General features: G+C 43.0%; 1 protein-coding gene across 1 annotated transcript; it reads left to right on the top strand.

The window, feature by feature from the left end:
- The first annotated feature begins 27,256 nt into the window (after positions 1-27,256).
- On the top strand, positions 27,257-68,233 carry LOC126259908 (uncharacterized). Its single transcript, XM_049956998.1, has 5 exons — positions 27,257-27,385; positions 40,292-40,556; positions 51,559-51,827; positions 59,075-59,315; positions 67,005-68,233. The coding sequence occupies exons 2-5, from the start codon at positions 40,352-40,354 to the stop codon at positions 67,601-67,603; spliced, it is 1,314 nt and encodes a 437-aa protein (XP_049812955.1). The 5' UTR covers positions 27,257-27,385; positions 40,292-40,351; the 3' UTR covers positions 67,604-68,233.
- The last annotated feature ends 3,856 nt before the right edge of the window (positions 68,234-72,089 follow it).

Below are 72,089 nucleotides of genomic sequence, written 5' to 3'. Positions count from 1 at the left end.
ATACCACAACAACAACATCTGCACCGATATCCGATTATATGCTTCGGTACGCGCGGTACGCCGCGAAATTGTGAGACGACCGAGAACCGTTTATGAATGTAAACCAAGTTTGTTTTGCAATTGACACATTGAAATAACCATTCAAATGCAAAAATTCGGCATTCATTACATGTGCTGTATGTCGCAATAATTATTGTTTTCCGTGTTTCTACGATCAGTATCATACTAATTCGTGCAGTGCACCATAGGTTACACATTATAATTGTCACAAAGGACTATACTGTTGTGATTGAAAGCTCTCGTGTATACTTTTTTTTCCAATCTCTCTAAGAAAAAACCTTTTCCTTTTTCAGCATAAAGACTAGCAAAATGATAATGAATTATTGAATACTGATAATTTGCGCTGTCACAATAAATTTTTTGTTGGAATTACGTGAGAATAGAAAAAATGTATCGACAGTGAGATTCTATCCAGAGACCTCGTGTTTATAAAACTAAGAGCTTACACGCTGGGCTGCGGACTCTTTGAACATAAGCAGCTGTACAAAATATAGAAGCCTACAACATTCAAACCCGATTTTCTTGAAAACGTTCCAAAGTTGTGTCTTCTGTTTTACATACGTTAAAGTCGTGGTCGTGCGCTACACACCCCGTCAGTATGAGTCATATCGGTGATAGGAAGTTCGTACTGTCTCCATGTTAGTATATTTGGGACATAAATAAATTTCAGGGCTTAATTTCTTTTAAATACTAAGGGTGTAGTATTCATCAAATTCTACGATAAAGTTCACTGTCTTCTGGAGCAGCATTGTTAACTGTCCTCTCTGGATTTGTTTTCTATCTCTCCAGCGCTTAGTCGTTCTTCATCTAAGCAAAAGAGATTAATAAGGCATGATAATATGAGGCCGGCTCAACATTGCGGCAGTTGGTGATTGTCCAGCAATTGTCTGTAGACGCACTACTTGGCGAGTTGCTCGCAGAGCGGCAAGCTTGCTCATACAGCATGTGCCTACGTGCCAAGTCTTAACAATACGCCAGTAGTGGCGTGGGACGGAAGAATCTCAGATGCAGAAAACGAGAAAAGTTACAACTTATCTAATTAAGATGCTTTAATTCAGCCAAAGCAAAAAAGAATCGGGAACTCAAAAAAATTCAAGAGACTTCACTCTTTATTTTCGATTATTAAATCTGGTAAGGCGTCGAATTTTCTTTTTAAATAGAGAGAACCACCCTTGCCTCATGTTTCTTGAACCTATTTCCACTTCCTGTGCTATTTGTTTTTGTTTCTATCCACATTATCATCATCATCATCATCTTGGTCACCGTCATCCATTTTACATCGACTGCTGATTAAAGGCTACCTCTTGACTATTCCATACCTAATGGTTTCCAGAAATACGCATCCATGCTGCTGCTGCTACAGCGTATTTTCCAACGGCATCTACCCACGTTCAGTTGGTCGTTCTCTTGTTTTCTCGTCGCACAGAAATCAGTAAAGAACTTCTTTCGTCTGCGTACCATCCATTCACTTGGTTGGCATCAACCAACCTCCATTTCATTTTCATTACACTCGTAATTACGCCTATCGGTCCTGTCTGTTTCCTTACTTATTTGGTTTTTTTTCCTTCTCCTTGTGGAAACAACACACTCATTTCTCCATTATGTACTGTAAAGCTTTGTTGTTTTTCAATAGTTTGTCATTCAGAGTCTATATCTATGTCTCATTGCTCATGGAGTTTCCGAAATTATCCACTAGATCACTTAATTTTGTTATTAGAATTATATTAATACCTTCAGCTGCTGACGGGCCTTGATGTATATCGACGGGAACAGGTGAAAATGTGTGCCCCAACCGGGACTCGAACCTAGGATCTCCTGCTTACTTGGCAGACGCTCTGTCCATCTGAGCCACCGAGGGCACAGAAGATAGTGCGACTGCAGAGACTATCTCGCGCACGCCTCCCGCGAGACCTACATTCTCACCTTGTATGTCCACACACTACATTCGTAGTGTCCCACCCCAACACACTCATTACTCGTGGAAGACATTCTTATCAAGTCCAGTAAGAGGTCGGGGAATATGTGTGCATCCGCACAGAAGACGAAGGTCATGGCCGGTATTGCCAGAACTATATACTTATATGGATATGGTGTCTGTTCTTTCGGACACGTCCGAAAGAACAGACACCATATTCATATAAGTATGTAATTTTGTTGTGGTCTTCAGCCTGAAAATTGGTTTGATGCATCTCTCAACGACAATTATCCCGTGGAAGCCTCTTTGTGTCTGCATAAGAACTCCAACCTACACGTACGTAAACCTATTTACTGTCGTTAGACTTTATCCCCCCCTCTACGATTTTTACGCCACACACTTCCCTAAGTTACCAAATTACTGCAGGATTCCTCAATGAACCGATCCCCTGTTTTAGTCCAGAAGTATAATTAATTTCTTTATTTCCCCAATCTGTTTCTATACCTCCTCATTAGTTATTGAATCTACCCCTCTAATCTTCAGCATTCTTCGGCGGCATGTCACATATAAATGCAACGAGCATAAGTTCAGTTATTTTTATGTATGGAGCTTTAATAAGTACTCACGTCGGTGTGTTGATTGTTTCTACCCCTTCGTCGAACAGTCTTCTCACAAACACGTCACAAAATGTACGACCTGATGTTTTCTGCACAGTTAAAACTACGTCATTAAGTGGACTACATCCTTTTGTATAGACCAACTGTGTTACGTCCATGCATTCACACTTCAACGCCAGACGTGCTCCCCAGGGGAGAATAAGTATTAATGGCTTGCTATTGTCACATGTTCTTGGAGGTAGCAACCAACCTAAAAACATACCTCTCCTAACAGCTGTAATTATAGTGTATCACTGAAATAAGTACCGATTTGTTGAGCAGACCACCCTCAGTCACCAGTAGAAATATCTGCACTTTTATCCCTAACAGCCTGTGTATTACGTAATAACCACATGTTTAATAGCGTGTTGATCCACCTTTGGAACTCAGTGCAACAATGATTCCTCATGCCGTGGATGTGACCAATCCTTGGAAGGTTTCGGGAAGTATGTGGCACAAAATGTCTACTCGCAGGTTAAACTTCTTATAAATTGCGGGCCGAAAGTTTTTGGATGCGGCGCTGGCACCCAGTATCGTCCCAGGTATGTTCTGTTGGGTTCAGATCAGGCGAATCTGAAGGCAAAGATGCTAATGTGAGACCACTGTCATGGTCCTCGAAGCAACTTTGCACAATCCTGGAATTGTGATATGGACAGTTATCCTGCTGGAAGATGCCATCGCAGTCGGGGAAGACATCAAGCTTGAAGGACCGCAATAATGTCCACGTAGTCCACAGCGGTCGTGGTGCCGTCGGTCGCTGCCACAGGACCCATGCAAGCTCAGGTAAATGTCCCACATAACAAAACACGGGCCCCGCCGTCCTGCATCCATAGCAAGGTGCATGTTCCGAGAAGTCTTTCACCAGGATGACGACATACCCGAACACAACTGGTACCGGTATGACGATGTTATTGGATAAACGTGGGAACAATTAGGGGTCGTCCGTTGCGGAGCCCCATGGTCACCAATTTGTACTGAACGGTGTTTTCTGAAATCCTTGCGACTGCATCGCCATTGTACTATGTACTGATCGTCGCCTACCCTCTTTTACAGAGCGGCAAGCCTCCTACATTCACGTTCCGTGGTGAGACATGGACACCCAACACTCTGTCGCCTATTCGTAATCTCACTGTTCGTCACACACTCCGTAGATCCTGAAGAGGGTAGCATGCGAACAGGTGACCAGTTTCGCTATTTCCTACATGCTAGTTCCCAGGTGCCGGGCCATAACAATCTTCCCTTCGCAAAGCTGTTTATTTCAGTGGAATTCCCCACCTGCGACACGTATAGTCGCTGGAATGATTCCGTATCCGGTTATGCAGGGCGGCCAAAATGAAAAAATGACTCTGAGCACTTTGGGACTTAGAACTACTTAAACCTAACTAACCTAAGGACATCACACACATCCATGCCCGAGGTAGGATTCGAACCTGCGACCGTAGCAGCAGCGCGGTTCCAGACTGTAGCGCATAGAACCGCTCGGCCACCCTGAGCGGCCAGAGCGGCCAGAAACTGTCTTAAAAGCTTAAAAGGGTACTGCAGGGGGTGCTTGTGGTGAGAAATAACTGTTAAGGAAAAATCGATACATTTAACCGTTTCAGAGTTATTTAGCACTTAATTAGGCAATCAGGTCGTCGCGCAAATTCAAGAAACCTGGCAGAGTGTGTCACCAAACGTGTTCTTCTTTTGGTTTCCACAAACGGAACAAAAGTAGCTTTTGCTCACCTAGCTTAAATTTATCACTTCCGAAAAAGGCACATTTTAACGGGTAATGAGCATTTGGGCAAGTGGTAACTCGCAGACCCACAAATGTCTGTGCATTATTGCATGTTAGCGCCTTAAAGTGCCTGAATTCCCGCCCGCAACGATCTGATCGTCTGACTTCCACTGCTAAATAGCTCGGAAACGGCCAATGTATCGAATTTTTGTCTTAACGATTATTTCTCAGGGCAACCTACGCTGCAACACCCTTACAAGCTTGTCAGCCTGTTTCTGACCACCTTGTATAGTTTTGCAACAGGCTGCATTGGATCTTGCAGTGCCAGTAGTCATCATGTTTTGGCTGTTTTGGCTCGCCAATTTGTGTGTGTGTGTGTGTGTGTGTGTGTGTGTGTGTGTGTGTGTGTGTGTATGTGTGTGTCAGAACAGTAACGCCTCTTAACATTCTCTTTGGGTAAGCTGGAATGTGCGCCCTCCTTTCTCACCTCCCAAGCTGCCGAAACGCACGGTACATCGGCATGCGCAGCTTCTGTCTGCCAGGACCTCCTGAATCTAGTCACAAAACCGGTTCGACACTCGGCAAGCTCATATCTCGTTCACTTAACGAGAGCGCGACATTATATAGAATGCGTCCGAGCTTTCAAGGAACACAGTACAACCTCAGTGCCGTTGTTTACAGTGTTCTGAATCTCATGGACGAACAAGGCGAACAGTTTCGCAAGATGCCTCTTTACGGTATCCATTTTGAATCCTACGGAGTAGCTCCTCGTTCTCCATAAAGGTCATAATTCGTGAGAAATAATTCTCTTCCGTAATTGTACAACGTATTGACATCTGCGATACAGAGCGTCTGTCCAGTGACGCTTTTTGAAAAAAATGGCAATGAGCTGCGCTTCTTTTTCCCATTCTCCTGGCACCGTTTTTTGCTCCAGCGATATCTACTAGACTGGTGTGAGTTAGCCGCGGGCGGCATTCCTCAAGGTGAGGAGCCAGGTGGCAGTCACCTGCGGAGGCCGGATACCAGTGTGTAAACAGAGCGGGCTCTGTGTAGAAACCGACAGGGTGGGCGTAGAGGATCGAGTCGTCGGTTCGCAGCTCGTCTCGTTTGTTTGCACGCGCGTGCGTAAACACGGAACACAAATAGCGAGCCTGCCTCTTACGATGCATGTGTATGTGGTATGTGGAGGAGGGAGTGGTGATGGTGAGGAGGGGGGGGGGGGGGGGAGGGTGTTGGCACTAGGCAGCTATGCGCAGCCTGGCGGTAGGCGGTAGACATCGGCCCTCGTGAGCGCCACGTATCACGGAAAGAAAGCGCCTACAGCGAAATTTAACTAGGGACTATTCATAAGATTTCCCTTATTTTCTACTTGAGATGCATATTTTGGCCGCGCGGGATTAGCCGAGCGGTCTTAGGCGCTGCAGTCATGGACTGTGCGGCTTGTCCCGGCGGAGGTTCGAGTCCTCCCTCGGGCATGGGTGTGTGTGTTTGTCCTTAGGATAATTTAGGTTAAGTAGTGTGTAAGCTTAGGGACTGATGACCTTAGCAGTTAAGTCCCATAAGATTTCACACACATTTTGAACGTGCATATTTTGTCACTGTCAAACTACTTCCACATTGACATCTACAACTGCAGTATGGACAAAATAACTGTCCCAAGTAGTACACTGCCGGGAAAAAAAGTTAGTACACACTTTGAGGTTTCCACTTCATTGATGCAACAGTGCATATGAAGTACATGAAGTGATCACATTTACAGATAAATAGCACAAGCGATTCTGAGGTATCAGGTATCGACCCATGCTGGAACACCCATACTAGTACGTGGTGTAGCCTCAACGGGTGGCAATGCTGGCGCTGACTCTGGCATCCAGTCGACCCCACAGATGGCAAATACTGTCCTGGGATACTTTATGCCACGCCTGCTCGACCTGTTCACATAGATCAGTAAGAGTCGTTGGCTGAAGAGTCGCACGAGTCACTTCTAATCCCATCATGCCCCAAACGTGCTCGATTGGAGACAAGTGCGGAGATCGTGCTGGCCAGGGAAGTTGCTGTACGTCTTTCAGAGCACGAGTTTCATAGGCACCGTGTAGGTGAGCGTTATCCTGTTGGAACAACGCATCCCCTTCCTGTTGCAAGAACGTCAAAAGAACAAGCCTAACAACACTCTGCACGTACCGAGCGCTAGTTGAGAGTCCTCTCCAGAACCACAAAAGGTGAAAGAGGTTTGTAGCATACGGCACCTCAGGCCATAAGGTCTGGGATGTGGCCAGTGCGACTTGCACGAATGCAGTGTATGAGACAGTAGTCTATGTCGTGCGCACAAACGACCATCAGTTGCGTACAGACAGAATCTACTTTCATTGCCGAACACCACGGCGCGCCTTTCCATCTTCCAAGTGGTCCTCTGAGGCCACCAGTCGAAGCGTGCACGCCGGTGGAAGTGAAAGACGGACTAGAGGTATGCATGCCCATAATCTCTTTTCTAATAAACGGTTGGTAACATTGCATGTCGACACGTCTGGGCTCATAATCCCTCTTATCTGTGCTGTAGTAGCTGTACGATCTGCCATTGCTGCCCTTACAATACGACGATCCCGGCTTGCATCTGTGCTGTGCGGTCGTCCAGAATCTCCTCTACGGTTTTAAAAACGTTCACGTGATCAGTGATACCAGCCTCGTTATACAACTGACGCAGCACGTTCCACTTGTGTGGCATTTCTCCGAAAGGACCATCCCGCCACTCGGAAGGCCACATACTGACCGCTTTCAAACGGGCTTAGTTGGCTGAAAAAGGCACGAAGCGTCTCGTGGCGTGGTTGCCTGCGTGGTTCTCACTTTTGTACTACTCAGAGCCTTCTGGCTATGAGCATTCCATATCAAAGGGGAGACACTGATGGAGCTCTGGAAGCTAAACCACCACGCCATCTGTTGGCGCACGACATCGGAACCATCAGTACATCTACTACCCCTACGTGCCGTATGCCGTCTTCTGGTCAAAATCGACGTCATCTTCCCAGGTGTAATAATGTTTCTTCCGGCAGTGTATTTGATGCACCATAAGATACCCAAACCAGTTTACAAATATCAGGCCCCGGTGGAAATAATGTACGAGGCTAATCCCAAAAGTAAGGTCTCCTATTTTTTTATAAGTACATAGACCTGTTTATTTCTACAGTAGTTTCCATTAGTTTACAGCTTGAACATCTAGCTATTTTTGGAGATAATCCCCATTTTTGTAGACGCTGTGGCAGTTTTTGTATGCCCATGTCATACCAGCTCGCCGCCATGCTGTTCAGAAAGTTATAAACCTCTTCTTTCACCTCGTCGTCGGAGCTGAATCGCTTTCCGGCCAAATGTTCTTTTAACTTAGGGAACAGGTGGTGGTCACTGGGCACCAACTCAGGACTATAGGGTGGGTGGGTGATTATGTTCCACTGAAACTGTTGCAGGAGTGCAACGGTTTGCCGAGCGATGTGTGGGCCAGCGTTGTCATGAAGAATGTGTACGCCCTTGCTCAACATTCCTCTTCTCCGGTTCTGAATTGCCCGTTTGAGTTTTTTCAGAGTCTCACTGTACCTGTCAGCGTTAATTGTGGTCCCAGTGGGCATAAAGTCGACCAACAATACCCCTTTCCTATCCCAAAAAACGTTTGTCATGACTTTACCGGCAGATTGTGTTTGTTTCAATTTCCGCGGCTTTGGCGAAGAAGGATGCCGCCACTGGCGTGATTGTTGCTTGGTCTCGGGTGTAAAGTGGTATGCCCAGGTTTCTTCTCACGTGACAATTGAGTCCAGAAAACTGACCTGTTCAGCTGCAAGGCGGTGAAGAAATGCGCGGGAAGCATCAACTCGTTGCCGCATGTGGTCCTCAATCAGCATGCGTGCCACCCATCTTGCGCACAGCTTCCGGTAGTTCAATGTTTCCGTTAAAATTCTGTGAGCGGTGCTTCGGGAAACGTCAGGAAACAACGTGCAGAGATCATCCAGGGTGATCCGCCCATCTTCACGCATTCTTTGCTCAACCTTTAACATTGTCTCCTCAGAAACTGACGGTCTCTCGCTCCTCTGTTCGTCGTGAATTTCGGTCCGACCAGCTGCAAACTCTCTACACCGCTTACGAACATTTTTGATATCCATGCACGAATCGCGATACACTTCCGTCAATTGGTGATGGATTTCAATCGGTGCAGTGCCCTTTGCGTTCAAAAACCGAATAAATGCGCGGTAACATCCAGCGGGAGCTCCATTCTCAACGGCTGCCAAGCCAAGACTGAGTGCCTCAGCGCGGCGTGCGCATGTTTACACTCAGCGCCTGAAGCACTCTTCATAATAACGTGACCAACTGTCACACAAACAGAGTTCTGTACTTATAAAAAAATAGACCTTACTTTTGGGACTACCCTCGTATGTAGGGTTCAGGTGAATGATAAATTTTCCGGGCCTCTTGTATTTTGCCCACCCAGTACCAGGTGTCTTTCCCATGGGTCGTCAATCGCTTTTTCTGTGATGTTTCAGGAGATATTTGCATTTTCGTTTTCGCGAAGTGTAGCTGGAGTCAGCTCAAACAAATACCGCTCTTTACGTGTCTCGTGCAACACCCAGCTTCGACAGAAATCACCGGTTTGCTTCTTATTACAAACGAAATTATTTTGAGATCGGAATTTTACATTCACATTCAACAGTGCGCCTCAAAATTAGTCTAATGCGATATTTAACTTATCTTTATGTACGAGGCCTGTTCAGAAAGTAAGCTCCGATTGATTGCCAAATTGAAACCACAGTGAACATCAGAAATGTTTTACTTGTAACAATTAGCTACACCTTTCAGCTACTTCTCTACGTAATCGCCGTTCTGACTTAGACTTTTGTCATAGCGTTGTACCAACTTTTCAATAGCCTCATCATAGAAGGCAGCCGCCAGTGCTTTCCGCCAATTCTCCACGCTGGCCTACACCTCGTTGTCTGTGTCAAAATGTTGTCTTCAAAGACAGCGGTTCATGTGACCAGAGATGAAACTCAGGGGGAGACAATTGCGGACTGTATTGTGGGTAATCTCACATTTCCATTTGAAAACGATGCAGGAGCATCTTCATTGCCCCTGCTGAATGCGGCTGCGAATTGTCTTGAAGAAGAAACAGCACGACAGTTATGTAATGTTAGCTGCATAGCTTCAGGCGAAATTTCTCACCAGGCCCTCGTACTTGGCGGCAGACACTATTTTCTAGACATCTTTACGCACTCACTGCGAGCTCAGAAATGAGAAGAGCGACGTGATGCTAACTGGGGTTATACTAGAGACACTACCCAACACATCTGTGCAAAGCTTTATCGGATTTTCATAGTCGTTTCCATTTCGCGACCGATCGGAGCTTACTTTCTGAACGCCCCTCGTATTATCAGGGACAGTAAAACACGAAGAATAACGTGGTACTCCAGCAGCAACTGAGCATCGCTTCTGCATGGCGGTAGCAGTTAGCGGCGGGCCAGGACGGTGCTGTCTCTGGTGGAGTTCTGGTTTGATTTTGCCCACCCAGTGATTTACTGTTCCTGATAATACATGTCGATAAAATGAATATCGCCCTAGACTAATTTGGGAGCTCTGTGTCGAAAGGACACGTAAAATTTCGATTTAAAAATCATTTTGTTTTTAATGGGTCACAGGCATGTTTAGGCTGACTCCGGCTGCACTTCGCCATAAAGGCCCTGCACACTACAGTAAACGCGCCTGACGGCTCTTCGTAGAGATACGCTGTATATGACTACTCTGCAAGTCAAAGCGTTTGGCAGATCGCCGGCCGGGGTGGCCGAGCGGTTCTAGGCGCTACAGTCTGGAACCGCGCCACCGCTAGGGTCGCAGGTTCGAATCCTGCCTCGGGCATGGGTGTGTGTGATGTCCTTAGGTTAGTTAGGTTTAAGTATTTCTAAGTTCTAGGGGACTGATGACCTTCGTTTGGCAGATCTTTCATCAAAACAACTTGCAGACTATTTCTCGATCGCTCCACTATCGAGTAGGAAGTGGGATGAATAAACACCTAAATATTTCTGTGTGAGCCCTGATTTCTCTCGTTTTATTATAATGGCCATCTCGCTATGAGTGGGCGTCAACAAAATGTTTTAGCATTTGGAGGAGAAATTTGTTGTATGAAAAGATCTCGCCAGAACGAAAAATGTTTTTGTTTTAATGAGTGACACCCCAACTCGTTCATCATATACGTGACACTCTCTCCCGGTTTCGAGACAGTAAAAAACGAGCTGCCCTTCCTTAAACGTTTTAGTGTCCTCAGTCAACCCTGGTTCGTAAGGATCCCACACAATGCAGCAATATTCCAGGAGAGGATGGACAAGGACCATATAGGCAGACTCTTTGGTATGTTTGCTGCATATTCTAACTCTTCTGCCAGTAAGTAGCAGTATTTGGTACGCCCTCACCACATTTTATATGTGATGGTTCCGATTGAAATTGTTCGTAACTGCAATGTTGCTTTCCTTACAATCGGGCATGGTTTTGTTTTTGCTACACCGTCCCATTCTGCTTAGTATACTACGTGGAATCCGTTTTGTCTTTTATTATTTACTTTTGGTGCCTTACATAGTCAGCATGAAAAGGATGTCTCTCTTGGAAAGGCTTCAATCTAATTTTTAATCTGCTTTTTTACATACGTAGATGTATTTTCATTTATTCTTGATGCCTTTGGATATTACGGTATGCAGCCTCGCTACAAGGACCTTATGAACGCTAGTACCTGTATCCGCCATAATGCTCTTTGCTCAGGACCTTTTGTCACTGAAAGGTCTAGCATGTTATCGCAACCATTTACACTTCATGTGATTTGCTGAAGTTACTGCTCAAAACCATTTTCGCAGAAAGCATTAATACCATTTTGGTCGACGTTTTATATCTACCATGTAATTCCGCTAACATATGAAGGGTATATTGAAGTCACCAGCAGTTATTAGTGTGTGAGCACCTATTTCAAATGAAACGAGTTTTCCATGAACCTCTCAGCAACTATATCATCTGAATGGTCAGACCTGTGAGAGGAACCAATTATTAATTTATTTCGGTTTTCGAGTATAACTTCTTCCCATGTACTAGTTCACTGCAACACAATCTACTTCAATTTCAGTACAAGATAAACTACTGGTAACACCAACAAACACGCCACCACCAATTGAACTTAATCTGTCCTTTCAGGTGGCCGTTAGATCCTTCGTAAGAACTGAACTTATCTTCGGCTTCAGCCAGCTTTTAGCTTTGATTCAGTGCTTCCTATGAGCACTTGGAGCTCTGGTTCTTTCCCAACACAGGCACGACAATTTACAACTGTCACACCCATGTTTCCTACACCTACTCTCGTCCTGTTGTTCGGCACGTCAGTTGAAAATGGGAATGGCAGTATCAGGCATATTTATCATATTATACTTTCCATTACGCGCTTTAGGGGATTATATTTCCATCAGGTGGATTTAGTTCACTTAATTAAGGAAGGATGTACTGCACGAGGGTTGTGTGTTAAATTTGGTAAATTTCCATGAAAGGATGGAGAATTTTTGTTGCGCCTTCATGGTTGGTAACCATCATTATTCCAAGAATTGAATAAAAAATTTCAACAATGTTCAGCTTGCAGTTTATTGTTGACAGCCGTGTGAATTGGTCAGTGCGTCGACTGCGACTGAAAATGCAGAAAACAGAGTTTCGTGCTGTTACTTAATATTTTCATTTGAAGGGATGGACTGGCGCACACATCAAAACTGAACTGGATGGAGTTGACACGGACTCTACACCATCATTGAAGACCATTTACTTCTGGGTTAACGAATTAAAACGCGGTCGGACAAGCACCGTAAACGAAGCGAGCTCCGGCCGATCGATTGAGGTCACCACAAAGGAAACCATTGACAAAATCCGTAATGTGGCAATGCAAGAACTCGAAATAGAGACTCGTGACACTGCTGAGACTTTAGGCATCTCAACTGAGCGAGCGCATAATATCGGCGCGATTGCTCACAGTCGACAAAAAGCGCATCCGGCACAACATTTCAACACAATGTCTGGCCATAATTAATCGCAATCCGCAAGACTTTTTGCACCGATTTGTGACAGTTGATGAATGCTGAACCCATTATTACACACCAGAGACAGTCTAAACGTGGACAAAGGCAAGTGAAAGTATACCGAAGAAGACAAGGACCATTTTGTCAGCTAGTAAGGTGATGGCCACTGTTCTCTGGGATTCCCAAGGAGTAATCCTCATAGATTAATTGAAAACAGGCAGAGTCACAACTGGACTCTATTGTGCTTCATTGTTGGACCATTTGAAACTTACTTTGGCGGAAAGTAGACAAAGGTCGGCATGCAAGAAAGTGCTCTTTCAGCAGGATAATGCACCATCCCACACATGAGCGATAACAATGGCGCAGTTGCATGAATTCTGCTTTGAATTGCTTCCTCATCCACTCTGCCCCCAGGTGACTTCTTCCTGTTCCCTAACTTGAAACTTTGGCTTGCTGGGAAGTAATTTTCATTAAATGACGAAGTGATAGTTCCAGTCGATGTGAATTTTGCAGGGTTTGAAAGAACCAATTTTTCCGAAAGCTGGAGAATCACCGGACCAATGCTTCTCTCTCAAAGAAAACTCTGTCGAGAAGTAAAGTGAGCTGTTTACGAAACAAATATTTTTCTTGCTTTTTTATCAGACTTATGAAACCACCCTTCTTGTGCTACACTACTGGCCATTAAAATTGCTACACCATGAAGATGACGTGCTACAGACGCGAAAATTAACCGACAGGAAGAAGATGCTGTGATATGCAAATGATTAGCTTTTCAGAGCATTCACACAAGGATGGCGCCGGTGGCGACACCTACAACGTGCTGACATGAGGAACGTTTCCAACCGATTTCTCATACACAAACAGCAGTTGACCGACGTTGCCTAGTGAAACATAGTTGTGATGCCTCGTGTAAGGTGGAGAAATACGTACCATCACGTTTCCGACTTAGATAAAGGTCGGACTGTAGCCTATCGCGATTGCGGTTTATCGTATCGCGACATTGCTGCTCCCGTTGGTCGAGATCCAATGACTGTTAGCAGAATATGGAATCGGTGGGTTCAGGAGGGTAATACGGAACGCCGTGCTGGATCCCAACGGCCTCGTATCACTAGCAGTCGAGATGACAGGCATCTTATCCGCATGGCTGTAACGGATCGTGCAGCCACGTCTCGATCCCTGAGTCAACAGATGGGGACGTTTGCAAGACGACAACCATCTGCACGAACAGTTCGACGACGTTTGCAGCAGCACGGACTATTAGCTCGGAGACCATTGTTGCGGTTACCCTTGACGCTGCATCACAGACAGGAGCGCCTGTGATGGTGTACTCAACGACGAACCTGGGTGCACGAATGGCAAAACGTCATTTTTTCAGATGAATCCAGGTTCTGTTTACAGCATCATCATGGTCGCATCCGTGTTTGGCGACATAGCGGTGAACGCACATTGGAAGCGTGTATTCGTCATCGCGATACTGGCGTACCACCCGGCGTGATGGTATGGGGTGCCATTAGTTACACGTCTCGGTCACCTCTTGTTCGCGTTGACGGCACTTTGAACAGTGGACGTTACATTTCAGATGTGTTACGACCCGTGGCTCTACCCTTCATTCGATCCCTGCGAAACCCTACATTTCAGCAGAATAATGCACGACCGCATGTTGCAGGTCCTGTACGGGCCTTTCTGGATACAGAAAATGTTCGACTGCTGCCCTGGCCAGCACATTCTCCAGATCTCTCACCAATTGAAAACGTCTGTTCAATGGTGGCCGAGCAACTGGCTCGTCACAATACGCCAGTCACTACTCTTGATGTACTGTGGTATCGTGTTGAAGCTGCATTGGTAGCTGTACCTGCACACGCCATCCAAGCTCTGTTTGACTTAATGCCCAGGCGTATCAAGGCCGTTATTACGGCCAGAGGTGGTTGTTCTGGGTACTGATTTCTCAGGATCTATGCACCCAAATTGGGTGGAAATGTAATCACATGTCGATTCTAGTGTAATATATTTGTCCAATGAATACCCGTTTATCGCATGCATTTCTTCTTGGTTTAGTAATTTTAATGGCCAGTAGTGTACTTTTGGGTAACCCGTGGCACTCTCTGGCAGGGGAGTACATAAAAGCTCTTTTTGTACAGAGCTGAGAATGATATGTTACAATCTTGCCTGCTTCTCCTTCAGTGCGAGATAAAGAAAACCGCACCTGTGCTGACAGGTCACATTGTTTGCAGTGAGTCAACGCTCGCTCAGAACTGCGTATTCAGTGGGAGTAAATGATGTCAGCTCACTGCAAACCGGCCGCGACACTGACTCGTCAGCGCTAAATGCTTGCCAGCAGCCGCTTGTCAGCGTGAGATGCCCCAGCCGCCTTCCCGCCTGGCGTCTGGCGCCGGTACCACCGCTGAGAAGGCTGCCTGGCTCCCCGCCAGCTGTGCCTGCCCTCGCACTGTGCGTAGTGTTTGTGCGGCCGCACGCAGCACGCCACACGCGCGTCGCATGCTCACAGCTTGCTCAGCAGGCCTGCCAACGTCTCACAATGCGGCTGGTTTCCATTTTAGACGTGCTTCCAATATCTGGGTCGCCACTGATGGAGCAAGTCCGATGCTCAGTTAGCCAGCCGAGACGAGAAGCCAATGTCTTGGGTAAAGGCTCAGACCTACGGTATCGGACGTCAGGTTTCAGTCCTGATGTAGAGATGTGTACGATATTGCAGTGCGTATTTTGTTCCGAATTACGATGCAATGTCGCTCTCGACATGCATGCATGGCCAAAGGATCACGTACTGCAGCGACTAAGCCGTTACGAAATACGTGAAATGTTTATTATTTTCAGCCATAATGGCTATGTTTGTGAACCGTGACTGTGTGGGATAATTATTTATTTCAAGTTTCTGCTACCAGTCAGTTTTTATTTTATGCTTAATCTAACGTAATGCAACGCGTTTCGAACATGTTATGTTCATCTTCAGGCGTTCATACATACATACATAGAGAAATGTTACTTAAAAATAAACAGTCTTAAACTAGATCGCTCTAGAACACTTTGTCCATTGTTTTTTACTGTAGCTGCTGGTGTGGCATTGAGGGGGGGGGGGGGGGAAGGACGGGGGCAGTCTATGGCTAGAAATCGAAATCAGTGATATCTTCTGCTGGTTTTCTTCTTTGTGGTTCACTATGTATATCACAGCAATTTCATCGTCTTGCTGCTTCACTTGCATCACTGGTGTAATGGCGGAGCTATTTGACATTACATTATTGCACTTTATATTTTGTCACTGATTGCCAACGTAATTCACTGCACAAATTGTGTTGTGTGTATAACATCGAAGCTACAGTCTGGAACCGCGTGACCGCTACGGTCGCAGGTTCGAATCCTGCCTCGGGCATGGCTGTGTGTGATGTCCTTAGGTTAGTTAGATTTAAGTAGTTCTAGGTTCTAGGGGACTGATGACCACAGATGTTAAGTCCCATAGTGCTCAGAGCCATTTGAACCATTTTTTGAAATAACGTCAAATGTTTTCGCAGTAGGAATATGGACAACCACAAGTTGTATAATGTAACGACGAAAATGAAAATCTGTGCCGGTCCGGGACTCGAACCCGAATTTCCCGCTTATAGCGAACGGGCGTCTTTCCATTGGGCTATCCGCGCACTTTTCAAGACCAGACCCACGCTTCCTTATGTTGTCAACCATGTGTCGACGACCGGCACTCGTGCATCCGTTGTTTATATTCCCGTACAGGGGAGACATTTTAATTGAACACGATATGATAAGATATTTACAATATTGCAGTGCTTCTTGACCCGATATACGCTGCAAGGTTCCTTCGGACTGTAATATCATATTTATCCGCCTACACCGGACAAGCCACCTTCAAGTAAAATGTCTTCCATGTATGAGAATTTTCCTAATGGTTATACTAATACGGGTTGTAGACACATGCTTGACGACATACGAAAATTTGGGTTTGACCGTGAGTGGTGCTCGAATAGCCAAATAGTAAGGCGACCGTTCACGATGAGCGGGAAATCCAGGTTCAAATCCCAGTTCGGCACACGTTTCCATTGTCGTCTTTCCATTACACAGCTGATGCTTGTCCATATTTGTAACTTTGAATATGGTCCAGATAAAAATAAACACTACCAATTTTTATGTTTCTATACTTTTTAAATGTAGGTGGTGGTGCTAGACTATTCTGTAACATAGCCTGAACTTTGATTTGGAAGGTGTCTGTTTGGTAAAATAAGAATTGATGGAATAAGACTGTTGTAGCATGAAACATTTAGCTTTAAGCTTTAGAGAAAGTTCTTGACGCTGTTGACCTGAATACCCTCTGTAGACAGCAGGGATAAAATACAGGGAACGAAAGGTTATACACTGAAGAGCCAAAGAAACTGGTACACCTGTCTGATATCGTGTAGGACCCGCGCGAGCACGCAGAAGTGCCGCAACACGACGTGGCATGGACTCGACTAATGTCTGAAGTAGTGCTGGAGGCAATTGACACCATGAATCCTGCAGGGCTGTCCATAAATCCGTAAGAGTACGAGGGGGTGGAGATCTCTTCTGCACAGCACGTTGCAAGGCATCCAAGATACGCTCAATAATGTCATGTCTGGGGGGTTTGGTAGCCAGTGGAAGTGTTCAAACTTAGAAGAGTCTTCCTGGAGCCATTCTGTAGCAATTCTGGACGTGTGGGGTGTCGCAACGCGTTCACGTCCATCCGTTCGATACAATTTGACCGGCCGCTGTGGTCGAGCGGTTCTTGGCGCTTCAGTCCAGAACCACGCGGCTGCTACCCGTCGCAGGTGCGAATCCTGCCTCGGCCATGGATGTGTGTGATGTCCTTATGTTAGTTAGGTTTAAGTAGTTCTAAGTCTAGGGGATTGATGACCTCAGATGTTAAGTCCCATAGCGCTTGGAGCCATTTTAATTTTCGATACAATTTGAAACGAGACTCGTCTGACCAGGCAACATGTTTCCAGTCATAAACAGTCCAATGTCGTTGTTGACGGACCAGGCGAGGCGTGTCGTGCAGCCATCAAGGGTACACGAGCGCGCCTTCGGCTCCGAAAGACAATATCGATGACGTTTCGTTGAATGGTTTGCACTCTGTCACTTGTTGATGGCCTAGCATTGAAATCTGCAGCAATTTGCGGAACGACTGCACTTCTGTCACGTTGAACGATTCTCTTCAGTCGTCATTGGTCCCGTTCTTGCAGGATCTTTTTCTGGCCGTAGCGATGTCGGAGATTTGATGTTTTACCGGATTCCTGATATTCACGGTACACTTGTGAAATGGTCGTACTGGAAAATCCCCACTTCATCGCTACCTCGGAGATGCTGTGTCCCATCACTCATGCGCCGACTATAACACCACGTTCAAACTGATTTACATCTTTATAACCTGCCATTGAAGCAGCAGTAACCGATCTAACAACTGCGCGAGACACGTGTTGTCTTATATAGGCTTTGCCGACCGCAGCGCCGTCTTCTGCCTGTTCACATATCTCTGTACTTGAATACGCATACCTATACCAGTTTCTTTGTCGTTTCGCGTATAAAACCTGTGGAGAAGCCAGACTGCAGTTACAAGAGACGAAGGACTTAAGGGGAAGCATTGGTTGAGAAAGTAGTGATACAGGGTTGTAGCCTATCCCCGATGTTATTCAGTCCAAGTCGTCATTGCGAGAAACGACACGCTTAGGGAATCTCTCTCGTAACAGTTCTACTGCTGAAATCAGTGTGTGGAAGGTTTGTTATCTTGTTAAATCCAAACGTCTTCGGCATTCACACGATACAGTTGAGACCAAAAAAATCTCTCTTAACATACTCGTATTGGAGCAGCGTTTTCCGCGCATCGTTAATGCGTCTCCAATGCCAAATACGCCCTCAGCCCAAATGTCGCAGCACATAGTAGCTCGTTGTCGATGTCAAGGGTTCTCCATTATTACACATAGTTGCTCGTTGTCGATGTCAAGGGTTCTCCATTATTACTAGAGGGTTTTATGTGCCGCAAATCCTGCAATTTTGCTTGTTGAGGAAGCCATTCAATCAGTGAACACTCTTTTCGTAATGAAATCTTTGTCCGCTCTTTGTGTCGAGAGCACCATTGCAGAAATGCTCGGCGCTTCTGGTGATCGTTTGGCTTCAGTTCTTGTGTCAGTTGGATTTTAGAGGCAGATCTTTTTTAATAATTCACTGCATGCCGAGCCTGGGAATATCAAATAGTTGCGAACGTCGGCAAACAGATTTCGCTGGACTTAACAGAAACATTATCACTCACAGTGTCGATGTTTGCCTCGAGAATTTAATGTTGACAACTGAACCGGTTTTCTCAAATTTAGCGACCAGTGTCATCACAGTCGACTTTTTGGTGCATTACGTTGGTAAAACATTCCACGGATTTTGCGAACAGTCTCTGCACATCATTCAACACACTTGTAACATGGTTTCCCTCCGACAACACGCTGTGAAGCGCTCAATTACTAACCACAAGGGAAACAGATGTAAATCGGGCAACGTTCAATGCTGCCAACTTACTCGAACCAAAATGGAGGGCATCTCAGAAGTTGCATTCTTTATGTGTTCCCTTGAGGATACGAAAGAGATTAGAACATATTAAACAAATTAGTGACGAAGTTGAGTAAAAGTGCTCGTATCAGACGAATATAATGAATCTAGACAGAAGACAATGGCGGCCTGCGACAGACCAGCCACAAGACTGGTGACCTTATATATGACCTTTTCATATATATTGATATACAGCACATTAGCACACAAGACACGGAGGCGCGCCAGAGCCGGATCAAATTCACGTGACTGATTAATATCCTTTGGTTTGGTACAATGGCCACCTTGAATGTCATTTTTTTTTATCGGTTTTCGGTGTTCGTTTAGGGAAATGGGAATTGTCCTCAACCTGCTGCTTGGAAAATACGATGTACAAAGATTTAAATACGTTAACGTACAGGTCATAGTTTAAACGATTACAGACAAATGGCACACACGACTTCCCTCCATTAGATTAACTGACGACTTCGTTCATAGGTGAGGTATCCCGTCACTCAAGCGATATGGAAACCAACCTAGGGAGTGCCATAAATAGTATTTGCGTAAAGGTAAATCAGAATGCGGCGGTGGCAACTCCATGGGTCGTTGCAAACATTATTGCCTTGAAGTTCACATTCAGTGCTGCTCGGTTCTGTCTAGGATTTTGTTTACCGGCAATGTTAGTTGTGCGTTAACAGTGGTACACAACAGTACTATGGATATGTTTGCTGATGAAAAGATGGCCAATATACACCTTACGTGTAAGAGCAGCACAACGATCGTATGCTTAGCTGCTCTGCCATCGACAGCAATCACATCACAGCACTTTTGTATCTGTCTGAGGATTGTTGCATTACTTTTTTTTGTGTTGTACATTTGGTTAGTGCATGTTGCAGGCTTTTTCTCAGCTAAGTACACTGAAGCGCCAAAGAAACTGGTATATGCATGCGTATTCAAATACAGAGATATGTGAACAGGCAGAATACGTCGCTGCAGGAGGCAACGCGTATGTAAGACAACAAGGGCTTGCTAACAAACTGAATAAATCATAATTACATTGTTACTTTGTAACGATCCGCCGGAGACCGTGGGTGCCTTATAGCAAAATACTCAGAAGTATCTCTGTACAACTTTGAAAGTTTGTCGGTTGGGTTCTAGTTCGCCCTGTATTATTTACCTCTTAACCCTTTGAGCACCAATTTCATTTCAAAAACATCAAGGTATGGTTATTTTAATTAATGTCTTATTCAGAATTAACAATAGGAAAAGAATATTTCGCCTTTCATTTTCCAAGGGATTGGGAGGGTGGGGGTAAGATATACAGGACTGTTTACATGTACCTCCATGATTTCAAAAAACGACCGCGCAAACACTACAAGACACATTGACAACAGACACACGTTAGTGGACGGGGCATCTCTCCAAGTTTGCAACTCACACTAAAGGTGCTCAAAATGGGCTTGGTTTGTAAAATGGCAAGCATTAGTTCGTGGGTGCAAGTCGTTGACACGTGTCCTGGAAGGCTCGAAGGCAGCTCGCTTTGCGAGTCTGGTAACCGGGTTGCCTATCTGCAAACGCGAACTAATTCAAATTCAAATGGTTCCAAGCACTATGGGACAACATCTGAGGTCATCAGTCTCCTAGACTTAGAACTACTTAAACCTAACTAACCTAAGGACATCACACACATCCATGCCCGAGGCAGGATTCGAACCCGTTACCGTAGCAGCAGCGCGGTTCCAGACTGAAGCGCCTAGAACCGCTCGGCCACAGCGACACTACGGTGACGAGGGTTAACAATGTGTCTTGAAGACAGCTCAACCTACAGATATAATCTGTAATTATAAGAATTCTGATAACCATTAGCAGGCTTCCCTTTACCAGTGGGACATTGATACATAGCAATAATATCCAACAAGAAAACCAATTGGTTCTCTGATAACCTTTCGTGGGACACGTGTGTCCCAATGCGAGCCATTACCAGGCTCCCCTTCACCAATGGAACATTTATATATAACAATAACATGCAGCAAATTCCAACTGGTTCTCTCATAATCTGTCGTGGGACACATACGTCCCGATGACAGTCAAGGGGTTAAAATAACACAATGGTCGCTTTGGAGCACTGTAGATCCTGTAGAACTAGTACCAGGTTGGCATGTGACTCCTCTCCAATTACGTGTCTCGGCACTGAAGAGGGGCTTATGTGTTAGTCGGATGTCTGTAATCAGTGCATTAAGCTGGGTCGACTTGGAGACATGACAGATTGACAGGAAGGAGCGCTATCGTGTTTTGATGTGCCCACGACCACACAGTGAATTAAGTTGCCTCAATTTTCGTGTATCAACACGAGCTTTCCGGTGTGTCTACAAGGAATGGTGTACCGCACGCAGCCATGTAACACAGTGCGACAACAGTAGTCACAAAGCGATGCTAACCGACAGAAACTGGGTGGTTGTCAAAGCTACAAAGACATATGCCGAATGCCTTTCTTCTTCTTCTTCTACACTTCATGGGTTAGGCATTGAGCTTGTTCTGTCTTCACAAATTGTCTGTCCATCTCTCCTAGTCGGTTTGTAAGCTGTGGCTAGTTTGGGCAGTCGTTTACTGTACATTCTTCGTACATGTTCGTATCAGGTGTTCCAGCATTTGTTTATACTGCTTTCAATTGGCTCTACTTTTAGTAGTTCTAGTCGATCTGTTCCGTTTTTTGAGTAATCCTTTCCTTCCTCTTAGAAATTTCATTTCCCCTCTTTGTATTTTCCTTTATGTTCTTTTAATAGGTACCCAACATTCACTCCTCTGATGAAATGTTGGAAGAGACATAGTTTTATAAACCTTTACTCTCCTTTCTTAACTTATTTCTAAATACATTATGAAAGGTGCCTCATATACTTCCAAATATAGTCAATTTTACATCTAATTATTCATTGCTGTCTAGATCAATTTGACATCCGAAATTAGTGAAGGATGACACTTGTTCTAAAATCATATTATCTACAATGATTTTGAGTTGAGCCGGATCTTTGCCCCAGAAAGCCATAATTTCAGAATTCGTTTTAGAAATCTCAACATTTCATTTATCACAAAGGTAACTAAAGTGGTACAGTGCATAATGTAAGTCGCTTTTTTCGTGCAATATCAAGACATCATCTGCATAAAGTAGAAGATTTAACATGAAATCTTTTGATATTTTAATACGGTTTTTGTATATTGCCTCCTACCGATAATGTGCATGATGGAGTAATTAATAAAAAGTTCTTAAATCGGTAGATGATTCCACTTCGTGAAGGTAGCACGATGTAAAGGTGGAGGACACATGAAAAATCCTCCGTAGTGTGTTATTCTGAAGAGTTTGCAGCCGGTAAAGGTGGGATTTCGCTGCATTACTCCAGACAACACAAGCATAATTCATCAAGGGTCACAGGAAGAGCGTGTAGATCGTGAGGCCATAACGGACAAAGAGACCTTTCAATGAGCAGGGGGTATAGTGCCCCTAGTCACTCTGACATTTTACTACGAATTTTTTGGAAGTGTCTCTCCCAGGTGAGTCTAGTGTCGAGAATCAAGACTAGGTATTTGACCGACGTGGTCCACTGGATTGGTTCGCTGAAAAGTTCCTCTTCTGAGATGTATGGTCGATGTTTCTTAGATAATATCAGTGCCCGTCTTTTGGTAGCGTTAAACCCAAAGCACCATTTCGTCGCCCAGGTATCAAAGGCAACTCAGGCTTCTGGTGTATCGCAGATGACCATCGACTTCTCGTTAGCAGCACCGTACCGCCCGCATAGATGGCTCTAGTGAGCTCCAGTTCGTCGGCAGGTCTGACGTATACAGGAGATAAAGTACTGGTCCCAGTATCAGTCCCTGCACGCCGCAAGCCCGCACATCACGCATGGCTGATCGACGCTGACAACGGACGTGCGTCCCAGAGGCTATGTAGACTGTAGCACGACGTAGGAGGCGAGAAGCCCAAGTGAAAGAGCTTGAACAACAGCCCCTCATGCTAGACGCTGTAGGAGGCACGAACGACGTCTAAATATACTGCACTGCAGAACTCCTTGTCGTTGAACGCTGTGGTCGCCTCTTCCACGACACGAAAAAGTTGTGTCGTAGACTGCCCCTGGCGGAAGCCAAACTGCTCTAACAGCTTAACTTCAACAGTAGAAGACGCACGAATACTTTGCTCAGAACAGGCAGGAGGTTGGCCGGACTATAATTCTTCGGCTTGATTCTTGCCGGTTTTGGGCACAGCAGTGACGATGGCATGCTTCCACGGTCATGGAAATTGCTTCGTGTGGAGAATCTGGTTCAAGACTGAGGCTGCGAGTCCGTCGGCCTACCGCGGAAGTTACTGACTGAGTGAACGTGTGCGCCCGCTTTTATCTGTGATCGGCGGATGAATCGTCATGTGCGCCCAGTTTGGCGGATTCAGGATGTAGTCCCTGGTGTCAATTTTCTCCGTGGCGTAAGACATAACTGTCGATAGATAGACAGGACTATTTCAATATATTGTGGCAGAAGCATAATAAGGTAATTGTTAAGTGCACACTGTATGTGGCGACTTATCGCAACTTGTGGCACCACGGCTGGACGCTGCCTGCCTGGTGAAGGCCTACCTGCTTATAGCTGTGTACTGCGTATGACAGTGGACACCACACCTCTATAATACTCGTATTTACAGTCTTTCAGGTCACCTTCCTTGAACATAGATTTACTTCTGCTATTTCGCAAGACTGAGGTAGTTGACTTGTCTGCCAGCATTGGTTGCATGTTGCTAACAGCCTCCGCAGTAGCTGTCAATCTTTAAGTACCAGGGGCGATCAATAACAATGCCACACATTTTTGTCTCGGCCGGTTTTGACAGAAAAAATGCGGAATTTGATGTGGGACATCGGGGAATATTCACGCTTCAGCGCCTTAGGTTCATGAAGTTCCGATGGGTGACAGCACTTTACGTATCCTTCAGAGTGTCTTCTGTAACAGAGCTGCGTTCCGAGCTGACGGCTGTGATTGAATTTCTTTTGGCGGAAAACCAGAGCATCGCAGATATTCATAGGCACTTGCAGAATGTCTACAGAGACCTAGTAGCGAACAAAAGCACGGTGGGTCGTCGGGCAAAGCATCTGTCATCATCGCAACAAAACTTCTATTGGACTGTTGTTCCTCATCCACCCTACAGCTCGGATCTCGCACCTTTCGACATCCACCAGTTGCCCTAATGAAGGATGCAGTACATGGATGATTGGAAGTTTACTGATGAAGCAGGTCATTGGCACCGATGTCGGCCAGTAGAGTGGTACCACGTGGGCATACAGGCCCTCCCAGTAAGGTGGCGTAACGCCGTCGGATTTAACGTAGATTATGTTGAAAAACAGGACTTTACAACGAAAAAAGCGATAAATTACACTAAAGAGCCAAAGAAACACGTACAGTTGCCTAATATCGTGTAAGGCCTCCGCAAGCATGCAGAATTGCCACAACATGACGTGGCATGGACTCGACTAACGTCTGAAGTAGTGCTGGAGGGAACTGACACCATGAATACTGCAGGGCTGTCCTTAAATCCGTAAGTGTACGAAGGGGTGGAGTTTTCGGAACAACACGTTGCAAGGCATCCAAGATATGCTCGATAATGTTCATGAATGGGGAGTGTGGTGGCCAGCGGAGGTGTTTAAACTCAGAAGAGTGTTCCTGGAGCCACTCTGTAGCATATCTGGACGTGTGGGGTGTCCCATTTTCCTGCTTAAATTGCCAAGTGCAGGTGATCTGATAGCAATCTTACGTACATGTGGCTGTCATAGTTGTATCTAGCCGGATCAGGGGTCCCATATCACTCCAACTGCACACGCCCCACTCCATTACAGAGCGTCCACCAGCTTGAACAATCGCCTGCTGACATGCAGGGTCCATGAATTCATGAGGTTGTAGGTTGCCTCCATAACAGTATACATCCATCCGCTTGATACAATTTGAAATGAGGCTAGGTGTCAAATTTTCGTCGTGCAGTCATCAAGGGTAGACGAATGGGCCTTTGGCTCCGAAAGCCCATATCGATGATGTTTCGTTGGTTGGTTCACGTGCTGAAACTTGTTGATGGCCCAGCATTCAAATCTGCAGCAATTTGTAGAAGGGTTGCACTTCTGTCATGGTGAAAGATTCTCTTCAGGCGTCGTTGGTCCCGTTCTTACAGGATCTTTTTCCGGCCTCAGCGACATTGGAGATTTGATGTTTTACTGGATTCCTGATCTCACAGTGCACTCTTGAAATACACTACTGGCCATTAAAATTGCTACACCAAGAAGAAATGCAGATGATAAACGGGTATTCATTGGACAAATATATTATACTAGCACTGACATTTGGTTACATTTTCACGCAATTGGGGTGCATAGATTCTGAGAAATCAGTACCCAGAACAACCATCTCTGGCCGTAATAACGGCCTTGATACGCCTGGGCATTGAGTCAAACAGAGCTTGGATGACGTGTACAGGTACAGCTACCCATGCAGCTTCAACACGATACCACAGTTCATCAAGAGTAGTGGCTGGCGTACGAGCCAGTTGCTCGGCCACCATTGACCAGACGTTTTCAATTGGTGAGAGAGCTGGAGAATGTGCTGGCCAGGGCAGCAGTCGAACATCTTCTGTATCCAGAAAGGCCCGTACAGGACCTGCAACATGCGGTCGTGCATTATTCTGCTGAAATGTAGGGTTTCGCAGGGATCGAATGAAGGGTAGAGCCACGGGTCGTAACACATCTGAAATGTAACGTCCACTGTTCAAAGTGCCGTCAATGCGAACAGGAGGTGACCGAGACGTGTAACCAATGGCACCCCATACCATCACGTCAGGTGATATGCCAGTATGGCGATGACGAATACACGCTTCCAATGTGCGTTCACCGCGATGTCGCCAAACACGGATGCGATCATCATGATGCTGTAAACTGAACCTGGATTCATCCGAAAAAATGACGTTTTGCCATTCGTGCACCCAGGTTCGTCGTTGAGTACACCATCGCAGGTGCTCCTTTGTGTAATGCAGCGTCAAGGGTAACCGCAACAATGGTCTCCGAGTTGATAGTCCATGCTGCTGCTAATGTCGTCGAACTGTTCGTGCTGATGGTTGTCGTCTTGCAAACGTCCCCATCTGTTGACTCAGGGATCGAGACGCGGCTGCACGATCCGTTACAGCCATGGGGGTAAGATGCCTGTCATCTCGACTGCTAGCGATACCAGGCCGTTGGGATCCAGCACGGCGTTCCGTATTACCCTCCTGAACCCACCAATTCAATATTCTGCTAACAGTCATTGGATCTCGACCAACGCGAGCAGCAATGTCGCTATACGATAAACGGCAATCGCGATAGGCTACAATACGACCTTAATCAAAGTCGGAAACGTGATGGTACGCATTTCTCCTCCTTACACGAGGCATCACAACAACGTTTTACCAGGCAACGTCGGTCAACTGCTGTTTGTGTATGAGCAATCGGCTGGAAACTTTCCTCATGTCAGCACGTTGTAGGTGTCGCCACCGGCGCCAACCTTGTGTGAATGCTCTGAAAAGCTAATCATTTGCATATCACAGCATCTTCTTCCTGTCGGTTAAATTTCGCGTCTGTAGCACGTCATCTTCGTGGTGTAGCAATTTTAATGGCCAGTAGTGTAGTTGTGTGGGAAAATCCCCACTTCATCGCTGCCTCGGAGATGCTGTATCCCACCGCTCGTGCGCCGTCTATGACACCATGTTCAAACTCTCTTTAATCTTGACAACCTGCCATTGTAGCAGCAGCAACCTATCTAGCATATGCGCTAGACAAGTGGTGTGTTATACAGGCGTTGTCGACTGCAGCGCCTTATGCTGCCAGTTTACGTATCTTTGTATTTGAATACGTGTGCCTATACCAGTTTCTTTGGCGCTTCAGTGCATATGGTGTATTGCAATCCTGAATAATATCAACCTGCCTTCAGGAACACCCTTTTAATTTGGACCAGCGTATAGTAAGTTTCGGGCTACGAAAAGCCACAGTTGGCTGTAAGTGCTGCGGTGTGGTGTTGCAGCGCAATGGCGAGGCAGCGCGAGCCGGCGTCGCTGCAGGCCCTGTGCGTGCGGCAGGTGTCGGGCGCGCTGGCGGCGGTGTGCCGGCGGCTGCAGGACTCGCAGGCGCTGCCCGCGGCGCTGGCGGAGGCGCGCCGGCTGCGCGGCTGGCTGTGCGCGCAGCTGGCCGGCCCGGTGCGCACGCTGCTGCTCGAGGACACGGTGCGCCAGCTGGCCGAGCCGCTGCTCGCCGTCGCGCTGCTGCTCGGGCCCGACGTGCCGCGCCTGCGCGCCCACCTCTGCTGCTACTACGGCTGCCGCGGCCAGAGCGAGCTGCTGCGGCTGCTCGCCGAGCGCGGCGCCGGACTCCGCGAGCTCGAGGTACCGCTCCACTCGCTGTAGCTTGCCGCTACGGATTACAAGCTGTTTCTGATGCTCTCGGACCAGAAGACACAACTGTTCTCGCAAAACACTAAATTCAATAACTTTCGATACCACGTGTCCTCGGAATCTTCAGCGGCGGCACGTCTGAATAAAATCTTCTCAGTTTTCAAGCTGCGTACATTCGAATAAAATTCTTGAGTATTCGATGGCTGTCGGCCGAGGCACGTAACCGTCTCCGTGTCCTCAGACTCCTCTCTGGTCGAACATGGGGATTAGACCCTTCCACTATCCTACTTACATATAAGTCCCTCATCCGCCCCATCCTATGTCATGCCCACCCCACTTGGATCTCCGCCCCCCCCCCTCACCTACTACAAATCCCTCCAAATCCATGAGACCCATGCACTCCGCCTCAGTTATCCCATCTGTCTCCTGTTCCCCATGTGGACCCTTTATGATCTGATTCCCTTCCCCATCTCCTCCTGTTCCTAGAACGAATATGGATCCTATGTGTCTCCCAAAAACTGGAGCCCCCATCCTTTGGTTTCCCCCGTCCCACCCTAGCCCACTGCCTCACCTGTACCACAGTTTCCCGCCTGGCCTCCATCTCCACACGCTCCCTACAACTATATCTACATCTACATCTACATACATACTCCGCAATCCACCATACGGTGCGTGGCGAAGGGTACCTCGTACCACAACTAACATCTTCTCTCCCTGTTCCACTCCCAAACAGAACGAGGGAAAAAATGACTGCCCATATGCCTCTGTACGAGCCCTAATCTCTCTTATCTTATCATTGTGGTCTTTCTGCGAAATGTAAGTTAGTGGCAGTAAAATTGTACTGCAGTCAGCCTCAAATGCTGGTTCTCTAAATTTCCTCAGCAGCGATTCATGAAAAGAACGCCTCCTTTCCCCTAGAGACTCCCACCCGAGTTCCTGAAGCATTTCCTAACACTCTCATGATGATCAAACCTACCAGTAACAAATTTAGCAGCCCGCCTCTGAATTGCTTCTATGTCCTCCCTCAATCCAACCTGATAGGGATCCCAAACGCTCGAGCAGTACTCAAGAATAGGTCATATTTGTGCTTTTTAAGCGGTCTCCTTTCCAGATGAACCACATCTTCCCAAAATTCTACCAATGAACCGAAGACGACTATCCGCCTTCCCCACAACTGCCATTACATGCTTGTCCCACTTCATTTCGCTCTGCAATGTTACACCCAAATATTTAATCGATGTGACTGTGTCAAGCGCTACACTACTAATGGAGTATTCAAACATTACAGGATTCTTTTTCCTATTCATCTGCATTAATTTACATTTATCTATATTTAGAGCTAGCTGCCATTCTTTACACCAATCACAAATCCTGTCCAAGTCGTATCCTCCTACAGTCACTCAACGACGACACCTTCCCGTACACCACAGCATCATCAGAAAACAGCCGCACATTGCTATCGACCCTGTACAAAAGATCATTTATACAGATAGAAAACAACAGCGGACCTACCACACTTCCCTGGGGCACTCCAGATGATACCCTCACCTCCGATGAACACTCACCATCGAGGAAAATGTACTGGGTTCTATTACTTAAGAAGTCTTCGAGCCACTCACATACTTGGGAACCAATCCCATATGCTCGTACCTTAGTTACGAGTCTGCAGTGGGGCACCGAGTCAAACACTTACCGGAAGTCAAGGAATATGGCACCTCACACAAGGTGGCTTCTGCCAACTCCCCCTCCCAGATGGTGTCCTCGTGCCTTCCATCTACCCCCCTACCAGCCCTCCACTGCCCCCCCTTTTGGTTTCCCCCTACTGTCTCTCCCCCCATTTCTTCTCCCCCTCCTCCCCTTCGGTGCAGTGATTTTTAACATTTTCGTTGTGCTGTCAGTGTTCCTCCAGTGCTGTGTGCAGTGCTACGTTCCACCAGCACCAGCAGTGTCACCAGTATCATTCATTTGTGTTCCCACTGTGGTGCTTCTTTGTCTTCCTGTCGACTCACAGTGTTCATTCTCTGCACGTGTGTGTGGCTCTCGTCTACGTTGTTTCTAGATCTACCGTTTATACTCATCTCTTTTTGTTCTTGTTTATTCATCACTTTATACCATTCTATGTTAAGTGTTACTTTGTCATTTGACTACGTTTCTTCTGTAACTCTCTTGGCTGAAGAGCGGCATATTGTGCTGCTGCCAGCCTGCCCCATTTTGGGGAGTGAAATAACAATAAAAAAATGGCTATCTCTACTGTCATCGTGAGGAGTAAAACCACTGACTGCCAGGACTTACACGGCTTTCTTCCTATATAGCCACGAGCGCGGCCTCTGGCACCAATCAGATAGGGCAGAAATGATCCGTGCATGAAAGGTGCGTTGGGTGGGTGGTCATAGCAGCTACAACCCACTGCAGAACTGAGTGGCGTCATGTGCCGGGAGGGGCCAGCGTCACATGTGAAACTGCCTCTCTTGCTCCCCTGCCAGTGTCAAGCATCTGTCCTTGCTTCCTTTGATATCCAAATTCCTCCCTCACACCCTACTAAATGTGTACCCCATGTCTCTGCTAAAGTTGTTGCTGTTGATCCTAATCTATCCTGTCTCTTGTACTGGCTGGTTATAATTAAACTTGTCGTATTTAACATGTTATAACACAGAAACTAATTACCATGCAAATACCTAACGTGGTAACATTAATGTCCAGCGAACGAGGTACATGATTTCCAGGCATCACAGTGCCACCGTCCAGTTCCATCTATGGCCACCAGGTGCTGTGATCAGTCATCGTGATTCACAGCCTCGCAAACCTGACCAGTCGCAGTGCACTTGTTAATGTGTCAACATGAGCTTGGGCAAAAGGAACAGGGCATTATTGGTGAACCTCTATTATCAAAACAACAATAATGTTGCAGCTGCACTTCGAGAATATCGCTGGCTGAAAGGATTGTGGAAGGGTCCTCTTTCTCCACCTGCTGTGCAGAGCATGATGTAGAAGTTCAGATCAACTGGAGAACTGGGCGTCACTCTGGGAAGAGACTGACAACTGGTTACACCACAGGTGGTTGATGAAATCGCTGTTGCTGTGACAGACAACACTGCGCGCAATTCCTGATTGTCAGACAGTGCACATTCCGTATCACAACAGAACAGTTGAACATTCTGTGGTCCACTGTACCCAAGGTGCTTCGAACCATTCTCAAATTATATCCATGCAAGTGCCATATCATACAGCAGCTTGCACCGCAGGACGCACAACGACATGTTGAATTCTTTCTCACAAGGATTGAAGTTGACATTGGCTGGTCTGGACCAGCCTATGGATGGACAAAGTTCATTTTTCTCTGATGGGTGAGGTGAACATGCAGAATTGCCAAGTGTGGGGATTCTCACCTCCATTCACTGTGCACGAAGTTCCTGTGTATGGTGAAGTTGTCACCGTATGGTGTAGCTTCATGGCTACGTTCATCATTGGCCTATTCCTTTTTGGACAAGTTGGCGCTCAAGGACCAAAGACGTGCAGTGTGACTTGCCAGTGTTACTGTGATGTGCTTTGCAACTTAGATGTTGATGAAGATGAGATTAAATGATTAGAACAACACAACACTCAGTCCCCGAGTGAAGAAAATCTCCAGTCCACCTGGGAACTGAGATAAGGACTCCATGATCTAGGCGCAGCGGCCCTAAAACTTGACTGCAGGCTGAAGACTATTGATTTAACACTGGGGCAATGTTATGTACTATAGACTGTTGAGTGTATGGCAGTTGCTGTGTGGTAAAGCTGTACTACAGTCACACCTAGAGATGTTTACTAACAGGGAGGAGAGTGCAGTGTGAGCATGCACAGCACAGATTATGAAATCCTTGCAGCAAACATCTTCCTGTTATTGGAGCTTGCACTAACATGGCACTGGCAGGGACATTCTCATCACGAGCTGTTAGCTGCTGATGTGTACACTTTGAGTGTACTCGTTGCTATCTTCATACTACATATCATGGGACCGTAATCTTCATGCACCATAGATTCAGGGAATGCTCTTTATAATCAGGCATATGTGATTACATGCAGTGCAGTGCTCCCTGCCGCCGTTGGATAAGCAGCTGCAGCAGCAAGTCGTATACTCCTAGCTCACTCATTTGTTACATAGTTTAATTCTTAATTTCTTTGCGTGTTTTTGGTACTTGCATTGTTTAATTCATAAATTTCGGGCGTAGTATAGTATTTGAGAGTTGTAGCATCGCGTTTTAGTACCTGAATAGTGTAAAATCGCGTAGTCTCCTTCCGCCGCCGAGCAGTGTGTCAGCAGTGCGGAAGTAGCAGCATTACTGCATTTACTAGGCAATCTTGTATTTTAATAACCGTTTAAATTTTGTGTCGATTTGTTTGCGCTCTCTGTAGATTAGTTCAGACATTCTTTGCACAACAGTTTTTAGCATGGATAGGGACTGCAACTGCTGTGTTCGGATGCAGACTGAGTTGGCATCCCTTCGCTCCCAGCTTCAGACAGTGTTGGCTTCGGTCACACAGCTTGACGCTGTTGCCAATGGGTATCACTGTTGGGGTCTGGGTGGGGGTTTGTCAGGGACGGCCAGCTTGTCCCACGCATCCCCCGTTCGGACTAAGACTGTGGTTGCCCTGGATACTGCCCGCATTGAGGCTGATCCCTCACCTGTGGTAGAGTGGGAGGTCATCTCAAGGTGTGGCAGGGGGCGAAAGACATTCCGGAGGCCTGAACGGAAGGCCTCTCCTGTTTGTCTGACGAACCGGTTTCAGGCTCTGTCTCAGGCTGATACTGATCTTCGGCCTGACATGGCTGCTTGTCCTGTTCCAGAGGTTGCCCCTCAGCCTGCAAGATCCTGGCGGTCGCAGAGGGTGGGCTTACTGGTAGTTGGGAGCTCCAACGTCAGGCGCATAATGGGGCCCCTTAGGGAAATGGCAGCAAGAGAGGGGAAGAAAACCAATGTGCACTCCGTGTGCATACCGGGGGGAGTCATTCCAGATGTGGAAAGGGTCCTTCCAGATGCCATGAAGGGTACAAGGTGCACCCATCTGCAGGCGGTCGCTCATGTCGGCACCAATAATGTGTGTCGCTATGGATCAGAGGAAATCCTCTCTAGCTTCCGGCGGCTATCTGATTTGGTGAAGACTGCCAGTCTCGCTAGCGGGATGAAAGCAGAGCTCACCATCTGCAGCATCGTCGACAGGACTGACTGCAGACCTTTGATACAGAGCCGAGTGGAGGGTCTGAATCAGAGGCTGAGAAGGTTCTGCGACCGTGTGGGCTGCAGATTCCTCGACTTGCGCCATAGGGTGGTGGGGTTTCGGGTTCCGCTGGATAGGTCAGGAGTCCACTACACACAACAAGTGGCTACACGGGTAGCAGGGGTTGTGTGGCGTGGGCTGGGCGGTTTTCTAGGTTTGGCCAGTACAAAAAGGGCAACAGCCTCAACGGGTGCGGGGCAAAGTCAGGACATGCGGGGACCAAGCAGCAATCGGTATTGTAATTGTCAACTGTCGAAGCTGCGTTGGTAATGTACCAGAACTTCAAGCGCTGATAGGAAGCACCGAAGCTGAAATCGTTATAGGTACAGAAAGCTGGCTGAAGCCAGAGTTAAATTCTGCCGAAATTTTTACAAAGGTACAGACGGTGTTTAGAAAGGATAGATTGCATGCAACCGGTGGTGGAGTGTTCGTCGCTGTTAGTAGTAGTTTATCCTGTAGTGAAGTAGAAGTGGGTAGTTCCTGTGAATTATTATGGGTGGAGGTTACACTCAACAACCGAGCTAGGTTAATAATTGGCTCCTTTTACCGACCTCCCGACTCAGCAGCATTAGTGGCAGAACAACTGAGAGAAAATTTGGAATACATTTCACATAAATTTTCTCAGCATGTTATAGTCTTAGGTGGAGATTTCAATTTACCAGATATAGACTGGGACACTCAGATGTTTAGGACGGGTGGTAGGGACAGAGCATCGAGTGACATTATACTGAGTGCACTATCCGAAAATTACCTCGAGCAATTAAACAGAGAACCGACTCATGGAGATAACATCTTGGACCTACTGATAACAAACAGACCCGAACTTTTCGACTCTGTATGTACAGAACAGGGAATCAGTGATCATAAGGCCGTTGCAGCATCCCTGAATATGGAAGTTAATAGGAATATAAAAAAAAAAGGGAGGAAGGTTTATCTGTTTAGCAAGAGTAATAGAAGGCAGATTTCAGACTACCTAACAGATCAAAACGAAAATTCCTGTTCCGACACTGACAATGTTGAGTGTTTATGGAAAAAGTTCAATGCAACCGTAAAATGCGTTTTAGACAGGTACGTGCCGAGTAAAACTGTGAGGGACGGGAAAAACCCATCGTGGTAAAACAACAAAGTTAGGAAACTACTGCGAAAGCAAAGAGAGCTTCACTCCAAGTTTAAACGCAGCCAAAACCTCTCAGACAAACAGAAGCTAAACGATGTCAAAGTTAGCGTAAGGAGGGCTATGCGTGAAGCGTTCAGTGGATTCGAAAGTAAAATTCTATGTACCGACTTGACAGAAAATCCTAGGAAGTTCTGGTCTTATGTTAAATCAGTAAGTGGCTCGAAACAGCATATCCAGACACTCCGGGATGATGATGGCATTGAAACAGAGGATGACACGCGTAAAGCTGAAATACTAAACACCTTTTTCTAAAGCTGTTTCACAGAGGAAGACCGCACTGCAGTTCCTTCCCTAAATCCTCGCACAAACGAAAAAATGACTGACATCGAAATAAGTGTCCAAGGAATAGAAAAGCAACTGGAATCACTCAACAGAGGAAAGTCCACTGGACCTGACGGGATACCAATTCGTTTCTACACAGAGTACGCGAAAGAACTTGCTCCCCTTCTGACAGCCGTGTACCGCAAGTCTCTAGAGGAACGGAAGGTTCCGCATGATTGGAAAAGAGCACAGGTAGTCCCAGTCTTCAAGAAGGGTCGTCGAGCAGATGCGCGAAACTATAGACCTATATCTCTGACGTCGATCTGTTGTAGAATTTTAGAACATGTTTTTTGCTCGAGTATCATGTCGTTTTTGGAAACCCAGAATCTACTATGTAGGAATCAACATGGATTCCGGAAACAGCGATCGTGTGAGACCCAACTCGCTTTATTTGTTCATGAGACCCATAAAATATTAGATACAGGCTCCCAGGTAGATGCTATTTTTCTTGACTTCCGGAAGGCGTTCGATACAGTTCCGCACTGTCGCCTGATAAACAAAGTAAGAGCCTACGGAATATCAGACCAGCTGTGTGGCTGGATTGAAGAGTTTTTAGCAAACAGAACACAGCATGTTGTTATCAATGGAGAGACGTCTACAGACGTTAAAGTAACCTCTGGCGTGCCACAGGGGAGTGTTATGGGACCATTGCTTTTCACAATATATATAAATGACCTAGTAGATAGTGTCGGAAGTTCCATGCGGCTTTTCGCGGATGATGCTGTAGTATACAGAGAAGTTGCAGCATTAGAAAATTGTAGCGAAATGCAGGAAGATCTGCAGCGGATAGGCACTTGGTGCAGGGAGTGGCAACTGTCCCTTAACATAGACAAATGTAATGTATTGCGAATACATAGAAAGAAGGATCCTTTATTGTATGATTATATGATAGCGGAACAAACACTGGTAGCAGTTACTTCTGTAAAATATCTGTGAGTATGCGTGCGGAACGATTTGAAGTGGAATGATCATATAAAATTAATTGTTGGTAAGTCGAGTACCAGGTTGAGATTCATTGGGAGAGTGCTTAGAAAATGTAGTCCATCAACAAAGGAGGTGGCTTACAAAACACTCGTTCGACGTACACTTGAGTATTGCTCATCAGTGTGGGATCCGTACCAGATCGGGTTGATGGAGGAGATAGAGAAGGTCCAAAGAAGAGCGGCGCGTTTCGTCACAGGGTTATTTGGTAACCGTGATAGCGTTACGGAGATGTTTAATAAACTCAAGTGGCAGACTCTGCAAGAGAGGCGCTCTGCATCGCGGTGTAGCTTGCTCGCCAGGTTTCGAGAGGGTGCGTTTCTGAATGAGGTATCGAATATATTGCTTCCCCCTACTTATACCTCCCGAGGAGATCACGAATGTAAAATTAGAGAGATTAGAGGGCGCACGGAGGCTTTCAGACAGTCGTTCTTCCAGCTAACCATACGCGACAACAGGAAAGGGAGGTAATGACAGTGGCACGTAAAGTGCCCTCCGCCACACACCGTTGGGTGGCTTGCGGAGTATAAATGTAAATGTAGATGTAGATATATATTCGTGTTGGAAGACGCAAATGAGAAATCAAAAATATTATTAGTTTTCTTGAGAAGGTTGCAGAAATTGCTAGCTATAGAAATAGTGCAAGTTACAAATACTTCCCAAGACTTCTCTGTTCAGGAAAGATGGGGAAGGAAGAGAACAAAATGTTGTATTTAGGTAACACTGATGAACAGGCTGTCAAGGGACGCAGAAAATCCATGTGAGGCTTGTTATTTATTTCGAATTGTTAGTACTGCAGAAAGTGACATTGCCAGCTATGCTATATTTTTTTACACCTGTCCTTCTGACAGTGCACTGTCAGGCTTGTTTCGCTTTGGTTGATCCTTTGTTTATGTGGCTATATGTTTACTGGTACTCTAGTGAGAACCTACTGACTTTGTGAATGTCTGCATTTGTCGAATTATCATCGATCATATTGACATAACATGTTAATGTAACTGCTCGCAGACTCACTAGCTGTAGCTTACAACTTACACATTTGTGCATGGGCTTCAGCTGTCGAACTGCACCTCCCATACAGTGATCGTACACAGTGGAGCCCCCACTACTACTGTTATCGCCTCCCCTATCGCACCATCTGTGCACGTGTGGGCCAAGTTACACTGTAGAGCCAAAGAAACTGGTACACCTGCATAATATCATGTAGAGCCCACGTGAGCACGATGAAGTGCCACAACATGATGTAGCATGGACTCGACTAAGGTCTGAAGTAGTGCTGGAGGGAACTGACACCACGAATCCTTCAGGGTTGTCCATAAATCCATAAGAGTATGAGGGGATGGAGATCTCTTTTTATAGTATGTTGCAAGGCATCCCAGATATGCTCAGGGTCTGGGAAATTTGGTGGCCAGCAGAAGTGTTCAAACTGAGAAGAGAGTTCCTAGGGCCACTCTATAGCAGTTCTGAGATGTCGCATTGTCCTGCTGCTATTGCCCAAGTCCATCGGAATGCACAATGGACTTGAATGGATGCAGGTGATCAGACACGATTCTTACATACGCGTGAACTGTCACAGTCGTATCTAGATGTATCAGCAGTCCCATATCACTCCAACTGCCCACAGATGCCCCACACCATTACAGAGCCTCCACCAGCTTGAACAGTCCACTGCTGACATGCAGGGTCCATGGATTCATGAGATTGTCTCCATACCCGTACATGTCCATCCACTCAATACAACTTCAAACGAGACTCCTCTGACCAGGCAGCATGTTTCCATTCATCAACAGTCCAATGTTGGTGTTGACAGGCCTAGGCGAGGTGTAAAGCTTTGTGTTGTGAAGTCATCAAGGGTATATGAGTGGGCCTTCAGCTCTGAAAGCCCATATCGATGATGTTTCGTTGAATGGTATGCACCCTGACACTTGTTGATGGCACAGCATTGAAACCTGCAGCAATTCGCGGCAGGGTTGCACTATTCTCATGTTGAACGATTCTCTTCAGTCATCATTGGTCACGTTCCTGCAGGATCTTTTTCCGACTGTAGTGATGTCGGAGATTTAATGTTTTGCCAGTTCCAGGTATTCATGGTACACTCGTGACACGGTCATATGGGAATATTCCCACTTCATTGCTATTTCAGAGATACTGTGTGCCATCGCTCGTGCACAGACTATAACACCACATTGAAATCACTTAAATCTTCATAACATGCCATTGTAGCAGCAGTAACAACTGTGCCAGACATTTGTTGTCTTATAGATGGTGGTCAACTGATCGTGACCGGGCCAAATCTCTCACGAAATAAGCGTCAACCGAAAAAACTACAAAGAACGAAACTTGTCTAGCTTGAAGGGGAAAACCAGATGGCGCTATGGTTGGCCCGCTAGATGGCGCTGCCATAGGTCAAACGGATATCAACTGCGTTTTTTTAAATAGGAACCACCATTTTTACTACATATTCGTGTAGTACATAAAGAAATATGAATGGTTTAGTTGGACCACTTTTTTTGCTTTGTGGTAGATGGTGCTGTAATAGTCACTAACATATGGCTCACAATTTTAGACGAACATTTGGTAACAGGTAGGATTTTTAAATTAAAATACAGAATGTAGGTACGTTTGAACATTTTATTTCGGTTGTTCTAATGTGATACATGTACCTTTGTGAACTTATAATTTCTGAGAACGCATGCTGTTACAGCATGATTAGCTGTAAATACCACATAAATGCAATAAATGCTAAAAATGATATCTGTCAACCTCAATGCATTTGGCAATACGTGTAACGACATTCCTCTCAACAGCGAGTAGTTCGCCTTCCGTAATGTTCGCACATGCACTGACAATGCGCTGACACATGGTGTCAGGCATGGTCGGTGGATCACGATAGCAAATATCCTTCAACTTTCCCCACAGAAAGAAATCCGGGGACGTCAGATCCGGTGAAAGTGTGGGCCATGGTATGGTGCTTCGAAGACCAATCCACCTGTCATGAAATATGCTATTCAATACCGCTTCAACCGCACGCGAGCTATGTGCCGAACATCCATCATGTTGGAAGTACATCGCCATTCTGTCATGCAGTGAACCATCTTGTAGTAACATCGGTAGAACATTACGTAGGAAATCAGCATACATTGGACCATTTGGATTGCCATCGATAAAATGGGAGCCAATTATCCTTCCTTCCGTAATGCTGCACCTTACATTAACCTGACAAGGTCGCTGATGTTCCACTTGTTGCAGCCATCGTGGATTTTCCATTGCCCAATAGTGCATATTACGTCGGTTTATGTTACCACTGTTGGTGAATGACGCTTTGTCGCTAAATAGAATGCGTGCAAAAAATCTGTCATCGTCCCGTAATTTCTCTTGTGCCCAGTGGCAGAACTGTGCACGACATTCAAAGTCGTAGCCATGCAATTCCTGGTGCATAGAAATATGGTACAGGTGCAATTGATGTCGATGTAGCATTCTCAACACTGACGTTTTTGAGATTCCCGATTCTCGCGAAATCTGTCTGCTACTGATGTGTGGATTAGCTGTGACAGTAGCTAAAACACCTACTTGGGCATCATCATTTGTTGCAGGTCGTGGTTGACATTTCACATGTGGCTGAACACTTCCTGTTTCCTTAAATAACGTAACTATCCGGCGAACGGTCCGGACACTTGGATGATGTCGTCCAGGATACTGAGCAACATACACAGCACACGCCCGTTGGGCAATTTGATGACAATTGCCATACATCAACACGATATCGACCTTTTCCACACTTGGTAAACGGTCCATTTTAACAGGGGTAATGTATCACGAAGCAAATACCGTCCGCACTGGCGGAATGTTACGTGATACCACGTACTTATACATTTGTGACTATTACAGCACCATCTATCACAAAGCGAAAAAAGTAGTCCAACTAAAACATTCATATTTCTTTACGTACTACACGAATATGTAATAAAAAATGGGGGTCCCTATTTTTAAAAAAACGCAGTTGACATCCGGTTGACCTATGGCAGCGCCATCTAGTGGGCCAACCATAGCGCCATCTGGTTTCCCACTTCAAGCTTGACGAGTTTTGTTCTTTGTAGTTTTTTCGTTTGACGCTTATTTCGTGAGGTATTTGGCCCAGTCAATATCACTGGACCACCCTGCACAGGCGTTGCCAACCGCAGCGCTGCATTCTGCCTGTTTACTGTGGTGTGCGTACTGTAAGACCTTCAGTACACACACCATCAGATTATTTGACTTGTCACTCTAACGAAGTAGGCGAGTGTCAGCAATATGTCTCGTGGTCTTATTGTGGCGTGTTTATCTTCTGCCGTAAGGTCAGACGATAGAAATGCCAGTTGCACGCTTAGAGTAACAGATTGATGGTGACCAACTCTAAACAGAGCTTGATCAATTTTCACCCACATTTATTAAAATAATAACAAGCATAAAAATTACTTAACTTGGTTTTGGGTGTTATTTACAGTTGACAGTCTGAAGTTCCTTTTGTATTGGTACGTTAATCTTATTCTCACATATCTCTCTGATACTTGACAAAAGTGTCTATACAATTGTCTTCATGGCTATGTACAGGAATATGGTAATCTTATTAGTCGCAGATTGACACTTGACTATAGACTGGTACAGACAAATGTTGAACTCGTACTCGTACGGACTGGTACAGACTAATGCAGACTGGTACAGACTGATGTAGACTGACTAATCGGAGGTCTGTACACTGGTTATAATACCTCGCGCGTTTACGTATCGCTGCGCGAGTGAGATCCGCGAGGAGAAAAGGTTCTACGTTAGCAGCAATCTCATTGGCTGCGTTACATATTAATATGCGGATCGGCGGAAGCAGAATTTGGTCCATCTCTAAGGCAGTGCCATCTCGTAGTGCGGAGACGGACGAGCGCTGCACCTGCACTGTTGTGCTTAGCGGGGCGCGCTCTAGTGGGAAAGTTGTGTACGCGCTGACTACGCGGAACTACGTACACAACATTTACATATCTCTGTATTTGAATATGGATTCCTATACCAGTTTCTTTGGTGTTTCAATGTATTTTATGCGCACTGTACGGCGTTGGTAGTTCGTACTGCAGTGTGCGGCGAGTTGTGCCGGCGCGCGCGGACTCACTGGTGTGCTTGTTGCCGGCGGCCAGCTGACGCGGCCGTCGCTGCTGCGGCTCGACTTGGCGCGGTTGACTGCGGCGCTGGGCCAGATGTCGCGGCTGCGCGAGCTGCGGCTGGCCAAGGTGGCGTGCGACGGCGTGCTGGAGGCGGTGGGCGGCTCGTGCCCGCTGCTCGCGCTGCTCGACGTGCGCGGCTCGCGCCTCGTCACCGACGCGGGCGTGCGCTCGCTGCTCGTGCAGCGCGCCCACATCACCGACAGACTCATCTGCGACGACTTCCCGCCCAAGGCCAAAGGTACTGCGAGCGCCCGGCACGCGGCTCTCTGACAAGCGTCGAGTTACCACTCTACCGTACAAACGGCAAAATGAGATTATAATGATTATTATGCGTGCAGAGGCATTCGAGCAGTCTTCTTCCTGCACTCTGCAAACGAATAGAACAGGAAGAATCCCTAGTGTGTGGTAGAATGGGAAGTAGCCTCTCCTACACACTTCATAGTTATGCACAGTACACGAGTACAGGGCGGCAATAACAAAAAAAAAAAAAAAAAAAAAACGTAAATTAGTTACAAACTACGGTGTGCACACACTTTATTCAACATCTAAACGTCACTAGAGATATTCGTAGTTAGGTTATGACAACGGAAAATACTATATATACTTTCACTAATGAAACATTAAATGCTCTGAGTAAACAGAAGTCACCCGTTGGGATTTTTTGTGTTCTATCGAAGGCTTTTGATTGTGTAAATCGTGAAATACTTCTAGATAAGCTCAAGTACTGTGGTATGAATGGGACAGTGCTCAAATGGTTTAGATCATACCTAACTGGAAGACTGCAGAAAGTTGAAATAAACAGTTCACATAATATTCAAAAAACTGGTGATATCTCAAACTGGGGAACAATCAAGAACGGGGTGCCACAAGGTTCGGTCTTGGGTCCTCTGGTGTTCTTAATATATATTAATGACTTGCCATTCTATATTCACGAAAATGCAAACCTCGTACTTTTTGCCGATGATACAAGTATAGCTATCACACCCGACAGACAAGAATTAACTGCTGAAATTGTAAACGATGTTTTTCAGAAAATCATTAAGTGTTTCTCTGCAAATGGGCTCTCATTAAACTTTGACAAAACACAGTATATATAGTTCCACACAGTAAATGGAATGACACCACTAATAAATATAGACTTTGATCAGAAATTGATAGCTAAGGTAGAATATTCAAAATTTCTAGGTGCGTGCATTAATGAGGGGTTGAACTGGAAAAACACACTGAGGACCTGCTGAAACGTTTGAGTTCAGCTATTTATGCTATTAGTGTCATTGCAAATTTTGGCGATATACATCTGAGTAAATTAGTTTACCACGCCTATTTTCATTCTCTGCTTTCGTATGGCATCATATTCTGGGGTAACTCATCATTGAGTAAAAGAGTATTCATTGCACTAAAGCGTGTAATCAGAATAATTGCTGGAGCTCATCCAAGATCATCCTGCAGACACTTATTTAAAGAGCTAGAAATCTTCACTGTAGGCTCACAATATATATATATATTCACTTATGAAATCTGTTATTAGCAATCCAAATGAATTCAAAAGTAATATCAGTGTACATGGCTACAACACTAGGAGAAAGGATGATTTTCACTGCTCAAGGTTAAATCTAACTTTGGCTCAGAAGGGGGTAAATTATGCTGCCACAAAAGTCTTTGGCCACTTACCTAATAGCATCAAAAGTCTGACAGATAGCCATATAGCATTTAAAAGGAAATTAAAAGAATTTCTTAATGGCAACTCTTTCTACTCATTAGATGAATTTTCGATATAGTAAGTGGGTAATTTCCCAACCCCACTAAAAATAAAAAAAAATAAAGAAAAATAAAAATTAAAATATTGAGTGTCATGTAATATTTTGTCTAATGTAATATCTTGTATAGACACCTTTTATTAACCTGACACGTTCCATATCATTACGAAGTGTTGTATTCATGATCTATGCAACAAGTACTAATCTAATCTAATCTGACATGTCCGATATGCCTGCTATCATTGGCGATGACATGGCACACACTAATAGCAAAATTCTGCACGGCCCGCTGAAGTGTCGTAACATTGGTACTGTCTAAGACATCCTGAATGGCTGTTTTCAGCTCAGCAATAGTTTTGGGGTTATTGCTGCTCACTTCACCTGTAATACAGCCCTACAAATTGGGGTCGCATATTTTCAGACCTGGAAAATATGGCGGCCAATCGAAGCCAGTGCCAGCAGCCTCTGGGTACCCCAGAGCCAGAATATTATCCCCAAAGTGCTCCAATAGGACATCAAACAGTCTCCTGCTTCGACGGGGTCGAGCTCCACCTTGTCTGAACCATGTCTAGTTGAAATGAGGGTCACTTTGGATAATGTGGATGAAATCATCTGGCAAAAGCTTCACGTACCATTTGGTAGTCACTGTGACACCGAGGAATATCGCACCGATTATTCTGTGACTCGACATTGCACATGACACAGTCACCCGTTGAGGTTGAAGAGACTGCTCGATCATGAAATGCGGATTAAGTGTCCCCCAAATGCGCCAACTTTTGCTTACTCATTAACCCATCAAAATGAAAGTGGGCTTCGTCACCAAACCAAACCACGGTGCGCATGCTAATCCCCATCATGCCCCACAGTCAACTGTGCAGCTTTAACGTTCTAACACAATTCGTCAGAAGGTAGGACGATTTTATTTTATATATAGTCCAATAATTGTCACCCTATATGTGTAGACATCGGCAGAATGTGCTACTCAGAGACGAAGAGACTGTCACAGCAGAGTAAACAGTGTCAAACTGGAATGAACCACGTGGAAGGCTTGTTACCCAAGTCAAATATAGTGTGTTAAAAATAAAGTATTTCATATCTTGAAAGATGGTATGAGTGGAAATCCTGTATGAACTGGAATTGTTTTGTGTAAAGTTCATTATACCAACCAAAACAAAAATTACATCCTCTTCATATTTCTACATAAGATCTTGACTTTGCTGCACAATTTTTTTTCTGTCGAATTGCCAACTTTTTGATGCCATCTCAAAGAAATAAGAGGGACGTGCACACAGCCACTTGCACACAAACTCATCTCCAGATGCATTTTCAACAAACTGATGTCCTTTAAATTCTTCTTTCAGTATTCTCAGAGCGATAAATCTGGGCTATAAGAAGGATGTTCCAGGGTTGTCCAACGAACATCCTCCAGTTTCTCCCTCATTAAAGCAGCATAGTGCCACCTTGCATTGTTGCACAGAAGAATCATCATCAATGACTGTGGCTTGTGCACTTCCACAGCTTATTCCTACAGCTGAAAGGTTTACATGCCGATCTTTGGCAATAAGGTCCTGTATGGCACTAACATTATTCGGTGTGATGCTAGTCCATGATCATCTTTGGTGGTGTATGTTTTCCACAGCTACCCGTCCTGCCACAAACGTTTTATGCCATTCATAAACTTGGGGCTTTAAAAGGATTCTTACCTCAAACCATCATGGAGCCTACTCATTACCTCAAGTTTGGTGCCGACTTTTGTGCAAAACTTGATGATTATACACTGAGCAACAGACTATACATCTACTCGCACATGGTGGCCGGACTCCAGTAGTAACTTAACGCTAACTGCTGCATCACAGTGCTATTCCAGACATCCCCACTAACATCTTGTAAAGGTCTCTCCAGTTTCCATCCACTAACACAGCCGCCATATTTAAATTCTAGTTCATATTTCACAGCCCTTCGCAGGATGGAACAAAATAAGGAAAAAAGACTAGTAAACACGAGCTTTAAAAGATTTGTCTTAAAAGCTGTGTTCTACTATCAAACGCATCTGTTCTACTGAAAGCTCTTTGGGTTAGAAACAACCTACAGAATGCTGTAAATAAATGAGTATACAAAGCAGAACACAACATTCTGTTGAGCTTATAATGTAATCTGCTTGTTATTACATACACCCTGCACTTGTGAGTCATCACTAAAGAAAGTGCTCAATAAGGTGTCCTTCCATAGTAAGGCATGCTTTTGTCCAATATCTTAGGAAATCACGCACTCTCTAAAAACTTCATGTTGGTTGTGGATGTGCTGGCAGGCATTGATGACGTGTTCCTGCAGTGTTTGTACATCATTAATGGGTCTTGCATACACCAAAGAGTTCAAGTATCACCACAAACAAAAATTCAAGGGATTAAGATTGGAGGGATGAGCTGTATTGAACCTTCCTGACCAATCTATTGCCCATTAAATGTGTGTGTGTGTGTGTGTGTGTGTGTGTGTGTGTGTGAGAGAGAGAGAGAGAGAGAGAGAGAGAGAGAGAGAGAGAGAGACATTCTCGGGCATTTCGGAGGAAATTGGCTGGTGCTCCATCATGCATGAACCATATCTCCTGCTGTTGTTGGAATGGGACCTCCTCTTGCGGGATAGGCAAGTTGTTTGTTATGAACTGACAATACCTTGCACCAGTGAACCTCTTTGGTAGTATGCAAGGTCCTGTTAATCTTTCACCAATAATTTCTGCTGAAGTATTAAATGACAATCAGTGCTGATGTCTCACTTTTACAGCTGCTTAAGGATTTGCATCAGTATGCACATATTACTTACGAAAATTGAGAGTCCCATCTGGCATGAAATTAGCCTCATCCATAAACAATCTATGAGTGAAAAGTGGATTTAACCATGCCTTTGCAATAGCCACTCTCGGAACTGCTTCCTGGCAGGCTGATCTTGTGGCTGAAGGGCTTTGACATGGTGTACATGGTATGTGTAGAGCAACTGTTCATGTAGGATCAACCAGACTAGAAGAGGACTGACCCCAATAGGTGCTGAAATTCTATGAACACTAGTTTCAGAGTCTTCTTCCACTTGTTGTAAAACTGTTTCTCCACAATAGTGGTACAAATGGTGCGAGCTCAGCCACGATGTGCCATTGTTGGTGCTAGGGAGCTATAGTCTGCTAGTCACTGGGAAAGACACCTGAATAATTATGCAGATAATATCCTGCATTGTTGATATTTTTCAGCATACAGGACGCAGGCTCAACAGTCGCTTGAATTTGCCAGGTCATCACAGAAAATGCCATTTCCCATGAGGAATAAGAAGTTTCCATTATGCAAAGATAAAACTACAATCTAAAAACATTTCACAAACTTAACACAGCCTGGTTCCATTAGACAATGCCTCACACAGAACTTTGAATAAGGTTTACAGTAACAAAACGTACAGATGTTTACTGCATGCTGTATCCATAGAGAATAACAAAGTGTGTCCTTTTCTTTTTTTATTGCATTTTGTAGATTATTCATAATAGCAAAGACCTTGCAGTCAAATGCCATCTTTGAAAACAGTAGAATATTGAATTTATGTTCAATATTTGGGAAATATGGGCCACAAAATCGTCCAACAATTTCTAGAAAAGTAGCATTTTCATAAATAAAAAATTATGATACCTAGTTACGGGGCCATACTTAGGTTCTATAGACCTGTAAGCTGAATATTTAGTGTGCACTCTATGTTTGTATGAGACCAGTAAAGTCTCCGAAATTGTGTCATTTCATTTGTATAAGTACCTACACCTGGGCATAAGGCTGGATCCCCCATTTACGTTTGATGCTGAGGTGCTATTCCAGGACATGGAGAGCCTTGGAAATTCTGCTCATGTGTTAGGGGGAATTTAAAGTAGACTGGGGAGGCAGTGAGAATTGGATCGAGGAGGGAGGCATGCCAGGGTAATCCATGCAGTTGTGTGAACTGCTGCGCCAAGGTGGTTTAGTGGCTATCGCACCTGCCTAGTAAGCTCAGAACCTAGGTTCGGCTCCTGACCTTGGTAGAAATTTTCACTTGCTGCTTCAGTCTACACACATAGAAAAATATTTTGCTATACAGTCATATTTTTTCAAATGCTTTCAATTTGGAGCGTTCGTTAATCAGAGCCATGGGTCACAGAACAACTCTGTGTCGATTGAGGATGTGCTAAAGCTTAACCTGAAAACTGAAAATTGTACCATCAAGATGAGTGCTTCAAATACAGAAATCTTAGATGATCAGTGCTTTATCAAAAGTAATTTCTCCCTCATGGCTAAAATGAAATTTTCTTAAAGTTACATCAGTTCAGTTGTGGCTGTCATGAAGCTAAATTATTTTTGAAAAAGTTATCTCTATTGTCACTATTCGTTACAGTGTAAAATTTGTTAGATATGTAACCAATAATTTCATTTTTTTTCCCAAACACGAGCAAAGAAACTTACGACCTGCCCCCACAGCATTACTTCATTTAACACCTCTTCTCCTACCTTGCAAACATCTCAGAAGTTCTGCTGCATACCTTATGGGATTATCACTCAAGGAAGAAAGGATACTGCAGTGAAGTGGCTTAGTCACAACCTAGGGGATTGTTTCCAGAATAAATTTTTGCTCTGCAGCTAAGTGTGCGCTGATCTGAAACAGCCTGGTGGGGGAAACTGTGTGCTGGACAGCATCTCATACCAGGTACCTTTGTTCATTCACAGATAAAAAGTTAGACGTTTTCATCAGAAATAACTTTTATTTGTAATTTTTGTCTGATATGGGAAATCTAAAAGTAAATACCTGTGTTCAAAAACTAGCTTCACTATTTTCAGATAGTGATATTCGACCCACTTAAAACTTTTTGTACTCTGTCAGGACAACACAGTGAACTCTGTTTTTGATAAAAACAGATGTAATCTGTTCTCTGAAGAGACCAAAAGTGAGACTGCAATGAGGTATGCTGAGGTTTATAATTTTGTAAAATGTATGCTCTCACATGCAATAAACCTGCAACATCATACCACTTCCTCTACAACAATAATGCCAGACACTGAGTGAGGTGGAGCTGTGAACTCTTGTTTGAGATGAGTGAATTTGAAACTCTGGTCAGTTCTGCCTGATTTAGGTTTATCGTGGATTCTTTAAATTACTTCAGGTGGGTGTTGAGATTATTTTTTGACTAGACCACAAGTGCTTCTTACCCGCCAGCATCGAACCCATCTCACTCTCATATCTTAACTACTGTTTCACCTTACTCAGAAATATTCCATTGTGAGTAACCAGTTGAACCTTAAGCTCAATTCCAGAAGAACCCACATATTAATTGCACAGCACACCTTCTATCACTCCCAGATGTCTATCTCACTACGTTCAGTCATAAGTCTTACTAGCACAGTAAAGTGCCTGGATTAATCGTCAACCCCTAAATATTCATTGAACTGCACCCACTAATCATCCTATATGAACGTGAAATATGGCTACTGAAATGCTATTAAAATAACTGAACATGTGGATGACACCTTCCCATTATCTGATACTTGCAAAAGACCCTTGTGTCCCATATTCACCTGTACACTCGCCACCTAAATATGTTTCCCCTTTCAAAGTCTACAATTTTGTCAAAATTCCTGACCGAGCGAGGTGGCGCAGTGGTTAGCACACTGGACTCGCATTCGGGAGGACGACGGTTCAATCCCGTCTCCGGCCATCCTGATTTAGGTTTTCCGTGATTTCCCTAAATCATTTCAGGCAAATGCCAGGATGGTTCCTTTGAAAGGGCACGGTCGATTTCCTTCCAAATCCTTCCCTAACCCGAGCTTGCGCTCCGTCTCTAATGACCTCATTGTCGACGGGATGTTAAACACTAACAACCACCACCACCAAAAATCCTGATAGCCATGCACTTCTCTCTGTTTACTGTTTACCATTCCTGACACACATCCTATACAGTTTAAATTTTCCCTTGCAATTTGCTTAAAATACATGAAAAGGCAAATGCTCACACAAGTGTACGATACTAGTGAACCCAGCAATGCTTCACAATTGCTAAAAATGTGTGGGAATTGGAGGAGGAGGAGGATGATGATGATGATGATGATGTCGTCCCATACTCCTTGACAGAGCATAGGGGAATGATGCGGGAAACCATCACTGCCGTACTAGGCAAGGTCCTAGTGGAAGTGGTTTGCCATTGCCTTCCTTCGACCGTAATGGGTATGAATGATGATGATGAAGATATACACCCTAATCTCCATCTCCCCCTTTCTCTGTCCATCACATCCTCCACCCTCTCTGTTAACCTCCCCCCTCTCTTTTCAGTGTCTCTCCCTCCCTCCCTCCCTCCCTCCCTCCGTCACCCTCTCCCTCCTTCCCCCTCTCTCCCTCCTCCCTCTCCCTACCCCCTCTCTCTCCCCCCTCTCTCTCTGCCCACTTCATCCCCTCCCCCCTCTCTGTCCACCTCCTGTTCCTTCCCTCTCTGACCTTGAGCCTTGTTTATTGTTATTGCAAACAAAACCTTGATTGGGAACTGAAGTCACTTCAAATGAATGAGTAAATTGGCTTTAATCATTGGCATCTGGCTGTAAGAGCAGGTGCTCCATCTACTGGATTTGTGAGGATAGTAGTCGCAATGTTTTGTGAATTGATTTTCCCATGGTATCTGTAACAGCCGCAAATGGGACAAGGGCATACTCAGAGAGGTACAATGGAGGGCACCATCCCCCCTTCTCCCCCCACCCAAATCCCTGTTATAGCAAAAATGTTCCCATGCCAGACAGACGGACATATCAATTCAGTATTAAACTGAAGAAAACCAGAATATGTAGTGGGTATTTTCACATAGCTCGTATCCAGAGCCATTTGTCATGAAATCTGAATGAAATCTTTTTCGTCATTCACAGTGGAACTAATAAGAGTTGCTCCTTCACCCCCACTCCTTTTCCCCCACAACTCTGATCCTAAGTACAGTATCGAACTGACACACTGTTAGTTACATACCAGTTAGCTCCCAGTTCTTTAAAGAATCGAACTTCCATGTATATAAACAGCTTAAAAGTTCTGAATACTTTACAAATGAGTTAAAGCATTCCATATCTGACCTTAAAGATAGAATCAAGAAACAGCTTAGAAAAGATTTTAAATTATGTCTAATGTTTGTTGGAAGTCGCTAAGTGCTCATATGATCAAACGCTGAATGAGAATAATCTGGTTGATTTGTGCTCCATTTTAAGCAAAAGCTAATTTTACACATATCTCAATGTTTATAGTGATCTCCTGAACTGTGTGTCATATATTGATATAATTTTGCAGATCCATTCAGTTGTGTATGTTGATACTATCTGCAAAATCTATTGTTAATAGAGCTGGTAGAAAAGAAGCATTAAATTAAATTGTTGTGCCTGATGTTGAACTTTTACTGCGTAAACTGCAAAAAATGTTGGTAAGCGATAAACTATCTTCCTTTCATTTTGTGGGATGTGTCAGTGGGAAAAAATTTTGTATGTGTTTATTATGTCTATGTATCCTAAGGAAACATGGAGTTGACTGGAGGGATTTAGAAATTCATATTTGAACCAGAGAGCAAGAGTAAGAACAGGAGGTGTGATGAGTGAAGAAATTGAACTGGGAAGAGGTGTAAGACAAGGTTGTTGTTTATCACCAACACTGTTCAATATCTATCTGGAGGAAATTATTAATGAAAGTTTTGATGGAAGGAGAGGAGTTTGTATAGGTGGTCAGAGAGTGGAGTGTATAAGATTTGCAGATGACATGGTTGTGATGGCAGAGTGTGCAAGAGAGATGGAACAAATGTTAGATGATCTAAACACAAAATTAGAAGAATACGGAATGAAGATTAACAAGAAGAAAATGAAAAGCATGGTAATTGGAGGAAAGGGGACAAAAAAGGCCTTATGAAAATAGGGGGAGAGGAAATAGAGCACGTGAATAACTTTAATTACTTGGGAAGTGTAATAATGGATTATATGTATTGCTCAACAGAAATTAGGAAAAGAATTGCAATGGCAAAAGAAGGATTCAAACAGGAAACAGAAATTACTTTGTGGGCCACTAAACAAAAATCTGAGGAAAAGACGTGCCAAATGTTACATCTGGAATGTTGCACAGTATGGTGCGGAGACCTGGACATTGAGGAAGGAAGATGAAAGAAGATTGGAGGCACTAGAGATGTGGATATGGAGAAGAATGGAAAAAGTGAAATGGGAAGACCAAGTAAGGAATGAAGAAGTATTAAGAAGAGTTAGAGAAGAAAGGAAAATGCCGAAAGTCATCAGAAAGAGAAAACAGAACTGGATTAGACATTGTTTGAGGAGGGACTGTTTATTGAAGGAAGGAATAGAAGGAATGGTGGAGGGAAAAAGGGGAAGAGGAAAAAGAAGATATCAAATGCTGGACAGTATCAAAGGAGACAAATATTCAGAAATGAAAAGACAAAAGTGTAAGGCTTAACCCATGACAGGACCTGCCGTAAGGTGGAATATCATACTACTACTATTATGTGTAAAGAGTTTTTGGTAGTTGCTAAATGCTCTCATTCTCGAACACTACACAGTTATAGTGTGGGTATTTGTGCAATGTGAGTTCTGCTGCCTTAAGATATATGTACACAGTTTCTATCTGTAAACTTGCCTTACTGTGTTTAACCCTTAAGATAAGACTTTAGATTCTTAATGAGTAGCTTATGACAGCATTTAAAATTTTTAAATTCAGTCAATAATTATGCGAAACATTGAAAAATTAAAATTTTGTTGCATGTGGAGGCCATTAGATCAGCAACTTGCAACTGAGACTGAGTGCCATGAATCATGTTAGCCATTCAGTAATATACAAGGTGACTCAGCTGTCCCTACCGAAGGGCATTATACAATCCACAACACCTTCAGAAACTGTGTATGAGATTTTCATATTCTCTTGCTTGCTACACATGGACAAATAGTAACACAGAAAAAAATAAACAGAATCTTTTTGTAGAAAATGTAATGGGGTTAAATTCTGTACTGGGATACATTTTCAGTCTAGGCCACAGTTTTAGAGTTATTCAATAAAAAAAGATTTGAAGATTCCTTTCGTACGTTTTTCTTGAATAGTCTGAAGACTATGGCCTCTAACAAAAACGTATCCCAGTATAAAATTTAACCACATTAAATTTCCTACAAAAGGGTCCTGTTCATTTTTTTCTGTAGAACTAACAGTTTGCACATAGTGAGGGAGAGAATGTGAAAATCTTGTGTGTGGTTTTTGAAGGTATTGTGGGCTGTGTAAAACTCGTAAGTAAGGGCAGCTGAATCGCCCTGTAGGTCTGGCATATTTGAAATGAAAAGTAATGGGTATCCAGGAAATTTGAGTCACATAGTGCTTCATCGGTATAGTATTATTCCCATTTTCTCTTCATGTGTTTTTATGACACCATTTCGACTATTTTTTGAGTGGGTGGTTATTTACACATGGATTTGTTCTGGATTGCAGGACGCAGTCGAGGCCTCCTGGGCTGGTTGCGCAGAAAGCGCAAGTCGGTGGGTAAAGGCGCAGGCAAGCAGCCACCGCTGCTGCTGCTGAGGGAGGAGGAGTCGCCGCTTTGTGCCTCGCTGCGCCAGCTGTTACTGGACAACACGGCAGTGACAGCCGCTGGCGCTGTCATGGCACTGCGCCATGCACCCCGCCTGCGCTCACTGGGCGCACTGCCACTGCCACTGACGCACGCAGGGCTGCCAACCATGCCGCAGCTACCACTGGCGGTGAGGGGGACACTCACATGAAATAACCAAATCAGATAAAAAAATTAGTCACCCCCAAAAGACATCACTCTGACAACATGTGACACTCTCTGTATCTTTGATACATGCCATTTGGCAAGGAAGGGAGTCAGGTATACTAAGCACACGTGACAAATATCAGGCACCCCCCCAAGATACATCAGTCTGCCTTGTAGCTGAATGGTCAGTGACTTGAGTGCCACACTGAAGACCTGGGTTTGGTTCCTGGTAGTGCCAGGAATTTTTCCTTGCTGGAAGGAATGGGAAGGATTGCACTAACCGTCATCATACCAAATGAGGAACTACTTGACAGAGCAGTTGCGGCTAACTGGACAACATCTGAGAAAGTGCCATGCTGACCCTGTGCCCTGTGACCTTTTGTACTGCTTCTCGGTGGCGCCATTGGCTAAGGATGACACAGCACTCAGTTGGGTCCAATTGGTTCATTAGTGAGCAGAACAGCAGTGCTGCATACATTATGCTAATACCTGCCTCTGGCCTTGATAATGGTGTCAGTCCAGCATGGGAGAGAGTCCACAAGTTTCCAGCTGAAGCCACTCATTGATGACAAGATCCCTTACCAGACTGCTGGTACACTATTATCTAAGTTTCCTGCACTGTTCCAATTAGTGCCAGAAATCTTACATGGGGTTAGGTTTGGGTGATTTAGAGGGCCAATTGAGATGTGATAGGATGCCTGAGGCTTCATCAAACCAGGAACGTATAAGTTCTGTCTAGTGAGTACAATTGTTGTCATCTTAGAAGATGGGAATATCCATGTTGGAATGTGATTGCCATTCCCATTATTTTGAAGAGTGTAGATGCACTTTGTGGTGTTGGTGGTGTTGGTGGTGTTGATGGTGTGGGTGGTGTTGGTGGTGGTGACAGGCTGAAGGACTCAGTGGAAACACTGCTGACAGTAAAGAATGCTTTGTTCAACTTCAGTTCAAGATTTGTCACAGCTCAGAAAGGCAAAACATGCCTCACTCTGTTGACCCTGGCTCACACTGAACATATGGGCGGCAGCTTCAATTCTGGTGAGAAGATGCTGCATAGGTGCGCTGCAGTCTTGATGGCCAGCTGTGGTTATCCAGTGGCCTCCGTAGGCCACAGCCATGACATCACCAGCACATTACTCCTGTGCTGTGTGGCTTAAACCTCATGCTTAAGGGATTTATGTCTGTCAAACATTTTGGCCGTTCGTTGTTAACTGTGACAGAGCTTGCACAGGATTGAATTCCTAGATACTGAAGATGTTCCTTTTTTAAAAAACGAAATTAAAAAATGGGAAAAGAAAAAGCCAGAGCACCAAATATGAAATTTTTTTCTTCACTCATTGAATTCTAAGGTTAACTATAGCACCAGAATTTTTTTCTCACTGGAGATATAGAGGCACCATCTAGTCCTAACATTTCATGTTTTATTTTTAATTATAAAATTCCAGCCATTGAGCCTTAGCTTCATGATTGTTTGAATGTTGAATCAGCCCAGTTGGGCAAATTTGTAATGTTCCTGTCAAAAGTAATGGAAAATTGTATTTAACTTACTTCTGCCTGTTGGTGTTTTCCCAAGCTGTGCCCTTTGTTAAAATATATACAGTCTGTGGTTCAAATGATCATAACATTTGGTCATGTTTTGTTGTTAAAGATTTCCAGTTTATGAACTTGTCTATAAAAAGTTATAATTTGATAAAAGACACCATCTTTAAACTGTTTTTTGTATCCAAACTGTTGCTCCCTTTTTAATTGCTGTTTGAAGAGAATGTTGCTGATATCAGAAATTGTTTCTCTTGTTCTGACATTTCATATCAATTTTCTTTTAATTCTAAAATTCAGTCTGTTATGCCTCAGCCTTAGTTATTTAAATGTTGAATCAGCTCAGTGGTGCACTGAAATCTAGACACTGCCTCTATATCTCCAGTGAGAAAAACATTCCAACACTGTAGCTAACCTTAGAATTCAATGAGTGAAGAAACAAATTTCATATTTGGCACTGTGGCCCTTTCTTTTCCCCTGCTTTTTTGTAAAAAAAGGAAAATGTTTAGCATCAAGGAATTCTAACTGTGCTAGATTGGTCAAAGATAGCAATGAATCACCAAAATGTTTGGCAGAGAGAAATCCCCTAAGCACAAGGTTTAAACCACAAAATGCAGATAATACACTTTTTCTCTTATAAGATTGACTGGTAACATAAAAAATAATAAACAGAACCCATCAGATGGATGACCTAGCAATGTAAGGAATATCTAAAAACAATCTGTATGCATCTAGGCATTGTGCCTATGAAATACAGTCAACTGTGACCAAATCAAATACAATGTCCCTAAGGCATGTGCCATTACAGCCCCAAACATTAAAAAGAAAAAGTAGGAACCAGGGACTGCCACATTAAATAAACTACAAACCAAAAGAATGAGCAGTTTATAACAGTAGTATATTCCCACAGTAATTAAAAAAACTTGGTCAAGTTTAAAAACATATTACACTGTTAAAACAAGGGGTATCAAACTGGCATAGAATAACTGGCTACTTAGGCCCCTTAGAATGAAGAGAACAGCAGTTATATAAAAGAGCTACTAGATTACAATTACAAAAATTTTTTGGGTGGTCACTTCTACTGATCACTTAGGCCTCTAGAATGAGGAAAACTGCAGTTACATAAAACAGTTAACAGATAACAATTACATAACTTGGCAAGTGGCAGCTTCCTCGGTTAATATTGTGCAGGCTGGCGTGGCATGTAGAAGTGCAGCTATGAAGGCACTCCAGCCCAAGTGTCCCTTAAGGCAGCATACCACACTGTCTGTCACACTGGAACAGACTAAAGGTGCGTCTAAGTCTGGGACATCACTACACGCTCAATACTGCTGCAGTTACAGTGCTCAGCACAGTGAATATCATGAAAGATGCTAGGAGGATAAAATAATAAATCCAGAAGTACTGCTGAGCATGGACTAAAAGATCTAAACAGACAGAAACTTCCAACTTTGCGTGGCTCCTCTCTGATTTACAAAGGCGCCAGGAACAAGACAGGCAGGGCAGTGAGACACTTACATGCCTGGAACTTATAAATGTTCGATCTACTCTTTCAGAAAAGAAGTGGGATTTTTGGAGTGGGAATTCACACTAGGCAAACAAGCAACAAGGGTGCTTAATTCTGTGGCCATGAATCAGCTTCCAAGCACAACTAGATCACCACATGGCAAATTAATCAGTTCTGGAAGACTTGAGTGTCCTCTACACTATGAAAACTGCTGTACACACACAAACTTCTCAATGCCAAGAATCAGTATGCCTCACCACAAATTTGAGCTATGTGTCCCCCTTGCCACCGAGAGAGGAGGACGTCACTACCCAAGCATCACCAGTCCTAGCTCACTACTCCTCATGATAGTGCCTCACTTCCCTGATCATGACATCACCACCACCATGCCAACTAGATAAACAGTGCACTCTGTACTGTGGCTCTAAACTCATGCAGGCAATGTGGACAAAGGGAGCTGACACAGCTCAGAAAGAAATTGCCTCTGCCTCAAAATTCAGACATATTCATCTTGCTCTGAGGCACATGATTTTCACTAAAACATTGCACCTAGTCACATCATCCATAACAAGGGACTTGCCTTAGTATGGTGACATAGACTCTCCTGTTACGGTTGTTACCACTGCCTGGTGCAATTTTCTGCTGAACGCAGCTAACCTCATCTCACAATCTTAGCACATGTTACTGCAACCCACATATTACCAAACTGCAGATAGTAGCCTGTGGTTGCTAATGCAATACTTTCTTTTTCTAAACTGGCTTTTGGGACATGACCATAGATCCATCTCAACAGTGGAAGATATGGCAATGTGTTTCGACAATTCAGAACATTCATTAGGGCAAAGTTGTACACTGGTATGAAGTTACATTGGCTGAGACTTTTCATGTGATGCCATACAGGTGACTTTCATGTCATTTATGATGGTACAAAGATGGACAACACAAAACCCAGTCCCTGAGTGGAGAAAATCTCCGACTCAACCAGAATTGAACCGTTGCCCTTTCGGTTAGCTATCTGGCATGGTGACCCAATAGATATCAAGACAGATAATGCAACACCTCACAGCAGCTTTCTCACCACCTGTTATTACTTTTGTTTAAAGATCATGTGGTGACACTCAGTACAAGTTATGAGTTTGTTGCACAGTGACAGGCACTAGGTGGCAGTGACTACACAAAGGGTGGACTATGCAAAATATTGAAGGTCCTTGCATAAAGCATAAGTCCATTATAATGCTATGAGAAATCAACCCAGAGAAAATGGCAAACACAGTCAAAGTTCAAAGCATCGGAAATAAACAGAAACATAGCTGGTGCATGTCTGGTAATTACGCAGGGATGAATACAACACTGAGTAGTACTAGCAGCTTTGTTCCATTCCAGAGACCATGGAAACATGCCACATGACATGATATGGCAAGAAGGAGTCATCTACAGCCCATTGTTGTATTGGTGCAAGTCTGTGGAGCAGCAAATACATAGTCTCACTCTCTGAGTTGCTATCTACAGCACTCCACAGCATCATGAAGATGTAGAAGAAAGGACAACATTTAGTTACTGAGATTGCCAAAATAAATATCCAGATTCATGTATACAGTAACCTGAATGACTGAGCCCTAGTTCATCCTGAACTACACCCTCCACATAGTGCTGTTAAATGCCGCATTGTGCCATCGGCACACTCAACACTTTTCATATTTGAGAAGGACAAACTAGTGCCTGTGTTGACCATATTACTCTCCTCCTGTCCAGTTCATATGTTTGAAATGTGCAGCTTTATATTCTGCCATTAGCAATGGCCTTTGGTGAGGCACCTGACTACATATGTCCATTGCATGCAATCCCTCTGTAAGCTGTTACTGTTTGCTGATAATGCTATGGTGTATGGGAAGTTGTGTTGTTGAGTGACTGTAGGAGAATACAAGATTTCTTAGACAAAATTTATAGTTGGTGTGATGAGTGGCAGGTAGCTCTAAACATAGAAAAATGTTAATGCAGAGGAGTAGGAAAAACAAATCCATAATTTTTGAATACTGCATTAGTAATATGCTGCTTGACACAGTCACATCATTTAAATATCTGGATGTAATGCTGCAAAGCAATATGAAATGCAACAACCATGTAAGGATTGAAGTAGGGAAGGTGAGTGGTCAACTTTAGTTTATTGAGAGAATTTTAAGAAAGTGTGGTTTGCCCGTAGGACACTAGTGTGACCTGTTCTTGAGTACTGATTGAGTGTTTGGGATCTACACCATGCCAGATTAAAGGAAGACATCGAAGCAATTCAGAGGTGGGCTGCTAGATTTGTTACCAGTAAGTTTGAATAACATGCTGATATTAGAGAGATGCTTTGGGAACTCAAATGGGAATCTCTGGAATGTTCTTTTTGAGGAAAACTATTGAGAAAATTTAGAGAACTGGCATTTTAAGCTGACTGAAAAATGATTCAGCTGTTGCCAATGTATATTTAATGTAAGGACCTCAAAGATAAGAGAAATTAGGCCTCATATGGAGTCATATAGCCAGTCATTATCTCCGGGCTCTTTTTGTGAGTGGCACAGAAAAGGAAATGACTAGGAGTGTACCCTCCGCCATGCACCATATGGTGGCTTGCAGAGTATTTGTATAGAAGTTGATGTAGAATGTTTGCTTGGATACTGGTGAGGACTGACCTGCCTTCACTGAGAGCTGTAATTGCTGTCGGAGCTGAAACCAAATGTGATTGAAACAATGTGACAGTCATCTCTGGTCATTGTCAGTTAAACCATGTTACATGGTTGTGAGAGATACACAATTGCTTGAAGATACGTCAGATAGTCCATGTTGATACACCAATGTATCAAGCAACAACTATTATAGCATGTCCAACCATGATAACTTCTTTCTTCCATTCTGTCATGTATCCCTGCCAGTCCATTTTTCTGTGCTACTTCTATTGATTCTATATAACCAACTGGCACATACACACCAGCCAGCAGTTACATCAATGGTGGAGGATCACAATGCATCAGTTCTACACCACCAACAATGCTCTAAAGTGACCAATTTGCTACTTCAAAGTGGTGACTAATATTTTGTACCATGAACTTACATTGTCATGTGAGAGGGAGAGATGCACTAGAGTTTGATTACAAGGTCTTGAAAAACCATAATGATTTCCCTTGGTGCAGACAGACAGTGCTAGCTGACTGTAAATTTTATGGATAAAAGTCTGTGACTTGATTAAATTTTGTATTTTTATTCATCAGTACATATTTTGGAGTGAAAGCTTTGTGTTCAGGGTGTACAAGTTTCAATCAAGTGTTTTAATTATGGACCAACAGTTAAGCAAATTCTTGGAAAATTCAGATGTGACTACTTTACCTGATCATGACAGAAAGCCTCAATTGAAACTTATAAATCCTGAAGATGAAGTTTGCATTCCAATAATTGTGTAGGTAAAGGAAAACTGAAATGTTGACAAATGATTGCATATCATTCATAAAATATTTAACTTATATATTTATTGTTTTTGCAGAAGTACTACAAAATCCTTTACTAATAATAAAAACTTAAACAGTCTCCAGTTTACAAGGCACTGTGAACCATTATTGTTTGGTACTACAGCAAGCTGTAAATGTAACATTTGGCATACCATGGTTAAGTACTTTACTCTTGTGATTAATGTTGCTTTATTTATTTATTGTCACAAAGATCTTAAGTAGCTGCATGTTGTTGTTGTTGTGGTCTTTAGTCCTGAGACTGGTTTGATGCAGCTCTCCTTGCTACCCTATCCTGTGCAAGCTTCTTCATCTCCCAGTACTTACTGCAACCCACATCCTTCTGAATCTGCTTAATGTATTCATCTCTTGGTCTCCCTCTATGATTTTTACCCTCCACGCTGCCCTCCAATGCTAAATTTGTGATCCCTTGATGCCTCAGAACATGTCCTACTAACCAGTCCCTTCTTTTTGTCAAGTTGTGCCACATACTCCTCTTCTCCCCAATTCTATTCAATACTTCATCATTAGTTATGTGATCTACCCACCTAATCTTCAGCATTCTTCTGTAGCACCACATTTTGAAAGCTTCTATTCTCTTCTTGTCCAAACTATTTATCGTCCATGTGCATGTTACTTAAATTATTTGCCCTTATAGATTTGTGATCCAAAGTAGTCATGCCTAAATGAAATGTTTCTGTTCTTTAGCTGACAGAAGCAACACTGGTGAGGCCTTCAATCTCACAGATTGCTGCAGTCACCGATGCTTGCCCACACATACAGAGGTTGCGGTTGGTGCAGCCTCGCATCATGAACACAGCGTCTGCAGATCTCACTCACGTTCTGTCAAAGCTGCCACTCCATGAGCTGCAGTTACGTTTTTACCACAGCAATGCTGCCATGTCTGATTTTTATACCTACAGGGATCCAACAATTGATGGTAGACGCTGTAAGTAAAACTATTATCTGTCTTTTCCCCCTTTTCCTGTTTCAAAAAAGAAAATTAATAGCAAATGTAATATATAATAAACATTATGTAAAACAGTTCTTAGAAAATGGGAAATAAAATAGAACAGACTCAAAGACAAACAGTATGAGACTTATTACAGAGAATTCTGTAACCATATGATGCAAGAAGTCGTGGCCTTTTTTTCTTTTTTGTATGATTATTTCTGTCCTTTCCATCATGAGTAAAGTTGGCTACTGCTGTTACTGTATGGTCTCCTCAAATACTCACTAGCCCTATTACTATTGACTATAGCATGTTGACATAGAATGGTGCAATCTGTCCCTGACACAACGTTCATTCTCCTCTGGACCACAACAGCTGTGAATTGAGGGAATGAAGACTTTTTCAAAAGCTACCACTTTCACTACATTCAGATCTGTAAAACCCAGCTACTTTGTATCTGGCAAAGTCAACATGCCTGAGATGGCCATTTGATTAGCTTACCCAAGATTAATAATATACTATTCATTTCCAGTCATGAAGTATCATTGTGTTGTAACACACACTTCTGTTGTGACCCATAAACTGCAACAGTGCTTCCATGCCATAACTCTAGATGCATGGAGACTCATTAATGCACTGATGGAAGCAGGCTGGCCAGAGTGAAACCAAGTTAAATGTTTTTACTAATGTGAGAGACATAGATGAAACATCCATCATCTCATGCCAGCAATGATATGCTGGTGCTGTGATGTACTCTGAATGCTTTCCATAATAAGACAATGTGCTGTATATACTGTAGTAAAAGAATGTTTCTCTGTGTAATGTTCATGAACCATATATGTTACATTACAGATATAGTAGGCTGAGACCACATATTTTTATGACATTTGTTTTATTAACCTTGTGACTTGTGGAAATGTGAATGCTAAATGTTGTACTTGGTTTCAACTTACTAGTGCCTAATCCCTCTACATGCACTGAGTGGGCCACTACTTGGTACTGAACTATCCTGTAGCTGGTACCACCCTGATCTGAGTACTTATGTGTTACTGGAGATATGATTCTCTCTGTTGCTCAGAGTCTTTTTCAAACAAAGATAAAATAAATATTGTACTGCAAAAGCTATTTGAACACTTACAAATTCTCTGTAGATGCATTATTGTGCTGGTAAATACATATGGTTTTTAAGATTACTTTTTCTTCTTTCTTTTTGTTTCTACATTTTTTCCTTCAGCAGTTATCCACACAAGTCTAGTAGCCTATGTCACAAGTGACTTAATGCCTCCCATGTTCCTCAGTAAGTTAATTTGACTTGAACTACAAAAAAGCAAGCCCAAGTTCACATTCAGAGGATGCTGTGTAAATGTCTCTTGCCACCCTTTTTTGTGGCATATCAATAGGCATTAAAACACATGTTTTATGCACTGGAAATGACTTTCTATACCTGATCCCTCTTCCAAACAGTGATTTTTCCTATCATTTCTGTCCAATGACTTATGTCTTTCCTGTTAATCTACAGGGTGTTACAAAAAGGTACGGGCAAACTTTCAGGAAACATTCCTCACACACAAAGAAAGAAAATATGTTATGTGGACATGTGTCTGGAAACACTTACTTTCCATGTTAGAGCTCATTTTATTACTTCTCTTCAAATCACATTAATCATGGAATGGAAACACACAGCAACAGAACGTACCAGCGTGACTTCAAACACTTTGTTACAGGAAATGTTCAAAATGTCCGCCGTTAGGGAGGATACATGCATCCACCCTCCGTCGCATGGAATCCCTGATGCGCTGATGCCGCCCTGGAGAATGGCGTATTGTATCACAGCCGTCCACAATACGAGCACGAAGAGTCTCTACATTTGGTACCAGGGTTGTGTAGACAAGAGCTTTCAAATGCCCCCATAAATGAAAGTCAAGAGGGATGAGGTCAGGAGAGCGAGGAGGCCATGGAATTGGTCCGCCTCTACCAATCCATCAGTCACCGAATCTGTTGTTGAGAAGCATATGAACACTTTGACTGAAATGTGCAGGAGCTTCATCGTGCATGAACCACATGTTGTGTCGTACTTGTAAAGGCACATGTACTAGCAGCACAGGTAGAGTATCCCGTGTGAAATCATGATAACGTGCTCCATTGAGCGTAGGTGGAAGAACATGGGGCCCAGTCAAGACATCACCAACAATGCCTGCCCAAACGTTCACAGAAAATCTGTGTTGATGACATGATTGCACAATTGTGTGCGGATTCTCGTCAGCCCACACATGTGGCAATGAATCGATGAAGTACAGTACATACTGACGAAACTAAAATGAGCTCTAACATGGAAATTAAGCGTTTCCGGACACGTGTCCACGTAACATCTTTTCTTTATTTGTGTGTGAGGAACGTTTCCTGAAAGTTTGGCCGTACCTTTTTGTAACACCCTGTACATTAGCACAATAATTTTTAGCAAAAATGAAATAAAACACCTCAGAACTGAACAATTTATGTACCGGAACACTGTTTGGAAATAATCATACACACTTCAAGCACATAATTAATTTATAGTTTTGTTTGTGACTATTGTTAAATTGAGAAAGTTTGTATGTATTTATACCTTCCCAAATACATATTGTACTTTGCTTTTTGCCTGTTGGCGTCTGTCTTGGAATCTTCACCTAATATTTAACAATTTTCCTGGTGCTTTGCTGGTCTGAGTGGCTGGCTTTATTAAAGTTTCACCCGCCATTTCTGGTGGCAGAAATTCTCTGGGGTGGAAAAGGAAGAATAAAAAACAAATATTAATTTTATTTTTCAAAATTACCATGAAGAACCTTTTTTTTTTTTATTTTGTATATATTTTAAATAAGTTAAAAAGGGGCATCATGTGAAAGTCTTTTGCTTTTGGACAATTTGGTACTCTCGGATAGTACTCACAAAACTGTTTACACAAGGGGTGAATTTTTGCTGCCAGTTACTGTCTGATTGTTCCTTGCAAGTACTTTCTGTAAATGTTTGAAAGTCTTGCAAGAGCAAATGTCAGAAGCATTTACACACAGCAGGATGAGTGTTTCTGTTAGAGCTGAGAGACCAGTATTGGTGATATTTTTCTGTCGTAGTTTTGATAACTGGACCCAAAATTGCCAGCCTAAATACTACTGTGAGTAAATCCATTAATGTTAAAGATAGACTGCTTCTGACACTGATATTTCTAGCATTAGTTATGTTTATTCTCTTCAATATTTAGTAAAGTAACAAGTACGATGATATAACGTTACACCAATTTCATCTTCATTCAAAAGCCAACTAGGGCAGATGGCTTATAAATGAAGTATTTTTGGACATACATTCATTGAAACATTTTAATTATATTGACTTGAGGAACTGCTTGTAAATTTCTGAAGGTCTGTTCTTCAACGCCCAATATAACAATGTAATCAATAAATATCATGTCACCCAGAAACAGTACATCCATAATGCTGGCCTTTCCTCTTAAAAACTAATTAAATGCACGACTTAATCCAGAATCTACTTCCTGGCAGCATTCTTCATTACTTGTTTTTGCTGATGCATTGCTGACCTTCACTCGTAGTATGTACCCATCATGGCAGTAGCCTCAACTGTCCCAACAATGCTGCTACATGTTGATAGACTGACTTGTTGCAGTGTTGATGTGGTGCAGTGAATGGTGCATAAGTCTATCATTCACATTTTCCTGTTAAAATAGGATTGATTTTCCTCATTGTTGTTAATTCTGTGTTGAGGGTTGCTCATCAAAGCTCTCTTGGAAAGAAAACTATGCCAGTATAGTCAGGAAAGAGTACTTCATGAATATGTAATATGATGTTGTTATATGTTATTTACTGTGTAGCATTGTTAAATCTGGAAGTTTCAAAATACGAGAGTGGTTTGAAAACTTCTCGGAATGGAATAGAAAAAAAGTACTTACATCACTGAAACTTGACTCTCCTTGTGGATTAATGAATTTGGTCTAACAATGTTCCATTCCCTTGATCCCATCTTGAAAATGAGTTTCCCCCAGACCTGCAAAATAGTTGTCAACTATAGTTATCAATTCTTCGTTTGAAATGAATCTTCATCCACCAAGAAAAATTTTCAGTTTTAGGAAGCAGTTAGGACTTTAGTATTATATTTAGTTTTTCTCTTAATTTGTCATTCTCTTTGGAAGTTTTTTCATGTGGGTTGTTTCCTTTCTATTTAGAGAGAGTTTGTTTTCACTTACATAGTCATTTAGACTTACTATGTCTATGAGTGCTCTTATTTTGAAGTCATGTATTGAGACACTACTTACAATGAGTGCCATATGATCTGCACATACGACTACATTTTCTTCTGTGGTACTGTCGCTTCCATACCATTCACATGCAGTATAAAATATATCAATTCTACATTGTGTTCCCTGTTTTATACAAATGAGTTTCTAAGACTGGCCATGTGCCCTGATACCATATCTATGTACACTACTGGCCATTAAAATTCCAACAGCAAGAAGAAATGCAGATGATAAATGGGTATTCATTGGACAAATATATTATACTAGAACTGACATGTGATTACATTTTCACGCAATTTGGGTGCATACATCCGGAGAAATCAGTACCCAGAACAACCACCTCTGGCCGTAATAGTGGCCTCGATACGTCTGGGCATTGAGTCAAACAGAGCTTGGATGGTATGTACAGGTACAGCTGCCCATGCAGCTTCAACACGATACCACAGTTCATCAAGAGTAGTGACTGATGTATTGTGACGAGCCAGTTGCTCGGCCACCATTGACCAGACGTTTTCAGTTGGTGAGAGATCTGGAGAATGTGCTGGCCAGGGCAGCAGTCAAACATTTTCTTTATCCAGAAAGGCCCGTACAGGACCTGCAACATGCGGTCGTGCATTATCCTGCTGAAATGTAGTGTTTCGCAGGGATCGAATGAAGGGTAGAGCCACAGGTCGTAACACATCTGAAATATAATGTCCACTGTTCAAAGTGCCGTCAATGTGAACAAGAGGTGACCAAGATGTGTAACCAATGGCACCCCATACCATCACACCGGGTGATACGCCAGTATGGTGACGATGAATACATGCTTCCAATGTGCATTCATCGCGATGTCACCAATCACGGATGTGACCATCATGATGCTGCAAGCAGAACCTGGAGTCATCCGAAAAAATGACGTTTTGCCATTCGTGCACCCAGGTTCGTCGTTGAGTACACCATCGCAGGTGCTCCTTTGCGTGATGCAGTGTCAAGGGTAGCCACAGCCATGGTCTCCGAGCTGATAGTCCATGCTGCTGCAAACGTCATCCAACTGTTCGTGCAAATGGTTGTTGTCTTGCAAACGTCCCCATCTGTTGACTCAGGGATCGAGACGTGGCTACACGATCCGTTACAGTCATGTGGATAAGATGCCTGTCATCTCGACTGCTAGTGATACGAGGCCGTTGGGATCCACCACGGCGTTCCGTATTACCCTCCTGAACCCACCGATTCCATATTCTGATAGGCTACAATCCGACCTTTATCAAAGTCGGAAACGTGATGCTACGCATTTTTCCTCCTTACACGAGGCATCACAACAATGTTTCACCAGGCAATGCTGTTTGTGTATGAGAAATTGGTTGGAAAATGTCCTCATGTCAGCACATTGTAGGTGTTGCCACCGGCGCCAACCTTGTGTGAATGCTCTGAAAAGTTAATCATTTGCATATCACAGCATCTTCTTCCTGTTGGTTAAATTTTGCATCTGTAGCACATCATCTTCATGGTGTAGCAATTTTAATGGCCAGTAGTGTATATCTATGTAGTTTATCGAAGAGGGTAGTGTGACATACACAGCCAATGGCTTTTGAGAAAGCCAGACATACTCTACATACTTTCTCCTGTTCTTATAATGTTTTGATTACGTATGTCATGAAGCTTGCTGTTGCTGCTTTTGTTGACTTTCCTTTCCTACATCTGTGTTGTGCTTCATCCAGAACCTTTTTTTCTATGAATGTAATACTCTGTTTTTTTATTATTATTTTTATTTTTTATAGCTGTTTCCACAATTTTTTGTATGATGGATGGGTGTAATCATTATAGGTTAGCTGTTTCCAGGTTCCCTCTTGTTACTAACTTTATAAGTTGACACTGCTTTAATCTTTTTCAGACATCCTGAAAATAGACTTCTCAGTTACCAAGTTTACTAGGAATGTCAGAGGCTTTGCTAGATGCCATGAGCAATATTTGATTGCTGTTATAGATATTCCATCTATGCACTCTGTTTCTTTGTTTTTCACTGATGTAATTATACTTTTAACTTCTGTTTCATCTCTTGGAGAAAGAAACAGGCTTTTTTTTGTTTCTGGTGAAACTGTACCTTTTTTTTAAGGCCAAAGTTTCATTCTGTTTCATTAGCTTATGAACTATATTTACATAATAGTGCTGTAAAGTGGAACACTCTTCATATTGGTCCATCAGTTCTTTCCCTTGAGCAGTAAGCACTGTTCCCACTGTCTGTCTGCTTTGATTTGTTCCTGTTCTTATTTGTGTGTGACTATCTTTGAAATATCTGACAGGTTTCCAATCTGATGTTAGTGATATTTGCTGTAATATCCTGCTGTATTGTTTCTTCTTGTGTCTGCAAGTTCACAGACTCCTTGACTGTTACATTTCTGATATCTTTCATACAAATCTTTTAAGTCTACTCTAACATTAAAGATCTCTGTGGTGATACATTTTTTACTATCTCTTGCATTTATCCTTCTATGGACTTTTCAACAAGCTATGTTTATGTGATGACTTACGGTTGATATGACACTTTTTCAGCTTTCTTCCAGATCATTGTTATATGCAACTTTCCAGTCTTCTTATCTGAGTAACATTTCTAATATTTGAGATTTCCAGCATTTGTTAGTGTTTGCTCTACAATTACACTCCCAGTTTCTGTTTTCTTATTCTGTAGCTCAATTAATTGACTATACTGATCTGAAATGACTTTAATTATGTCTACTTCCAGTTCAATTAAAAAATGTTTGTATTTTTTAAAAAGAAATCACAGCAGGCAATGCTGAAGGAATTGGATTAGGAAATGAGAGTAGATGAGTTTTGCTATTTGGGCATCAAAATAACTGGTGATGGCTGAAGTAGAGAGGATGTAAAGTACAGATTGGCAATAGCAAGAAAATCAGTACTTGGGTAATGATGTAGCAGAATATGTAGAGTGTTCCACAGGAGTCAAATGGTTAATTGTCTTGTAAATAATGTGAAATGAATATTGTAATTTAAAGATATCATTTATGCTATATTTTTAAGAGAGCGGTGTACTCTCCCACTGTTTTTATTGCATGACATTTATTTTAGGTAAGTTCCATTTCTTTCTTAATTATTTTATTAAGATAAAATATGATAGGTAGATAGTATGAATGAAAAGTGATGCATGCACATCCACTGAATGATAGAAAAATTGCTCATGGTTCAAAAAAAGCTTCCTTTTTTCCTCTCTCTCTCTCTCTCTCTCTCTCTCTCTCTCTCTCTTTTCTAATCTATAGATTCTCCCACACCTTCAACTGTTCTCGAATTGCTCAGTTGTTTGTCTTTTGGCAGCTAGTAACTGCATACTCTTCTCCAATCATAAAAATGTTTATTGTACATTTTTTTCTTTGCTTTTAATGAAAAATTTTGTGTGTTTCTTATTGCAGCTCCATGCCATATTGAAGATCTAGCTGGTGACACTACTGTTCTTGCAGCATCATTAAATGGTGCTCCTGAATTGTATAAGCTGAGTGTACACTTCTCATGGAATGCAGAGCCTCCAGTTGTAGACTTGGCATACATATTTATAATGTGTCCCCTCTTACGAACACTGTGCATTGAAGGTGCATCAGTGCGGTGGACAGATAGTAATAAAAAAGTGCCCCTTTCACTGGACATCATAACAGCACAGCTTGGTTCTGATGTATCAGAAAATGCAGTGTCCCAGCTATTGTTGCATGCATCTCAGCTGCAGTGTCTTCATGCTCATCGCTGCCCTGACCTCAAACTCACTTCATTGCCACCTGCACCAGCCTTGCGGTGCTTGTTCTTAAATGAAGCACCAAACATTAAAGTCGAAACACTTCAAACAATTTTGTCATCCTGGAGAAACTTGGAGAGGCTTGGAAATATGTCTGGCTTTAAGCTTGACAGGAAGCTGGAAAACAGTTTGAGTATGAAGGCAAAGGATGCTCAAGTTGAAGTCCTTTCAGCACACCACTCAACCAGTGAAGACTGCATTTTCAAGGACTCTACCAATAATTAATTGTTTTACTGCTCCCAAAAATACTTTTATTTATATCAAAATTAATTAAACAAAACAAACTCCATACATTAGAGGAGGTGATTCAGTCACAGATGTCAATCCTGCTTTTCCTGTTTGAATGTAACTGTAAATGGCATTTGCTTAGAATGAAATCATCCAGAATTCCAATAAACCACAACTTATTCTCAGGGGAGTTACCTCTATAAACACAGAAGGCATCTGTATTGTGCTCCATACAAACCAAAACAGAAATAATAAGGCTGTGAATAATGTTGTCTAGTACTGTAACATGTGCCAATGATACTGCATTTTCGATGTTATTCTCTAATAATTAGAATATTACTATCCTAAGTTATTACACAAAACTGTTGCAAGCATCTGTGATACTTTACATTATTGATAAATGATGCGTGTGAATATTTCTTTGTACTTAATCAAGTTGGAGAAAATATTTTACTGCAGCAAACATTATGTAGTCATATGGAAGTGAAAGGTGGAAGGATAACAGTATGTTTACTTACTGTTGTTTTGTTCATCATACAGATGTATGCAGCTATGCTGTTTCATATCTGTTATTATAGTACAAATTATTCATGAATATAAAATGCCAATAAAAGGTTTCATTTCTGAGTTGCATTCATTATTTTATAATTAAATTTTCCATATGTTTTTTCTCTGAACTAATTTGTTCATTATTATGCATTTTAAATTTGTCCGTGTAAAATAAAGTAAATACTAGAAGGCCATGCTGAAAAGTAATACCTTCAGATTTTATGTATGAAAATTCTTAAAGCTTTTTAAATAAAGCAAATGTTATTAATATTCTACATTGTTACTCTTCATATCTACATATTTATTTCTCAATATGATGAACACATTCCTCCCAACAACAGAGCAGTTTGTTGATACCATCACTGCAGAATGTCTGACTTTGTTGATGTAGCCACAACCTGACCCCTATTCTCACTATAAAAGTGAAGTCCTCAAAGGTGTTCTTTAAGTTTCAAAAACAGAAGAAAATCAGGTGCGACCAATTCTAGACTATATGGAGGATCATTGTTGACAGAGAACCCAAGGCATCAGACTGTTGCAGATGTCACAGCACTCATGTGTGGTTTGGCATTGTCATACTCCATATGTGGACAAACTCTTTGAATTCAAAACTCAGTTCTCATGCACCAACATAGTTCCGTTATTCAGCACCACATTACACACTACAATCTGGAGCCCTCTTGGGGCAGTGGGTTGCAAATAAGCAAACATGAAGAATAAAGATGTAGAATGTTAATAATGTTCATTTTATTTAAAATGCTTTAAGAGTTTTTACATAAAAAAAATTCAGAGGTATTACTTTTCTGCATGTCCGCATATTATTCTGCATGCTTAAGAAACTGACTTCTATCAGTTATGAAATTAGCTACTGTATTGCCAGTCAAGGACTTCTCTTTAACATCTTCTTTGCATGTTTACTGGAACCAGCAACAGATGTATTTTTAAAATAGTCATTCTCAAAACCATGAAATCTGGCCTTTGGCAAGTGTTGGTCACCCATTAACCTTTATTTTAACTCTACAAATCAGTAATCAATGTCATCTTCCGAAGACAGATTGCTTTACCTTCTGTTTGATCACTTTTTTATTTGGAGCCAGTTCATTTATGAAAATGAGCATTAGTTTTGAACATGCCAAATTTAAACTAATGCAAAATCTCCAAGATTGGTGATCTTTTTACAGAAGCTCATAACTTAGCAGGGAAATGTGAGATGCTTACAATAATTTCCACAATGAAACTTTATCTTGAAACCTAGCAGAGAATCCAAAAAGAGTCTGATCATATATAAAATATGCTAGCAGCAAGACACAGAGAATGCCTTCTCTGTGAGATAGCATTGGGAATACTATCAATGATAGGAGAAAGGATGATCTTCACTACTCAAGGTTAAATCTAACTTTGGCTCAGAAGGGGGTAAATTATGCTGCCACAAAAGTCTTTGGTCACCTACCTAATAGCATCAAAAGTCTGACAGATAGCCATATAGCATTTAAAAGGAAATTAAAAGAATTTCTTAATGGCAACTCCTTCTACTCATTAGATGAATTTTTGGATATAGTAAGTGGGTAATTTCCCAACCTCCACTAAAAATGAAAAAATAAATAAAAATAAAAAAAATTAAAATATTGAGTGTCATGTAATATTTTGTCTAATGTAATATCTTGTATAGACACCTTTTATTAACCGGACACGTTCCACACCATTACGAAGTGTCGTATTCATGATATATGGAACAAGCACTAATCTAATCTAATAGTGCTGTGAAAGCAGAGTTACTAAATTTAACATTTTGAAATTCCTTCCCCAAAAAAGACAAAGTAAAATGTTCCAGAATTTGAATCAAGAACAGCTGCCAACATGAATAACTTACAAGTAGATATCCTTGGAGTAGTGAAGCAACTTAAATCACTTATTAAAAGCAAGTCTTCTTGTCCAGACTGTATACCAATTGGGTTCCTTTCAGAGAATGCTGATGCAATAGCTCCATACTTAACAATCATATAAAACCGCTCACTCAACGAAAGATCTGTACCCAAACACTGGAAAGTTGCACAGGTCACACCAGTATCCAAGCTAGTAGAAGTAGTAGTAGAAGTAATCCACTAAATTACAGGTCCATATCATTAACATCAATATGCAGCAAGATTTTGGAACGTATACTGTGTTCAAACATTATGAATTACGTCGAAGAGAATGGTCTACTGACACAGAGTCAATATGAATTTAGAACACATTGTTCTTGTGAAACACAACTAGGTCTGTACATACACTAATGTTGAGTGCTACTGACAATAGGTTTCAAATTGATTCCATATTTCTAGATTTCCAAAAGACTTTTGACACAAGCTGCTTGTAGTGAAATTGTATGCTGAAGGAACATTACCTCAGTTATGTGACTGGTTTCAAGATTTCCTGTCAGAGAAGTTACAGTTTGTGGTATTGGTGGAAAGTCATCAAGTAAAACAAAAGTGATTTCTGGCATTCCCCAAGGTAGTGTTATAGGTCCTCTGCTGTTCCTTATCTATATAGATGATTTAGGAGACAATCTGAGCAGCCTTCTTAGGTTGTTTGCAGATGATGCTGTCATTTATTGTCTAGTAAAGTCACCAGAAAAATTGCAAAATGATTTAGAAATGATATCTGAATGTCACAAAAATTGGCAATTGATCCTAAATAACGAAAAGTGTGAGGTTGTCCACATGAGTGCTAAAAGAAATCCATTAAACTTTGGTTACACAATAGATCAGTATAATCTAAAGGCCATAAATTGAACTAAGTATCTAGGAATTACTATTATGAACAATTTAAATCAGATATAACATGTAGAAAATGTTGTGGGGAAGACAAAGCATAGACTGTATTTTATCGGCAGAACACTTAGAAAATGTAACAGATCTACTAAAAAGACTACCTACACTATGCTTGCCCATCCACTTTTGGAGTACTCCTGTCTGGTCTGGGATCCTTACCAGACAGGATTAATGAAGTAAACTGAGAAATTTCAATGAAGAACAGTACATTTTGTATTTTTGTGACATAGGAGAGGGTGTGTCATGGACATAATACACAATTTTGGATGGACTTGATTAAAACAAAGGTGTTTCTCATTGCAGCAGAACCTTCTCAGTCACCAACTTTCTCCTTTGAATGAATGCAAAAATATTTTGTTGACACCAACCTACATAGGGAGAAATTAACACCATAATAAAATAAGGGAAATCAGAGCTACCACAGAAGGATATAGGTGTCCATTTTTTCAGCGCACTGTTTGAGAGCGGAATAATAGAGAATTATTGTGAGGTTGGTTAAATGAGCCCTTTGCTATACACTTAAGTGTGATTTGCAGAGTATCATGTAGATGTAGATAGATGTCCACCCTCACTTACATGCTGGCTTTTGGTACAAGAGTGGTGCATGAGCATGAAAGATGCCCTAACAGCAATTGATATGCCTATAGTGTTCCACCACTTCAACGGATTCATCCAGGAGTAGCAATTTAATCTTTACCCTTGGTGGACACTAACATTGCTGGACCTTTGCTCCAACAACACGGGTAAATAAAATATAGCCTTCTGTTTTCTTTAAATGATATCCCTAATGTGTACTTTCAAGTTGTGGAAAAAGCTTTTTTGTGATTTAAGAACGTTATAATTATTTCTCACATACTAGCTTCCAAAGTCTCCTATCTCTCCAATCTTCCACGTGCAGACTCCTCTCTGACAAAGCTCTTCTCACTCTTCTTTCCCATGCTATTTTCGAGCATCCTCTTCTTCTATTAGTTGGAGTCCATTCCATCATCTCCTTAAGCTATCTGACCCCACCCAGATGACATATATACCCACACTATCTTAACTGTTTTGCTTTGATTATATACAATACAATGATGCCCAGATTCAGTCTCTAACATACATCTTCATTTTTAATTTTCTCTTGT

The sequence above is a fragment of the Schistocerca nitens genome, chromosome 5 (genome assembly GCF_023898315.1).
Source record: "Schistocerca nitens isolate TAMUIC-IGC-003100 chromosome 5, iqSchNite1.1, whole genome shotgun sequence".
Lineage (NCBI taxonomy): Eukaryota > Metazoa > Arthropoda > Insecta > Orthoptera > Acrididae > Schistocerca > Schistocerca nitens.
The sequence above is the reverse complement of the archived record's forward strand: the minus strand, read 5'-3'. Positions and strand labels throughout refer to the sequence as shown.

Excerpts from the sequence above, each read along its gene's own strand:
- LOC126259908 (XM_049956998.1), top strand. The coding sequence starts at position 40,352 with ATGTCGCGGCTGCGCGAGCTGCGGCTGGCCAAGGTGGCGTGCGACGGC. Across the intron at positions 51,828-59,074 it reads TGCCGCAGCTACCACTGGCG|CTGACAGAAGCAACACTGGT; the intron begins GTGAGGGGGACA and ends TCTGTTCTTTAG. Across the intron at positions 59,316-67,004 it reads AACAATTGATGGTAGACGCT|CTCCATGCCATATTGAAGAT; the intron begins GTAAGTAAAACT and ends TTCTTATTGCAG.